This window comes from Heterodontus francisci, unplaced genomic scaffold (assembly GCF_036365525.1).
Source record: "Heterodontus francisci isolate sHetFra1 unplaced genomic scaffold, sHetFra1.hap1 HAP1_SCAFFOLD_121, whole genome shotgun sequence".
Lineage (NCBI taxonomy): Eukaryota > Metazoa > Chordata > Chondrichthyes > Heterodontiformes > Heterodontidae > Heterodontus > Heterodontus francisci.
In genome coordinates, this window is record NW_027140425.1 from 66,469 (window position 1) to 129,737 (window position 63,269).

At 46.3% G+C, this 63,269-nt stretch overlaps 2 long non-coding RNA genes across 2 annotated transcripts; both read right to left on the minus strand.

Annotated features, from left to right (window-relative positions):
• Positions 1-4,368: 4,368 nt before the first annotated feature.
• Positions 4,369-28,643, minus strand: LOC137359693 (uncharacterized). Its single transcript, XR_010971564.1, has 3 exons — positions 28,580-28,643; positions 25,040-25,135; positions 4,369-4,526 (listed from the first exon to the last, which is right to left on the minus strand). It is a non-coding gene; the product is annotated as an uncharacterized lncRNA (long non-coding RNA).
• Positions 28,644-28,675: 32 nt separating this feature from the next.
• Positions 28,676-36,110, minus strand: LOC137359692 (uncharacterized). Its single transcript, XR_010971563.1, has 3 exons — positions 36,013-36,110; positions 31,715-31,867; positions 28,676-28,749 (listed from the first exon to the last, which is right to left on the minus strand). It is a non-coding gene; the product is annotated as an uncharacterized lncRNA (long non-coding RNA).
• Positions 36,111-63,269: the final 27,159 nt, after the last annotated feature.

Sequence of the window (63,269 nt, forward strand, 5' to 3'; positions counted from 1 at the left end):
ACAGTCGGGAGGCTGGTCAGGGAATCATTTAAATAATCGAGTTTAATGACTTAGACACGGATGATGGTTTAATCAGCAGATGGGCTGAGATAGGAGTTCAGTCAGACAATATAATGGAGACAGCAGTGCAGACCCAGTAAAAACACATATAGTAAAAGCACATCAGAACTTAGTTGAAACAAAGGGGCTAATCACACAACAATGAACAGTGTGTTAAAGCATAGGGGGGCTGGGTAGAAAGGGGCCACAGCACACAGATGGCCGAGGAATTGTAGACAGTATAGAAAAGACATATTGATGATCCAATACACTGTCCTTGCACATAACAGATAAACATGGACACCAGATATAATTAGACTCATAGTAGACAATGGGAAACTGTAAAATGTTGAACAGGTTCTCACTGAGCCAAATAAGGAATTATCATTCTGTCATTATACCAGATCCCTATGAGTAAGTGAGAGGGGAGGGTCTTGGAAATAAGATTTAATCCCTGACTGAAACTGGGAAAGGCACGAGAACCCCAGGGAAGAACACTCGAGAAGATACCCCTGAGCCAAGGGCTCAGAGAAGAGAAGAGCAGCCACAAGTCCGAGACTGATCACCTCGTGCCTTGGCGGGTAGAATACTGAGCAAGTAGTGAGAGCTTGTACTTTGATGATTTAGTGTGTGAATAAAATATTGATATACCTTTCACCAATCAGATTCCGTGGGTTCTTTAAGAGTAAGCGCGTATTAGGCACAACAGCAGTATGGTGTATTTTTGATGTGGAGGGTATGGGATCGAAAGCTCAGTTCGAGGCAAATAGAATCATAGTATCATAGACTGTTTGACAGGAGGCCATTCGTTCATCGTGTCCGTGCCAGCTCTCTGCAAGAGCAACTCACCTAGTCCCACTTCCTGGCCTTTTCTCCGTAGTCATGCAATTTTTTTTCTTCTTCATCTCTTCAGATAATTATCCAATTCTCTTTTGAGAGCCTCAATTGAATCTGCCTCAACCACACTCTCAGACAGTGTATTCCAGATCCGAACCACTCACTGCATTAAAAAACTTCTTCCTCATGTCACTGTTGTTTCTTTTACCAATCACCTACAATCAGTGTCCTCTGGTTCTCGATCCTCTGCCAACAGGAGTAATTTCTCCCTATCTGCTCTGTCCAGACCCCTCATGATTTTGAACAATCTCCTCTCAACCTTCTCTTCTCTAAGCAGAACATCTCCACCTTCTCCAATCTATCCACCTAAATGAAGTTCCTCGTAACGGCCTGCTTGGGTCTGCAAATGAAACCCGACCCGAGTCCAACAGAACTACATCCGAGCTGAGCCCGAGGCCTTTCATTTTTCCCATGCCTGACCCGACCACCGGAATATAATCAAATTTATTGAAGATGTAGTGCTCTACCTTCGATGGAATCACTCACTGCAGACGAGTGCGGAGTGTTTCCCGCCTTGACGTACTGGCTGTCACTGTGTCTGACCCAGCCCAACCCGACCCGAGCCCGAATGCTGGACCCGGAAGAGCGACCCGAACCAACCCGAACCCAACACATGTCATTGGGTCCGTCGGATTCGGGTTGGGTAGCCATGCTCTAGTTCCTCATCCCTGGAACCATTCTCCTGAATCTTCTCTGCACCTCTTTAATACCTTCACATTCTTCTAAAGGGTGGTGCCCAGAACAGGACACAATATCCAGGTGAGTCTGGACCATTGTTTTATACAGGTTTATCATAACTTCCTTATTTTTGTACTATATGCCCCTAATTATAAAGCCCAGGATCCCGTATGCTTTGTGAACCCCTTTCTCAACCTGCTCTGCCACCTTCAATTATTTCTGCACATATACCCCAGGTCCTTCTGCTCCTGCACCTCATTTAGAATTTCACTCTTTATTTTATATTGTCTCTCATTCTTTCTATCAAAATGTATCACTTCATACTTCACTGCATTAAATTTCATCTGTTACTTGTCCACCCATTCCACCAGCCTGTCTACATCCACTTGAAGTTCACTGTCCTCTGCACAGTTCACAATACTTTCAAGTTTTCTGTCATCCACAAATTTTGAAATTGTGCCCTGTACACACAACCCTAGGTCATTAATACATATCAGGAAAAGCACTGGTACCAACACTGACCCCTGGGGAATCCCACTATATAACTTCCTCCAGTCCGAGGAAATAGGATGCAGAGTTTATGAACATTTAGGTGCAGCCTCAAACAGTGGTTATGGAGGGAGACGGAAAGAAGCAGCAAGGAGACAGGGTTTGTGTTAAAAGATGACAATGTCATTAGTCATCGCAATATTTAACTTGAGGAAAATTGAAACCGAATAAAGAACGAAAGAACATTGAGACGGATCTTGTGATCTGTGGTGAATGGACTGCACACTGGCACTTGTCCATCAACATTTTATAGGCAGTTGTGCTGGAGGTTCTTTTCAGTCAACTCCTGAAAACACAAAAACCCCTTTACAAAGCATCTGGAACCTGTGTGAACAGGGGAAGATTAACCAGTCAGATTGAAAATTTGTTAATGAACGGCACAGAGTCTAAAGCAGTAAGTGTCAGTTTGGATATTTAATTCAATGTCAAACCAGGTACAGAAAGCACAATAACAAGAGGGAAAGAATAATCAGATCAGGAGAGAGGGAAAAGTGACAGCAAGAAAAAGTAAAAACAATTAAAATGCATTTATTTTCTTTAATCTCCAACAATAATTTAAATTTGAAGGAACGAGACTTCACAATTGTAAAAGTTATTTTTCCATGCCAGCGAGGTTGTTTGGCAGTAATTAAGATTTATCACTCTGCTAAAAAATTACTTACACTGGAATGAACAAGCTGTAACATTTTTTCTGACCAGTTTAAAGTGTATCTATTCAGTAAATTCAGCAACTTCACACAGTTCAATGGTAAATCACCAATGAAGCTTTTGGAGGAGCACAGCATCTCAGACAGAAACTGAGAGATTTCTGTATTTAACTGGGCATGTGCAGCCGCTGAAAAGTTACTGTCCAGTTTAATGTTAGTAATGGCAAGCACTGTTAGCCTCACTATTATTTCTACTGCAAAATCCAGCTGCTTATAAAACATTAAACTACAACATTTTATCTCCTAGTCATGCTTTCCATAACCAAAATGGAGCAGAAGTCAATCTATTTGTCTGAAAATAACAGACAGAATATGTTCAATTTCCTGACCTTCCGCCAGGCTGTGGTGTTTCACAGCAAGAATATAGGGGCAGGAAATTACAGACTGAATGAGCTCAATTTCCTGCTATTTCTCTGCAGTGAGGTTTCACAGCAAGAGCACAGGGCCAGTAAATTTCTTCCATCCGTTTTTAAAACGCGCCATTTATAGGAAGTAAAAGCATCGGGGAAAGAAAAACTGACATGCAGAGTGACTAGGATGCTGTTAATGAGGAATGTGGAATTACTGTTACAGTGAGGGATTTGAGAACTTTGGGCTCATTCCACTCGAGGCTGAGCAGATTAAGTGAGAAGTTGCTGCAGGTCTTCAGATTCTGAAGAGTTATGATCAAATAAATAGATGATAGTTTTCACTGATTGGCCAAAGAACAAATATTTAAGTAAATTTGATGCATTCAGACTGAATTTGGAAAAATGTCTTCATACACACAATGTGTTTAAAAAGCATAATTTACTCCCAAAAACTACTGTGGAAGCAAGTGGGCAAATGTTTATTAATTTGAATTCTGTTGGTGTGTGAAAAAGTAGGAAAGATAGAGTATGGGGAATGATCATAAAATTGGGACTAGATTGAGTGGATATTAATGTTAATGGGTGGTAAACAGATGCTTGAGATTTGACTAGTTTTTCAACTTGTGCAGGTGGTAGCAGATCCATCGTCCATTATATACCCTGTCTGATTTTCATTCCCATTTACTTCTCTTCCATTAAAAGGAACTAACAGAACATTACAGGCTGTTTGTATGGAATTTTCTAAAGTGCTCTTCCGGGGAGTGACCCTCCACAGTAAGTTCTACTGTCCAGATTGTGCCTGCACTGAAGTTGGAATTGGTGATGTGTGGGGAAGAATAAACCCTGCACAGTATCGGGTTTTCAATCCCCATCGCTGGCTTCTGGTTAGTTTCCCTGTTTGGGTCTCACATTTTATCCATTTGAAGATTTTTGTTTTTGTTCTTGAAATGCCGGTAATACCCGCTGGGTATTTTCACCTCTTCATATCATTGTTTCAGATTCATAATATGTTCAGGTTTATCCATTTCTTTCCTGTTTAACCTGTTTCTCTTCTGTAACATTCGATGATTGTAAAATCTGATATCCTGTTAATTCTGTGGTGTTTAAATAATCCAAACTCATTCTGTGTCCCTCTCACTTACCCCATGTTCTTGTCCACTGAAATGTCTCTCGTATGTTAACAATGAGCTGACTCCGTCCACTCCTTCAATCGCCTGTTCTAGTCTGTCCCGGTAGAATTTTGTCAACTTGAACAACTGGTAATCGTCGTAATTTGTGAAGAAATCAGTGATGGTGGAGTTCGGATCTGTGAACACAAATGGAGAAAACTAAACACATTATCGACATTCTATCCAGAATGTGACATTTCCTCTTATAACAAACGGCTACAACCTTCACTGAGACAAACATCTTCTGAAAACCCAGATATACCACATGTGCTACATTCTATAAATCTCAACAAAGATGTCTCTTAATGTGTTCGGATATTGTGCTCATGAATGGAAAATAATGTTTACTTTGGATAGATACTTACATACTTATAAACATTCTACACATGGGTAGGGTGAATGCTCAATATTCACAAACCCTTCAGGGAAACGTATTGAAGAAATTGGAGAAAGTGATTGGGGATTCTCGTGGTTACTGACAGGTGATAAGGGGTGTGGGTGGTTCCCACTCTTTACCTTCCAACTGACTGAAAATGTGTTTGGTTAAAGTGATGTGCTAGTGCTCTGAGTGTCTATTGGTCAAATAAACAGACAATTGACAGGTTTTCTCATAGGTTGAAAACAGAAGATTAAATATTTTTTCACTATTCCCAAAATGGCTGCAACCTCATTCATGTCCACATTTACTCTCACACTCATACACAGGGATAGATAGATAGAGAGGTAAAGGGGTAAGTAGGTCAAAGTGAGGTTGGTGTTCGTGGTTTACAGGAACTCTGTTAGAACTTCTCTGGTGGATGGGCTTTTTCTTTCAAAGTTGCAGGCCTGGGTTGCTTGTAGACTTGAGCTTGTTGAGATGTTTGTAAGGATTTCTGGTGGTTATGATTTCAGACTTGAGTTGATGGTCATTTTAAACTCTGTGTTGTGTTGCAGCAGGGTTTGTCCTCCTTGGCTGGGCTGCTTTCGAAGGTGTTAGCTGGATGATTTGTTGAGATCTCTGTCTCTCTGCAGAGGGCTGGCTTTAGAAGGTAAAAATCTCTCACAATTCAAAAATGTCTCTTGATGGTTCAGGATGAGTGTAATTGACACCTCTTAGCTTGGAATACATATACTGTTTGATCCTCAGTGCAAAAGTGATTTTTTTTTTATACAAGTCTTAAATTTGAGTTCTATATTTTCAATTGAGGGAGGGAGGAAGGAAGGAATGGGAGTCACACGACTGCACACATGACACCCATACCTCAATTTTCCAACTGCTACAGCTGGCATTAACAGCCATTTCTTGTTTAAGTGTTTTAGATCATCCCCTTCTTTGAATGAGGCACAATGATACTTGAAATTCCTTTTGCGTCTAAATGTAGCCCTAGAATTTGTTTTAAACCTGGTTCTGTGAATTGTCTCTTGCCTTTAAGTCCGAGTTATGTGTTGTCAAACAGAATTAGTTTTACTCTAGCATCTGTAGTACTTTGGGAACTTTAACATCAAACATGTCGTTGTTTGTGAGGTTTTGCCTAAAGAGTAATTCAATTTTGGCTCCTGAGTCCTTGAAGTGATCATTTTTTTTCAGGCGGATGCAGGGACCTCTTTTCTGAGCCAAGGTTTGTAATATGAAAATTTCTGTTACTGCATTGTTCTTGGCTGATGGCAAGAGTCTGTACAGACTTTAACCCATTAACTGCTGTTTCCACAACACATGGATTCAGTAGCTCAAACTCCAGCATATCGATAACTCTTATCTCTCGGTTAATAAATTAATTTTTAGCCCCAGTGAAGCATAGGGATTCTCCTCCTGCACTTTGTCCTTAGTGGATTCTAATCGCTGGGTTTCATTAGCTTTGGATTTAGAAACTGATTGTTTGATTCTTCAGTGGGAAAATCCACACTGACCTCGCTCCTAGTTTTCTTGTGCCTTTCACAAATCCTGTTTACCTCAGGAAATTTTACATTCCCTTTTCCTTTACCATTATGCAAAAAGTTCTTGTAGCTAACCTGATCTTGTGTGATACTGGAACACATGCTCACAACTTGTATAACAATAGTCACTGGCTTGACTGCAGTGTCCAATCTACCTTAACAGGCCCAGATTTTCCACAGTGGTAACCTAGTGGTTTATCATCTTGGTTCCTTCTTTTAATCGTTGAAGACTGATCTGTTTTTCCTTCCCTTCTCTCCTTTTCTCAAGCCCATTTCTGCTTCTTCTACATCCATCTCATTTCTCCCTGACCTGTAAGAGTTACTAGTTTATTCTGAATTTAAGGTCTGTGTGTTAATTTATAATCGGTCATTTTTGCTGTGTCTCTCACCGTTAATTCTTTGTTCTTCAATTTGGGTTCTTATATTAGTTGGCACGTTACTTTTAAATTCTTCCAGAAAAATCACTTCTGTCAAATTTTCACACGAGGGTTTTAGCCTGAGAGATTGAGAGCCAAATGTTTAATTCTTTCAAATTCAATGCAAGTCCAGGTAGGTCTCTTCCTAACATTTCAAAACTGTTACCGACAGGCTTCAGGGACTAACTTGTACACATTCAGAATTGCTGTTTTAGTTTGTTCATAATCGAGACAGCTTTCTTCTGATAACAGAGAAAAAGCTCAACGAGCTCATTGAATTTTGGCACCAACCATGAGTGTCTCAAAACATCAAAGTATTGTTCCGAATTCGGGATAAGGTTTGAGTGGCTGGTGACATTCTCACCTTGTGCTGGCAGCCTGTTTAACTCAAACTTTCTCACCTCTCTTTCTTTCTGCAATTGCATTTACTCCCTTTTCAACTGAAACTCTATTTCCTCTTTTTCTTTCTGAAAATGCATCTCCTCTTTTCAACTGAATTTTAGCGAGGATAATTTTCGCAGACTCCAGTTCAATGATTTTTTTTTCCTTCTGGTTCAGGAGTAAATTTAAAATAGCTAGCTGGACTCTTCAGTATTTCAGGTTTCTTTTCTTCTTTCTTTTGGGCCTCCTTATCTCGAGAGACAATGGATACGCGCCTGGAGGTGGTCAGTGGTTTGTGAAGCAGCGCCTGGAGTGGCTATAAAGGCCAATTCTAGAGTGACAGACTCTTCCACAGGTGCTGCAGAGAAATTTGTTTGTCGGGGTTGTTGCACAGTTGGCTCTCCCCTTGTGCCTCTGTCTTTTTTCCTGCCAACTACTAAGTCTCTTCGACTCGCCACATTTTAGCCCTGTCTTTATGGCTGCCCGCCAGCTCTGGCGAACGCTGGCAACTGACTCCCACGACTTGTGATCAATGTCACAGGATTTCATGTCGCGTTTGCAGATGTTTTTAAAGCGAGCTCGCTGTACAATGTGTCTTTGGGGATCCTGCCATCCTCCATGTGGCTCACATGGCCAAGCCATCTCAAGCGCCACTGACTCAGTAGTGTGTACAAGCTGGGGATGTTGGCCGCCTCGAGGACTTCTGTGTTGGAGATACGGTCCTGCCATCTAATGCCAAGTATTCTCTGGAGGCAGCGAAGGAGGAATGAATTGAGACGTCGCTCTTGGTTGACATATGTTGTCCAGGCCTCGCTGCCATAGAGCAAGGTACTGAGGACACAGGCCTGATACACTCGGACTTTTGTGTTCCGTGTCAGTGCACCATTTTCCCACACTCTCTTGGCCAGTCTGAACATAGCAGTGGAAGCCTTCCCCATGTGCTTGTTGATTTCTGCATCTGGAGACAGGTTACTGGTGATATTTGAGCCTAGGTAGGTGAACTCTTGAACCACTTCCAGAGCGTGGTCGCCAATATTGATGGATGGAGCATTTCTGACATTCTGCCCCATGATGTTCGTTTTCTTGAGGCTGATGGTTTGGCCAAATTCATTGCAGGCAGCTGAAAACCTGTCGATGAGACTCTGCAGGCACTCATGAGTGTGAGATGTTAAAGCAGCATCGTCAGCAAAGAGGAGTTCCCTGATGAGGACTTTCCGTACTTTGGACTTCGCTCTTAGACGGGCAAGGTTGAACAACCTGCCCCCTGATCTTGTGTGGAGGAAAATTCCTTCTTCGGAAGACTTGAACGCATGTGAAAGCAGCAGGGAGAAGAAAATCCCAAAAAGTGTGGGTGCGAGAACACAGCCCTGTTTCACGCCACTCAGGATAGGAAAGGGCTCTGATGAGGAGCCACCATGTTGAATTGTGCCTTTCATATTGTCATGGAATGAGGTGATGATACTTAGTAGCTTTGGTGGACATCCGATCTTTTCTAGTAGTCTGAAGAGACCACGTCTGCTGACCAGGTCAAAGGCTTTGATGAGATCAATGAAAGCAACGTAGAGGGGAATCTGTTGTTCACGGCATTTCTCCTGTATCTGACGAAGGGAGAACAGCATGTCAACGGTTGATCTCTCTGCACGAAAGCCACACTGTGCCTCAGGGTAGACGCACTCGGCCAGCTTCTGGAGCCTGTTCAGAGCGACTCGAGCAAAGACTTTCCCCACTATGCTGAGCAGGGAGATTCCATGGTAGTTGTTGCAGTCACCGCGGTCACCTTTGTTTTTATACAGGGTGATGATATTGGCATCGCGAATGTCCTGTGGTACTGCTCCCTCATCCCAGCACAGGCATAGCAGTTCATGTAGTGCTGAGAGTATAGCTGGCTTGGCACTCTTGAATATTTCAGAGGTAATGCTGTCCTTCCCAGGGGCTTTTCCGCTGGCTAGAGAATCAATGGCATCACTGAGTTCCGATTTGGTTGGCTGTATGTCCAGCTCATCCATGACTGGTAGAGGCTGGGCTGCCTTGAGGACAGTCTCAGTGACAACATTCTCCCTGGAGTACAGTTCTAGGTAGTACTCAACCCAGCGGTCCATTTGCTTGTGTTGGTCAGTGATTGTGTCCCCTGATTTAGATTTGAGGGGGGCGATCTTCTTGATGGTTGGCCCAAGAGCTCTCTTAATGTCATCATACATTCCGCTGTTTCCGGTGTCTGAGGCCAGCTGAATATGACTGCAGAGGTGTTGCCAGTAGTCGTTTGCGCAGTGCCTGGCTGTTCTTTGTGCAGTGCTTCTGGCTGCTTTAAGTGCTGCGGATGTTAAATCGCTGGGGGCTTTCTTGCAGTTCAACAATGCAATGCGCTTAGCGGCTATGACAGGTTCCAGCTCTTCATTATGAGATTGAAACCAGTCTGCATTTCTCTTCGCACTTTTGCCGTAGGTGGTCAAAGCTGACTCATAGATGGCGTCTCTGATGTGGGCTCACTTGGTCTCAGCATCCCCTGTGGGAGTGTTTTGAAGGGCTGTTACAAGTGAATTTAGAAATTTTTGTGACAGCTGTTGGTGAGAAATTCTGCTCGTGTTGATGCGCGGGCGGCCCTTCTGCTTGGAATGATGCAACTTCTTTGGTCTGAGTCTAACCTTGCTGCACACCAGGGAGTGGTCGGTGGCGCAGTCCGCACTGTGGAAGCTGCGTGTGATTTGGACACTGTTTAAGGCGGCTCGCCTTGTGACAATGAGGTCTAGCTGGTGCCAACGACGTGATCTTGGGTGCCTCCATGAAACCTGGTGACAGGGTTTAGTGTGAAAGAACGAGTTGGTGATGCAGAGGTTATGATAGGTACACAACACAAGCAGTCTCTGCCCGTTCTCATTCATCCTTCCAACGCCATAGCGCCCAAGGTAGGAGGGCCATGAGTCATGGTCGGCCCCAACCCTGGCATTAAAGTCCCCCAGCAGGAATAGGTGTTCGGTGCTGGGGATGCTGCTAATGATGTTATGGAGTTGCTCGTAGAACTGGTCTTTAGCTTCAGGTGGGCAGCAGAGTGTTGGAGCATAGATGCTAAGTCGGTGTACTGGACCAGAGGTGGTGAGCAGTCGGATGGACAGTATGCGTTCCGAGCCATTTGAGGGAGGCTCTATCATGCTGAGCAAGGAGTTTCTGATGGCGAAGCCCACTCCATGCTGTCTTGGTTCTTCAGGATCCCTGCTCTGCCAGAAGAAGGTGTCGTCTTGCTCTGCTAGAGATCCACTCGCGGGGAGGCGAGTCTCCTGAAGTGCTGCAATGTCTACATTGAGTCCACTGAGCTCGTTGTTAATGATGGCGGTCTTCCGAGAATCGTTGATTTGTGTAAGGTCTTCCGACAGGCCAGGACACATAGTTCTGATGTTCCAACTTGCAAAGCGAAGGGCTGGTACCTTCTTTCCTTTTTTCATGTAGTTTGGTGCGGTGTATCAGTCCACCTTTCGGGCAATGACCCTGAGCTCCAAGCACCCACTGAAGCAGGTAGACTGTGGCGGGACAGAACTTTATTGACCGGGGGCTGCCCGGTTTGAGGCGGGCGGTAGCTATCCAGTGAGGTGCAATGACCTCTCCCACCGACAAAGGCAACCCGTGGCGCCCAGTTTCTACGCCAATTTATCTGGACTTATAACCCGTAACTGCTGCCTTCCATGTTGTGTCAGTCGCTGTGAGGCAACTATGGAGTGACCTCTCCATGGCGCATGCCTGGGCGAATTTATGGAGGTTGAGAGTTGCCCAGTCGTCAAAACTCCCCTCTCGGCCTTTCTGGTGGAGTCCAAAGGAGTGCAGAGCACGACGTTTGGCACTGGTATGGCTGCAGGAACTGCCGGAAACATGCCAAAGGTGACACATGACCGCCTACGGGGTTCCGCTCCGGATTATCTGTTCGGGTTTTACTCCCTTTGCCTTGGTCTCTCCCGAGACGCCCACAAGGCAGTGGGGTTGTTAGGGCCCCTACACAGGGTAGGAGGATGCCGGTGGGAGGAGGGGGTGCGTGGGGAAGGGGTGGAGGGAAGGGTGTGCGAGGGGGAGCTGGGAAGGGGGCTGTAAGGGGGTGGGGGCTGCAGGGGAAGGGGGTGCGGGGTGGAAGATGGTGCGAGGGGGGGCGGGCTGGGACAGGGTTGTGAGGGGGTGAGCTGAGAGGGTGGAGCAGGAAAGGGGACTGGAGGTGGAAGGGGGGGGAAAGGGGGGGAGGGGAAGCGGGTGCAGGTTTCTTTATTTTCTGTATAAAAGTGTCTCCCACCTCAGTAACTACAACTTTTAAATCTTCAATACTTAATTTAACGTATTATGGGATATGTCTCCCTGCTCTACAACTCCTGAGCATTAAAGATGGCCATGTCTTTTGTTTTTACCAACGTGGAGAAGAAAAGAATGAACCTCTACGTGTCTCTGGTTAGGCCCCAACTAGAGAACTGTGTCCAGTTCTGGTCACCACTCTTCAGGAAGGATGTGAGGGTCCTTGAGAGAGTGCAGAGGAGATTTACCAGAATGGTTTCAGCGGTGGAGAATTTAGTTACAAGGTTAGGTTGGAAAAGCTGGGTTTGTTCTCCATGGAACAAAGGAGATTGAGCGGAGATTTACTAAAAGTGTACATGATTATGACAGGCTTTAATAAGTTAGATAAGAAAAAGCTGTTCCCATTAACAAATGTTACAAGGACTAGGGGACACAGATTGAAAGCTTTGGGCAAAAGATGCCGGGGGCATATGAGGAAACACATTTTTACACAGTGGGTGATAATGACCTGGAACTCACTGCCCACAAGGGTGGTGGAAATGGAGACGATCAATAACTTCAAGAGGAAGTTGGATGGTCACCTGAGAGAAATAGACTTGCAGGGCGACGGGGATCGAGCCAGGGAGTGAAACTTACAACATAACTACGTGGAGAGCTGGCATGGACTCGATGGGCCAAATGGCCTCCTTCAATGCTGTAAATGATATGAGAAAACCCGTTTGCTTAATTTTCCACAAATCTCTTGTCTAACTTGCTGTTTCAGCTGCTGGCTTCAAACCCCCAATTTCGTACTGACAAGTGGTAAGGTGTGTGGGTCATTCCCACTGTTTAACTAAACACGTTTGTGGTCAGTTGAAAGGTAAAGTGATGGGTTAGTCCTTTGAGTATCTTTAGGTCAAATAAACAGACAAATGACAGGTTTTATCACAGGGTTAAAACAGAAGATTAAATATTTATTTTTTCACGATTCCCAAAATGGTGGTAACCTCATTCACATCCGCATTCACTCACACACTCATACACAAGAATAGAAAGGAAAAGGGGTAAGTAGGTTGGTGTTCGTGGTTTGCAGTAAACCTGTTGGAACTTCTCTGGTGGATGGGCTTTTTCATTTAAAGTTGCAGGCCTGGTTTGCTTGTAGACTTGAGCTTGTTGAGATGTTTGTATATTTTCTGGTGGTTAAGATTTCAGAATTGAGTTGATGGTCATTTTAAATTCTGTGCTGTGGTGTAGCAGGGTTCATCTGCCTTGGCTGGGCTGCTTTCAAAGGTGTCAGCTGGATGACTTGCTGAGATCTCTCCCTCTCCCCAGAGGGCTGCTTTTTTAAGGTAAGAAATCTCTCATTAGCTTCTGTTAGGAGACACTGGTCTTCTTCCCTGTGGTGACCAACAATGGACCAGGATGTGGTTATTTCACACCTTTGTTGTTTCAGAAGAACCTATTCAATTGAAAAATGTCTCTTGATGGTTCAGGATGAGTGTAATTGACACCTCTTAGCTTGAAATGTATCCTTTTGTCCTTGCCAGACAGGAAGACAGTTTGAATATACTGTGTGACCTGCAGTGGCCATTTTCTGCCAGCAAGTTATCCACATTTTTAAAAGTCAATTTTTTTATAACGCTTCAATTGAGTTCTGTATTTTCAATCGCTGCACTCCACATGAGCATGACATAATGCACACATCTCTAAAGGTAGACAAACAATGTTGTGAAGAGATAGCTGGTGAAAAATGGGTGTATTCATAGGATAGCTGACATCAAGTCAAAGGAGGGGACATTAGAACAACAAAGTGATTCCTGACAACGCAGCAGACCGCTGACATCATCAGAGTGCACCAAGATGCACAGACACGCAGCTACATCTTACCAGGACGAAGTGGCGCATGCGCGGGATGATGTCATCGTGCAGCACTAATGTAATCGCGTATCGGCACCTGGTCCATCTTCGCACATGCGCGTTGAAGCATCATCGGGCATCCAGCACCACGCACCCCCCCCCCCCCTCCCCCCCGTTCCGCTGGAGGAAGTGGCTGAATGGGAGACTTTGAGGCTGGAGCTTGATCGCCTCAGCAACTCCCTCCAGACCTCGACGCTTCCTCCCCTCAGTTGCTCGCTCCAGACCTCGCTGCTCCCCCTCACCCGATTGTTACTCGCTTCGTACCACCCCGCTCTCCGGCTGCTAGCTCTGGGCTGCACCGCTTCCTTCCTCTCGGCCACTTGCTCCGGAGAGTGGGGTGGCATGAGCGGGGAACAATTGGCCAGGGGAGTGGGGCGGAGCGTCGAGGTCTGGAGAGAAGGGGGGTTGGGGGGTGGGGGGGGGGTGGGGAGCGAGTTGCCGAGGGGGGAGAGCGGCCAGTGGGACAGGAGCTAGTAGCTGCACTCGGGTAAAATCAGTCCTGGTCAGTCATATAAACAAATCGCAATAATGAATTGGCAGCACATTTTATAATCTGCCCGATTTTCGATCAGGGTGACAATACACTATTTTCCGATGGAAATTCAAGTATAAAATTCCTTTTGCATTCAATAGGATTACTGGAATATTAAATGTTTCTGAGGATTACAGTTAGTATCCTATAACTACATCGTAGCATATTACTGGGCTTCCATCCAACTTAATGTAAGGTTAGTTTGCTGGAACAATGTCGCCATAAGCATTTCCTGTGATAAATTGAGCAGTGCCATCTTTAATCCTGGCAGCTGCCAGAACGTCGCAGGCACTGATGTTCCAGTTGAAGAGCCTGTATTTGTGCATGTGCAAGCGCTGCGCCACCTGGTGGTTGTATTGTCAGCAAACGCAGCCTTCGAAAAATTAGAAAGTTTGCTCAACGAGCTGGGCTTTAAGGAACATCTTGGAAAGTGAGATGGAGAGGCTGAGGGGATCAGGCAGGGAATTCCAGAACTTAGGATCTGGACAGCTGAAGGGACGCTGCCAATGGCGAGGCAAAAGAAGTGGGGGCTGCACAAGAGACCCGACTTAGAGGAAATTCTTTTAGTTTTAGTTTTGTTTTTACTTTTAGTTTTGGTTGCAGCAGCTTTGACAGAAGCGGAGGTACGGAGCGAACTTGCAGCTGGGAAGTCAGTTTCAGTGTAAGTTAAAAGTTAATTCCCTTTTGTTTTCGGAGGACCAGGGGACTGCTGGGTAAGTGCAAACTATATATTTGGGCGGTTTAAAATCACTTTCTTTTAGTTTTGGTTGCAGCAGCCTTGACAGAAGCGGAGGTACGGAGCGAACCTGCAGCTGGGAAGTCAGTTTCAGTGTAAGTTAAAAGTTAATTCCCTTTTGTTTTCGGAGGACCAGGGGACTGCTGGGTAAGTAAAAACTATATATTTGGGCGGTTTAAAATCACTTTCTTTTAGTTTTGGTTGCAGCAGCTTTGACAGAAGCGGAGGTACGGAGCGAACTTGCAGCTGGGAAGTCAGTTTCAGTGTAAGTTAAAAGTTAATTCCCTTTTGTTTTTGGAGGACCAGGGGACTGCTGGGTAAGTAAAAACTATATATTTGGGCGGTTTAAATCACTTTCTTTTAGTTTTGGTTGCAGCAGCTTTGACAGAAGCGGAGGTACAGAGCGAACTTGCAGCTGGGAAGTCAGTTTCAGTGCAAGTTAAAAGTTAATTCCCTTTTGTTTTTGGAGGACCAGGGGAGTGCTGGGTAAGTAAAAACTAGATATTTGGGCGGTTTAAAATCACTTTCTTTTAGTTTTGGTTGCAGCAGCTTTGACAGAAGCGGAGGTACGGAGCGAACTTGCAGCTGGGACGTCAGTTTCAGTGTAAGTGAAAAGTTAATTCCCTTTTGTTTTCGGAGGACCAGGGGACTGCTGGGTAAGTGCAAACTATATATTTGGGCGGTTTAAAATCACTTTCTTTTCGTTTTGGTTGCAGCAGCTTTGACAGAAGCGGAGGTACGGAGCGAACTTGCAGCTGGGAAGTCAGTTTCAGTGTAAGTTAAAAGTTAATTCCCTTTTGTTTTCGGAGGACCAGGGGACTGCTGGGTAAGTGCAAACTATATATTTGGGCGGTGCCTGTACCCGAGACACTACACATGTAGTATCTCCCACCCACCCTCCTCCTCTAATCAAAAAAAAGGACTCTCTTGTGTTGATAAGGTAAGCTTTTTATTTAAAAAGTTCTGTCCGTCGGATTGCTAAGCTAACAAGTTTTGACTTTTTTTTTGGTTTTTCAGTCGATTTGTTGGGAAGTTAGAATAGTGGGAATGGAGTTTAAGGCAATTGTATGTTCCTCCTGCAGAATGTGGGAGGTAAGGGTCGCCAAGAGTGTCCCTGCTGACTGCATCTGCGGGAAGTGCACCCAACTCCAGCTCCTCGAGAACCGCGTTAGGGAACTGGAGCTGGATGAACTTCGGATCATTCGGGAGGCGGAGGGGGTTATTGAGAGGAGTTATGGGGAGGTAGTCACTTCTCAGGTAAAAGAAGTAGGTAGATGGGTTACCGTCAGGGGAACGGGAGAGAACCAGCAGGCAATGCAGGGATCCCCTGTGGCCGTTTCCCTCAACAACAGGTATACCGTTTTGGATACTGTTGCGGGGGACGACTTACCAGGGGTAAGCAATGGGGTACAGGTCTCTGGCACAGAGTATGTCCCTGTTGCTCAGAAGGGAAGGGGGAAGAGGAGCAGAGCATTAGTCATTGGGGACTCCATAGTTAGGGGAACAGATAGGAGGTTCTGTGGGAACGAGAGAGACTCACGGTTGGTGTGTTGCCTCCCAGGTGCCAGGGTTCGTGATGTCTCGGATCGTGTTTTTGGGATCCTTAAGGGGGAGGGGGAGCAGCCCCAAGTCGTGGTCCACATAGGCACCAACGACATAGGTAGGAAGAGAGATGGGGATTTAAGGCAGAAATTCAGGGAGCTAGGGTGGAAGCTTAGAGCGAGAACAAACAGAGTTGTTATCTCTGGGTTGTTGCCCGTGCCACGTGATAGCGAAGCGAGGAATAGGGAGAGAGAGGATTTGAACACGTGGCTGCAGGGATGGTGTAGGAGGGAGGGTTTTGGTTTCCTGGATAATTGGGGCTCTTTCTGGGGTAGGTGGGACCTCTACAAACCGGATGGTCTTCACCTGAACCAGAGGGGTACCAATATCCTGGGGGGGAGATTTGCTAGTGCTCTTCGGGGGGGTTTAAACTAATCCAGCAGGGGGATGGGAACCTAAATTGTAGTTCCAGTGTACAGGATGTTGAGAGTAGTGAGGTCAGGGATAAGGTTACAAGGACGCAAGTGGGCAATGGCAAGCAAGAACTTGGTTTAAAGTGTGTCTACTTCAACGCCAGGAGCATCCGGAATAAGGTGGGGGAGCTTGCAGCATAGGTTGGTACCTGGGATCTCGATGTAGTGGCCATTTCGGAGACATGGGTGGAGCAGGGGCAGGAATGGATGTTGCAGGTTCCGGGATTTAGATGTTTCAGTAAGAACAGAGAAGATGGTAAAAGAGGGGGGGGTGTGGCATTGTTAATCAAGGAGAGTATTACAGCGGCAGAAAGGACGTTTGAGGACTCGTCTACTGAGGTAGTATGGGCTGAGGTTAGAAACAGGAGAGAAGAGGTCACCTTGTTGGGAGTTTTCTATAGACCTCCGAATAGTTCCAGAGATGTCGAGGAAAGGATAGCGAAGATGATTCTCGACAGGAGCGAGAGTAACAGGGTAGTTGTTATGGGGGACTTTAACTTTCCAAATATTGACTGGAAATACGATAGTTCGAGTACTTTAGATGGGTCAGTTTTTGTCTAGTGTGTGCAGGAGGGTTTTCTGACACAGCATGTAGACAGGCCAACCAGGGGCAATGCTACATTGGATTTGGTACTGGGTAATGAACCCGGCCAGGTGTTAGATTTAGATGTAGGTGAGCACTTTGGTGATAGTGATCACAATTCGGTTAGGTTTACCTTAGCGATGGGCAAGGACAGGTATATACCGCAGGGCAAGAATTATAGCTGGGGGAAAGGAAATTATGATGCGATTAGGCAAGATTTAGGATGCGTAGGATGGGGAAGGAAACTGCAGGGGATGGGCACAATCGAAATGTGGAGCTTATTCAAGGAGCAGCTACTGCGTGTCCTTGATAAGTATGTACCTGTCAGTCAGGGAGGAAGTTGTCGAGCGAGGGAGCCGTGGTTTACTAAAGAAGTTGAAGCGCTTGTCAAGAGGAAGAAGAAGGCTTATGTTAGGATGAGACGTGAAGGCTCAGTTAGGGCGCTTGAGAGTTACAAGCTAGCCAGGAAGGATCTAAAGGGAGAGCTAAGAAGAGCAAGGAGAGGACACGAGAAGTCATTAGCGGATCGGATCAAGGAAAACCCTGAGGCTTTCTATAGGTATATCAGGAATAAAAGAATGACTAGAGTTAGATTAGGGCAATCAAGGATAGTAGTGGGAAGTTGTGTGTGGAATCAGAGGAGATAGGGGAAGCGTTAAATGAATATTTTTCGTCAGTATTTACAGTAGAGAAAGAAAATGTTGTCGAGGAGAATACTGAGATTCAGACTACTCGGATAGATGGGATTGAGATTCACAAGGAGGAGGTGTTAGCAATTTTGGAAAGTGTGAAAATAGATAAGTCCCCTGGGCCAGATGGGATTTATCCTAGGATTCTCTGGGAAGCCAGGGAGGAGATTGCAGAGCCTTTGTCCTTGATCTTTATGTCGTCTTTGTCGACATGAATAGTGCCGGAAGACTGGAGGATAACAAATGTCGTCAACTTGTTCAAGAAGGGGAGTAGAGACAGCCCTGGTAATTATAGACCTGTGAGCCTTACTTCGGTTGTGGGTAAAATGTTGGAAAAGGTTATAAGAGACAGGATTTATAAACGTCTTGAAAAGAATCAGTTCATTAGCGATAGTCAGCACGGTTTTGTGAAGGGCAGGTCGTGCCTCACAAACCTTATTGAGTTTTTCGAGAAGGTGACCAAACAGGTGGATGAGGGTAAAGCAGTGGATGTGGTGTATATGGATTTCAGTAAGGCGTTTGATAAGGTTCCCCACGGTAGGCTATTGCAGAAAATACAGAAGTATGGGGTTGAAGGTGATTTAGAGCTTTGGATCAGAAATTGGCTAGCTGAAAGAAGACAGAGGGTGGTGGTTGATAGCAAATGTTCATCCTGGAGTTCAGTTACTAGTGGTGTACCGCAAGGATCTGTTTTGGGGCCACAGCTGTTTGTCATTTTTATAAATGACCTGGAAGAGGGTGCAGAAGGGTGGGTTAGTAAATTTGCGGATGACACGAAGGTCGGTGGAGTTGTGGATAGTGCCGAAGGATGTTGTAGGGTACAGAGGGACATAGATAGGCTGCAGAGCTGGGCTGAGGGATGGCAAATGGAGTTCAATGCGGAAAAGTGAGGTGATTCACTTTGGAAGGAGTAACAGGAATGCAGAGTACTGGGCTAATGGGAAGATTCTTGGTAGTGTAGATGAACCGAGAGATCTTGGTGTCCAGGTACATAAATCCCTGAATGTTGCTACACAGGTTAATAGGGCTGTTAAGAAGGCATATGGTGTATTAGCTTTTATTAGTAGGGGGATCGAGTTTCAGAGCCACGAGGTCGTGCTGCAGCTGTACAAAACTCTGGTGAGGCCGCACCTGGAGTATTGTGTGCAGTTCTGGTCACCGCATTATGGGAAGGATGTGGAAGCTTTGGAAAGGGTGCAGAGGAGATTTACTAGGATGTTGCCTGGTATGGAGGGAAGGTCTTATGAGGAAAGGCTGAGGGACTTGAGGTTGTTTTCTTTGGAGAGAAGGAGGAGGAGAGGTGACTTAATAGAGACATATAAGATGATCAGAGGGTTAGATAGGGTGGATAGTGAGAGTCTTTTTCCTCGGATGGTGATGGCAAACACGAGGGGACATAGCTTTAAGTTGAGGGGTGATAGATATAGGACAGATGTCAGAGGTAGTTTCTTTACTCTGAGTAGTAGGGGCGTGGAATGCCCTGCCTGCAACAGTAGTGGACTTGCCAACTTTAAGGGCATTTAAGTGGTCATTGGATAGACATATGGATGAAAATGGAATAGTGTAGGTCAGATGGTTTCACAGGTCGGCGCAACATCGAGGGCCGAAGGGCCTGTTCTGCGCTGTAATGTTCTAATTCTAATTCTCAGAGCGTTGTAGGATTGGAGGAGGTTACAGAGATGTGTAAAGGAAGGCCATGGAAAGATTTGAACACATGGATGAAAATTTTAATGATCAGGTAATGATTTAAAAATTATGGCATAAAGGAGGGAGTAGCAGCACTGATACAAAATTGGTTGAGGGTTAGAAAACTGTTGGTTCCCATGGTTCAGCACTAGGACCACTGGTGTTTTTGATGCACCTTAATGACTTGGAATTGGGTGTGCAAGTGCAGGGAACAATTTAGGAATTTGCAGGTCACATGAAACTTGGAAGTATAGTTAATGGTGAGGAAAATGATAATAGACATCAAGAGATCATAGACAGGCTGGTAGAATGAGTGGGCACATGGCAGCTGAAATTCAATACAGCAAAGTGTGATGTCTGGAATAATGAGGAGAGACGATACAAGCTGATGGTACAATTTTAAAGGAGGTGCCAGAACAGAGAAGCCTGGGGTGTTAGTGAACAAATCTTGGACAGTGGCAGGGCAGGCTAACAAAGCAGTTAATAACACATATGGGATCCTGGGATTTATAAATAGAGACATAGAGCACAAAAGTCAGGAGGTTATACTAAACCTATATAATACCAGTTCAGCCCCAACCAAACTGTCCAATTCTGGACACCACACTTTAGGAAGAGCATGAAGGCTTTGGAGAGGGTACAAAAAGATTTATTAGAATGGTTACAGGGCTGAGGGATTAATGTTACAGATATACTGTACAAACTGGAGTTGTTCTCAAAAGAGAAGGCTAATAGGAAATTTGATAGTGGCGTTTAAATTATGAAGACTTTGAACAGAGTAAATAAAAATAAACTGTTTCCAATGATTGAAGGTCAATGACCAGAGGACACAGAATTAAGGTGATTGGCAAAAGAGTCAGAGGCAGCATGAGGAAAAACTTGCTTCAGAGATTATAAATTCAGGGGCCTCAGTGCTGCTTGTCTACATTGAGTGCTGCTGGAGGGCACAGAGTGTGAAGAAGGGAGTTTGTTAAGTGAGGGAGTTCGGTAAAGAGGGCAACTGTAAAATAATTAAGAGAAAACAATTTAACTTAAATTAACGTAATAAAGAAGGCAGGACAAGTGATGTGTCACGACTGCAGTATGTGGGAGCTCCTGGATGCCAGGGCAATCCATGGCCACCACGTCTGTAGTAAGTGAGTGCAGCTTGAGAGGCTTCGGCTCAGAGTCATTGAGCTGGAGGCCGAGCTGCAGACACTGCAATGCATTAGGGAGGGGGAAAGTTACCTGGACACTTTGTTCCAGAAGGCAGTCACACTCCTTTGGTCAGTGGTCAATGACAGGAGGGTGTGACTGCGAGTCAGACAGGTAAAGGGATCAAGAAGGTGGGAGCGGAGGAGGCACAGCCCTTGTAATTGAGCAACAAGTTCGAGGTTCTTGCAGCTTGTATGGAAAAGAGCGAGGGCTGCAGTGTGGGGGAGCAGATTGACCATGGCACCAGGAAGCCATTCAAGTGGGAGGAGCAAAAAGGAAAGTACTGGTAGTCGGGGACAGTATCGTGAGGGAGATTGACACTGTTCTCAGTAGCAAAGAGCGAGAGTCCAGAAGGCTGTGTTGCCTGCCCGATGCCAGGGTGAGTGACATCTGCTCAGGAGAGGAGCTTACAGTGGGAGAGGGAGGATCCAGTCATCGTGGTCCATGTAGGTACCAATGATACAGGCAGGACAAGGAAGAAGGTTCTGCAGAGTCAGTATGAGGAACTGGGCACCAAATAAAGAAGCAGAACCTCAAAGGGAATAATACTGGGGGAGGTGGTGGCGGAGTGTTATTGTCAGTGGACTAGTCCGCAAAGATCCGATGTACTGCTTTGGGGACATGTGTTCGAATCCCACCATGGCAGAAGGTGGAATTTGAATTCAACTAACAAATCTGAAATTAAAAGCTAGTCTAATGATGGCCATGAAAATATTACTAATTGTCAGAAAAAAAACATCTGGTTCACTGATGTCCTTTAGGGAAGGAAATCTGCTGTCCTTACCTGGTCTGGCCTACATGTGACTCCAGTCCCACAGCAATGTGGTTGACTCTTAAAATGGCCTAGCAAGTCACTTAGTTGTATCTAACTGCTACAAAGTCAATAAAGAATGAAACTAGACGGACCACCCGGCATTGACCTAGGCATCGGAAACGACAACGGCAAACCAGCCTGTCGACTCTGCAAAGTCCTCCTTAGTAACATCTGGGGGCCTGTGCCAAAGTTGGGAGAGCTGATCCACAGACTGGTCAAGCAACAATCTGACATAGTCACACTCAGAGAATCATATCTTGCAGATAATGTTCCAGACACCATCATCACCATCACCGGGTCTGTCCTGTCCCACTGGCAGGACAGACCCAGCAGAGGTGGCGGCACAGTGGTACACAGCATGGCCCGGGTATAAAATTAAAACCTGACCTGGCCACAGCCAACCCGAGCCGTTTAATTTTTTTTCGCACCCGACCCGACCTGACACGAATATTCTTCATTTGTTCCAGCAGCAGGCTATTTCTGCAGATGGAGTTGTGGGGAATCATGGGTAAGCCTGATCCTGTGACTTCCCGGAAACAGCACTGTCCAGCCCGATCCAAGCCCGAATACCGGAATCGGAATTTCAACAGGACACGAACCCGAAAAATGCACTCGGGTCTATTTGGGTTCGGGTTGGGTAGCCAGGCTTTACAGTGGTATACAGTCAGGAGGCAGTTGTCTGGGGAGTCCTCAACATGGACTCCAGATGCCATGAAGTCTCATGGTGTCAGGTCAAAGATGGACCTCCTGCTGATGACCACCTACCGGTCTCCCTCAGCTGATGAATCCGGACTCTTCCATGTTGAACAGCACTTGGAGGAAGCACTGAGGGTAGCAAAGGGCACAGAATGTATTCTGGGTGGGGGACTTCAATGTCCATCACCAAGAGTGGCTCAGTAGCACCACTACTGACCTTGTCCTAAAGGACATAGCTGCTAGGCTGAGTCCACAGCAGCTGGTAAGGGAACTAATAAGAGGGAAAAATATACTTGACATTGCCCTCACCAATCTACCTGTCGCAGATGCATCTGTCCATAGCAGTATTGGTAGGAGTGACCACCTCACAGTCCTTGTGGAGACGAGGTCCTGCCTTCACATTGAGGATATCCTCCATCCTGTTGTTTAGAACTATCACCGTGCTAAATGGGATAGATTTCGAAAAGATCTATCAATGCAAAACTGGGCATCCATGAGGCGCTGTGGGCCATCAGCAGTAGCAGAACTGTATTCAACCACAATCTGTAACCCATGGCCCGGCATATCCCCCACTCTACCATTACCATCAAGCCAGGAGACCAACTCTGGTTCAATGAAGAGTGCAGGAGGGCATGCCAGGAGCAGCACCAGACATACCTCAAAATGAGGTGTCAACTTGGTGAAGCTACAACCCAGGACTACTTCCATGCCAAACTGCATAAGCAGCATGCGATAGACAGAGATAAGCGATCCCACAACGGATAGGATCTCAGCTCTGCAGTCCTGTCACATCCAGTCGTGAATAGTGCTGGACAATTAAACTACTAACAGGAGGAGGTGGCTCTACAAATATTCCCATCCTCAATGATGGGGGAACCCAGCACATCAGTGTGAAAGATAAGGCTGAAGCATTTGTAACAATCTTCAACTAGAAGTGCTGAGTGGATAATCCATCTCAGCCTCCTCCCGGAGTCCCCAGCATCACAAATGTCAGTCTTAAGACAATTCGAGTCACTCTGCCGCACCCCTAGCCAAGCTGTTTCAGTACAGCTATAACACTGGCATCTACTCAGCAATGTGGAAAATTGACCTGGTATGTCCTGTACATGAAAAGCAGGTCAAATCTAACCTGGCCAATCACGACCCAATCGGTCTACTCTCAATCATCAGTTAAGTGATGGAAGGTATTGTTGACAGTGCTATCAAGCGGCACTTGCTCATCAATAACCTACTCTGACGCTCAGTTTGGGTTCCGCCAGGGTCATTGGTTCAAACATGAACAAAAAAGCTGAACTCAAGAGGTGAGGAGAGAGTGACTGCCCTTGACATCAAGGCAGCATTTGACTGAGTATGGCATCAAGGAGCCCAAGGAAAGTGAAGTCAATGGGAATCAGGTAAAACTCTCCGCTGGTTGGAGTCGTACCTAGCGCAAAGGAAAATGGTTGTGGTTGTTGGAGGTCAATCATCTCAGCTCCAGGACATCACTGCAGGAGTTCCTCAGGGTAGTGTCCTAGGCCCAACCATCTTCAGCTGCTTCATCAATGACCTTCCTTCAAATCATAAGGTCAGAAGTGGGGATGTTCGCAGATGATTGCACAATGCTCAGAACCATTTGTGATTCCTCAGTTACTAAAGCAGTCTGTGTAGAAATGCAGCAAGACCTGGACAATATCCAGGCTTGGGCTGATAAGTGGCAAGTAACAGTCGCACCATACAAGTGCTGGGCAATGACTATCTCAAACAAGAGAGAATCTAACCATCTCCTCTTCACTTTCAATTACATTACCATCACTGAACCCCCCACTATCACACATGGCGGGTTACCACTAGCCAGAAACTGAGCAGGAGTAGCCATATAAATACTGTGGCTACAAGAGCAGGTCAGAAGCCGGGAATTCTGCAGCAAGTAACTCACCTCCTGACTCCCCAAAGCCTGTCCAACATCTCCAAGGCACAAGTCAGGAGTAAGATGAAATGCTCTCCACTTGCCAGGATGGGTGCAGCTCCAACAGTACTCAAGAAGCTCAACCCCATCCAGGACAAAGCAGTCTGCTTGACTGCATCCCATCGACAAACATTCACTCCATCCACCACCGAGGGATGTGCACAGTGGAAGCAGTGTGTACTATCTACAAGGTGCACAGCTCACCAAGGCTCCTTCGACAGCACCTTCAAAACCTGCTATTTCTACTACCTAGAAGGGTAAGGGCAGCAGATGCTTGGGAACACCACCACCTACAAGTTCCCCTCCAAGTCACAAACCATCCTCACTTGGAACTATATCACCGCTCCTTCACTGTCACTGGTGCAAATTCCTGGAACTCCCTTCCTTACAGCACTGTGGGTGTTCCAAACCCACATGGACTGCAGCAGTTCAAGAAGGCAGCTCACCACCACCTCCTCAAGGGCAATTAGGCATTGGCAATAAATGCTGGCCTGGCCATCGATGCCCACATCCATCAATGAATGAAAAAAAATCCTCCTGACTATAGAATCTCCCACCACTACACTCTCCTATTGCCATGTTCCACCTGTCTCTCACCCCCACTCACTCGTGGTGACCTCCTGCTCCCTGGTGTCACACTGTTACAGAGGAAGATCCTTCTCCAAGCCACTGTCTCTATCCACCTTTCAGTCCCCAATACCATGTATATACTGGACAGTTCCAGTACTCAGGGGCTCCCTCCACCTGTGACTGTAATATCCCTCTAGATGGTCACTCACTCACCTCCCTCTTTCTACTCAGCCCATTCTGTTCCCTCTTGCTGTGTGAGCTGCAGGTTCTTGCACAAGATCAGGTCAGAGATGATATTTTCAAGTATTTTGTGAACCTACCTGTATCCATTCTCATTCTTTTTGAAGATGTTGGATCTTCTCCTCTATTTGGACCTTCAGCCATGGTGGTGACAGGCGTTCCCAGATTCTGGTTCTCTGTAATAAAGGTAAAATTAATAAGAGGGTCAGACAGAAATACTAAAAAAAAAGAACGTTGCCTAGTTAAACATGATATCAGTCCCTCCTCCCCATCAGTATAACAGCTGTTATCTCTGGGATCGAGCATCAGGTGTGACCCAGAAAGCTGCCCAGTCAGTCCCGCTGAGCTCCATCACCCTGTTCCAGATGGACACCCATCACCGAGACTCTGCACTAGAAGTGGGAAAGACAAAGGTGTAATGATAATGTCACTGAACTAGTAATACAGCAGCTGGTGGAATTTAATTCAATAAATTAATAACTATCTGGAATTAAAAGCTAGTCTCAGTAATGGTGCCATAAGAACATAAGAAATAGGAGCTGGAGTAGGCCATTCAGCCCCTCAAGCCTATGAAACTATCAATTGTCGTAAAGCCCAACTGGTTCACTAATGTCCTTGAGGGAAGGAGATCTGCCATCTTTAGCTGGTCTGGTTTACGAGTGACTCCAGACCCACAGCAATGTGATTGACTCTTATCTGCCCTCTGAAATGTCCCATCAAGCCACTCAGGTCAATTAGGGATAAGCAATAAATGCTGACCTAGTCAGCGACACCCACATCCCCCAAACAAATAAAAAACTCATTTCTAAAAGCTTTCCCACCACTGAGGTTAATCTGACTGGCCTGTAGTTGCTGGGTTCATCCTTACTTGAACAGGGGTGTAACATTTGCAATTGTCTAGTCCTCTGGCACCACCCCTGTATCGAAGGAAGATTGGAAGTTTATGGCCAGTGGAGATTTTGATAGAGGTTTAGAACCATAGGAAAGTTACGGCAGAGAAGGAGGCCATTCAGCCAATTGTGTCTGCGCCAGCTGAAAAACCTAGCTGCCCAATCTAATCCCACTTTCCAACACCTGCTCCGTAGCTTTGCAGGTAACTGCACTTCAGGTGCAGGTCCAGGTACCTTTTTAAATGGGTTGAGGGTTTCTGCCTCCGCCACTGATCTGGGCAGTGAATTCCAGACACCCACCACCCTCTGGGTGGACAAGATTTTCCTCATGTCCCCTCTAATCCTTCTACCAATCACCTTAAATCTGTGTTCCCGGTAAGTGACCTCTCCGCGAGGGGAAACAGGTCCTTCCTGTCTACTCTATCTTGGCCCCTTGTAATTTTATGCACCTCAATTCAGTCAGCCCTCAGCCTCCTCAGTTCTAAGGAAAACGACCCTCGCCAAACCAATCTTTTCTCATCGCTGCAACTTTACAAGATTATGACAGGTTTGGATAAGGTCGACAAAGAAAAGCTGTTCCCATTAGTTGATGGTATGAGGATTAGGTGCCACAGATTTAAGATTTTGGGTAAGAGATGCCGATGTGGGCTGGTGGGGGGGGCGGGGGGATGTGAGGAAGAATTTTCTTCACAGCAAGTGTCAATGAGCTGCAACTCGCTGTCTATAAGGACAGTGGAAGTGGAGATGATCAATGATTTATAAATGAAATTGGATGGGCACTTGAGGGAAATAAATTTGAAAGGCTATGGGGATAGGACAGGGGTATGCGGCTGAGGTGGAGCAGAGTGTTGTCAGTGGACATGTGAAAGCTGAGTCCTTGTCTTTACATCGTGTCTCCAAGGAGCAGCATAAGGATGAGAAATAGGAGGGAGTGAGGAGAGATCCATGGGGGTCTCCAGAGGTAATGGTGCAGGGGCAAGAAGAGAAGCCATTGAACAAGATTCTCCGGCAATCATTGGATGGGTAAGAGTGGAAACAAGTGAGTTCAGTCCCACTGAGCTGGACAATGAAGGAGAGGCACTGAAGGAGGATGTTGTGTTCAACAGTGTCAAAGACTGCAGAGGTAGAGAGGAATCAAGAGGGAGAGTTTCACAGTCAGAGTCAAAGAAGGGGCTATTTGTGACTTTGATTTTTGTTATTTCAGAGCTGTGACAGGAGCAGAAACCAGATTGGAGATTAAAGCATGGAGATTGAGAAACTTGCAGGGAATAAGAAGCCAACAAATCGATGAAAGGAAAGTGAGGCTGGAGATGGAGATGTACATGTTTAACTCTTCACCCACAGGTCAAACTGGGTGAGTCTCTGATTGAACCCTATCTTCTGGAATACACAATCTCATTTGTGGTTTAATGTTATAGAAACCATTAAAGTCAGTTCACTTTTACAGGATATTCCACGTGCTCTAGCTGGGAGACTGGAATCTTTCAGTTCCATCAGAGGAGCTTGCTTGTTGCAGCTACAGAAGAGGGTGTGGGTCCAGGGTACAGAGGGCCGGAGAGAAGAGGGGAGAGGCTGGGAATGGGGAGAAAGAGGCAGCCAGGGAGCATGGAGTAGTGAGGGGAGGAAGATGGGGGACAGGCATTTATTACAGTCTGGACAGTCTCACCCTGACTATAAGAGCCATTTATACAAGGGAGGAAACCAACTCAAAACTAAACCAATCTTATTAGAGACAGCAAGATATTGGAGATACTGGAAGTCTGATAAAAAGAACAGAAAATGCTGGAAATCCTCAGTGGGTCTGACAGTGTCTGTGGGGAGAGGACGGTGAGGTTAATGGTTCAGGTTGATGACCATTCCTGAGAACAGGATCAGGATCTGAAACATCAACCTCACCTTCCTCTCTCCACAGATACTCTCTGATCTACTGAGTATTTCCAGCATTTTCTGCATTATTTCTAATATGACTCATCCCCATTTCAGACTAGATTCTGTGTTTTTTTGGTTTGGATTCTATTTCAGAATACACTGGGAAGCTGATGTTGGTTTTGTATCTGACGTTGATTTTGGAAATACATTCCCTGCTTGCTTTGACCACTGTTGTTCAATTTCTGGATTGTGTGTCTCTGTGACCAATGAAATCGGAGGCAAACACTTACCCGGTGTTTAATGTCTTTTACCATCTCCAGTACTAAACATTGTGTTTGTTGAAAGGTAATGAAGCTGTGTTCAGCATTCACTATCTGACAATACTCCACAGCTGCTGGTCAGAGGCCGTGCTGATCTTTGAGGTTTGTCTCTGCATCGTGTTCAGTGAATTGACAGGAATTACTTTCACAGTTCAATCTCTCATTTGATTTGTCCCCAAATCTGAGACATTTTAACACTGATCTGATGATGTTGGTGTGAGTTCAGCCCCACGTAATAAACAGACAGGTGTCCATCTGCTGGGCTCTGCCCCAGACTGGAGTCACCCCTTACATCAAATCCCTTTACTAAAAATTGTACACAAGATTTACTTGGACCTCTGTGTGGTTATGAAGGTGTTTCTGGTTTTTGTGTGTTTTGAGACAGAAACTGATCTCACTTCACATTCCACTGCACGGCCTCATTCTGGGTAACTGTTCTCAATGGTCAGACTCTCCCAGTCTCATTCCCACCTTATCTCATTAGCTTTGTGTACTGTCTACAGGACCAGTGTTTGTCAGAGTAAATGGGACTTTCTCTTACCTTTCTCCCCAGTCGATCTGTGGAAGCTCTTTGAGTGGGAAAGGTTCTCTCTGGTTGGTGCTCTCTCAATCCTGTGCGGGTTCACCTGCTATTGTTCCTCAGTCTACAATCCCTGCTTACTTCCAGCTGTGGACCTTTCTCATCACTCCGTCATTCACCAGGAGATCTAACTATAGCAGGGCAGAAAATGAAAAGAATGCAGGCGGTGTGAGGTAATGTAATGTACACTTTTCTTCCAGGCCATCAAAATTGAATTTGAGGGTCACGTGTTTCTCTTTAATTTTGTACTTTCCAGATCCCCAGCCCAGTGTTTGCGACAGAAATGAGCCTATTTTCTCGGCACCGTGGAGAAACTGACATTGTATCAGAAACTGTCTCTTGGATTGCTGAGGTAACAGAGGGACAAATAGCTGCCGGGATCCTCCACATCTTCAGGATCAGGGCCACGTCTGTCTGGTGAATTTAGTCCCTTTCTCAGATCCCCAGCTCACCCACCTGGAATTCCTGCAAACCTGCACAATTTAACATGGAAATGTGGCATTTTTTTAGTGTTTTAGGAAAACGTCTGATCTCACGGGGTCTATCCTCCCCAGGTTACACACTGTCTGAACACACTGGGTCCATCCTCCCCGGGTTACACACTGTCTGATCTCACTGGGTCCATTCTCCCCGGGTTACACACTGTCTGATCTCACTGGGTCCATCCTCCCCAGGTCACACACTGTCTGATCTCACTGGGTCCATCCTCCCCGGGTTACACACTGTCTGATCTCACTGGGTCCATCCTCCCCGGGTTACACACTGTCTGATCTCACTGGGTCCATCTTCCCCGGGTTATTCACTGTCATCACACTGGGTCCATCTCGGGTTACACACTGTCTGATCTCACTGGGTCCATCCTCCCCGGGTTACACACTGTCTGATCTCACTGGGTCCATCCTCCCCGGGTTACACACTGTCTGATCACACTTGGTCCATCCTCCCCGTGTTACTCACTGTCTGATCACACTGGGTCCATCCTCCCCGGGTTATACTGTCTGATCTCACTGGGAGGATCCTCCCCGGGTTACACACTCTCCTCTCACTGGGTCCATCCTCCCCGGGTTACACACTGTCTGATCACACTGGGACCATCCTCCCCGGGTTACACACTGTCTGATCTCACTGGGTCCACCCTCCCCGGGTTACACACTGTCTGATCACACTTGGTCCATCCTCCACGGGTTACACACTGTCTGATCACATTGGGTCCATCCTCCCCCGGGTTACACACTGTCTGATCACACTGGGTCCGCATTATCAAAGATCATTCGGGGTCGTTGGGAGAGTGGAATTTGAAACACAAACAGATCAGCCATGACCTTATTGAAAAGCGGAGCAGGCTAGAGAGGCCGAATGGCCTAGTTTTGCTCCAATACGTATTTTCGTATGTGTAGGTCTTATTTAAGGAAGAATGCCAATGCATTGGAAGAATTTCAGACAAGTTTTGCTCGACTAATACCTGGAATGGGCGAGTTGTCTTATGAGGAATGGTTGGTCAGGCTAGACTTGTATCTACTGGAGTTTAGAAGGGTAACAGGCCACTTGATTGAAACATACAAGATACTGAGGGGTCTTGACAAGGGTGGATGTGGAAAGGATGTTTCCCCTTGTCGGAGAATCTAGAACTAGGGGTCACTGTTTAAAAATAAGGTGTCGCCCATTTAAGACAGAGATGAGGAGAATTTTTTTCTCTGACTGTCATGAGTCTTTGGAACTCTGTTCCTCAAAAGGCAGTGGAAGCAGAGACATTGAATATTTTTACAGCAGAGGTAGATAGATTCTTGATAAGCAAGGGGTGAAAGGTTACTGGGGATAGGCGGGAATGTGGAGTCGAGGTTACAATCAGATCAACCATGATTGTATTGAATGGTGGAGCAGGCCCAAGGGGCCGAGAGGCCTACTCCTGCTCCTAATTGGTTTGGTTAATCGCAGATGACCCCTTTTAAAAATGAGAGGGATGATGGAGAACAGGAGCAGATTCAGCAGGGGTGGGGGGGGCGGGGGAGGGTCCCACTGTTAAACAGACCATCCTGGTCTGCGAACACTTCCCACAGAATGGCTACAGCCACGGGGGAATGGATTTACCACAGGAACCCATGGAACATCATCTCTCTGGGAGAAGACAGCTTTAAATGGGAAGAGGAATGAATTAATGCAGAATGATTCAGAATCAGGTTCAGAAACTACATTCACATTATCTTGAACCCACAGGGCTTTCTGTCTCTGCGCTGTCTTCATAAATTCTTTCACCGTCAATTCCTGGTTTACTTTGTGCAAATCAGAGTGTGATCATTTCAGTTGATCATTGTTTGTAGGATTTGTGCCCGAGTTTCACCCTCTGATGTAAGGTCGCTTCTGTTATGAGATTGGTTTGTATCTGCAGAACTTTAAGAAAAAAAGCTGGCAGTTCTTACAAAAACAAATTGAACTGGTTTGACAAATCTTCACCCAGTTCAGCTGTAAAGAATGTTTAAGGCTAGTTAGAAATGTTTCTTTCTCACTTCTTCAGTAAGTTCAGTGAAACAGACACAAGGTTAAACACCAATTGTTACATCTGTATCTTGAACATGATGAAAAGTCTCACTGATTAGCTCATGTTTGAAGTTTTAGTCAAACACCCGAGAGCTCTTTCATTACCTGAGTTGCTCAGTATTGAGTGGGGTAAGTGCATGGGTGTGGTTAAACCCTGCGGGCCGACTCCGCCAGAGGTCCTGAACCTGCTTTCCTGTAACTTCAAAACTGAAATCTTCCCCAAAAGATGCAGTATGAATTGTGGTAAACATCCAGAGTGAGGAAGAGAAGTCCAGGGCCCACCCCTGTCACAGCTACCTAGGATGGTCTAACACTCTGATTATCTCACACCATCCCTCTTCAAAATGAAAGGAGGGTGCAGAACAACAGCGGCCTGATCTGAGGACCCTCATTGTTAAACAGACCACCCTCAGTAACTGTCTGAGTTCACACTGAGCGACATGAGGAAAAGGAATGGCCACAACCTCCCAGACAACATAATCTCACTGGGAGACATTATCTTTCAAAAGGAAGATTAAAGACAGACATAGAACACAGGCTCAGAAACTATATTAACCTTACCTTGATCCACAGATTCTCCATTTCCACGGGCAGCCTCCCAGTTCCGTCCGTGTAAACCTGTTGCCCCCAATCCCGAGGTTGTTCCTGGTTTTCTTTCAGCAAATCATCATTTGGTAATTGGATCTGATGCTTCTGTCCTCTGACTGGAAGCTGCTGTTTAAAATAAATACAAGTCGAACTGGTTTAACAACTCTTTCAACCGTGAACAAAGTTAGTCATAAACATTTCAGATTTCCAGCACCCGCAGTATTTTGATTTTAATTCTTTATTAAATACTGTCTCACGGCCCATTCAATAGAAATGAATCATTCCCTTTCTGTCTGAAACTGTATTCAATGCTCCACCAATTCCCTGATATTTGGCTTTTCAGACCAACACCTAACAGTCAATGTCTGATGTTTCAATGTGGTCAGAACTTGCCACTTCGAAAGATCAACACTTTAACCATTTAACTGCTGAATGAAAGTGTTGTTGAACGAGGAGGAAGTGATTTTGCCATGGTTACTCCTTATGATCCGGATGAAACTGACGAGAACAGCTGCCGATACTTTAATCTCCGATCCTGCTGTCTTCACAGTCCAGAGTGTCTGCAGCCACGGCATGCGGTAAGTCCATTGAGGTGAAGAAGGAGCTGCGGGGCCCAAGAGAAGTCCTGTGAAAAGGTGCCCCGAACACCCAAAACATCCACGAACGGCCCCCCCGGCCGCAACTTCAAAGCGCCCGCGGGAGATGGCTCGGAGAGCATCTGCAGCGCACTGTCGGCAATGCTGCATGCCTTTATTTAAACCACTGCAAAAAAAAAACCCTTAACAAATGTAATCACCTCTAAGTCTGCCAAATGATGCTTCACCTCCCGAAGGACGTGGATGAGCTTTCCGGACGTCGATGGTGGGCACTGAGGAAATGGCTTATTACCTGCACCAGATTCCACCCCCCCTCCCCCCCCTTTACCCCCCTTCCACCCCCCCCCCACCCCCGTCCCCTTCCCTGCTCCACCCTCTCAGCTCACCCCCTCACAACCCCGTCCCAGCCCGCCCCCCCCTCGCACCATCTTCACCCCGCACCCCCTTCCCCTGCACCCCCCCCCACCCCCTCCCTCTACCCCTCCCCCTTGCATCCCCTCCTCCCACCGGCACCATCCTACACCTGTGTAGGGGCCCCAACAACCCCACTGCCTTGTGGGCGTCTCGGGAGAGACCAAGGCTAAAGGAGTAAACCCTAACAGAAAATCCGGAGCGGAAACCCGTAGGCGGTCATGTGTCACCTTTGGCATGTTTCCGGCAGTTCCTGCAGCCATACTGGTGCCAAACGTCGTGTCCTGCACTCCTTTGGACCCCACCAGAAAGGCCGAGAGGGGGGTTTTGACGACTGGGCAACTCTCAACCTCCATAAATTTGCCCAGGCATGCGCCATGGAGAGGTCACTCCATAGTCCCTCTATAAAAACAAAGGTGACCGCGGTGACTGCAACAACTACCGTGGAATCTCCCTGCTCAGCATAGTGGGGAAAGTCTTTGCTCGAGTCGCTCTGAACAGGCTCCAGAAGCTGGCCGAGCGCGTCTACCCTGAGGCACAGTGTGGCTTTCGTGCAGAGAGATCCACTATTGACATGCTGTTCTCCCTTCGTCAGATACAGGAGAAATGCCGTGAACAACAGATGCCCCTCTACATTGCTTTCATTGATCTCACCAAAGCCTTTGACCTCGTCAGCAGACGTGGTCTCTTCAGACTACTAGAAAAGATCGGATGTCCACCAAAGCTACTAAGTATCATCACCTCATTCCATGACAATATGAAAGGCACAATTCAACATGGTGGCTCCTCATCAGAGCCCTTTCCTATCCTGAGTGGTGTGAAACAGGGCTGTGTTCTCGCACCCACACTTTTTGGGATTTTCTTCTCCCTGCTGCTTTCACATGCGTTCAAATCCTCTGAAGAAGGAATTTTCCTCCACACAAGATCAGGGGGCAGGTTGTTCAACCTTGCCCGTCTAAGAGCGAAGTCCAAAGTACGGAAAGTCCTCATCAGAGAACTCCTCTTTGCTGACGATGCTGCTTTAACATCTCACACTGAAGAATGCCTGCAGAGTCTCATCGACAGGTTTGCGTCTGCCTGCAATGAATTTGGCCTAACCATCAGCCTCAAGAAAACGAACATCATGGGGCAGGATGTCAGAAATGCTCCATCCATCAATATTGGCGACCACGCTCTGGAAGTGGTTCAAGAGTTCACCTACCTAGGCTCAACTATCACCAGTAACCTGTCTCGAGATGCAGAAATCAACAAGCGCATGGGTAAGGCTTCCGCTGCTATGTTCAGACTGGCCAAGAGAGTGTGGGAAAATGGCGCACTGACACGGAACACAAAAGTCCGAGTGTATCAGGCCTGTGTCCTCAGTACCTTGCTCTACGGCAGCGAGGCCTGGACAACGTATGCCAGCCAAGAGCGACGTCTCAATTCATTCCATCTTCGCTGCCTTCGGAGAATACTTGGCATCAGGTGGCAGGACTATATCTCCAACACAGAAGTCCTTGAAGCGGCCAACATCCCCAGCTTATACACACTACTGAGTCAGCGGCGCTTGAGATGGCTTGGCCATGTGAGCCGCATGGAAGATGGCAGGATCCCCAAAGACACATTGTACAGCGAACTCGCCACTGGTATCAGACCCACCGGCCGTCCATGTCTCCGTTATAAAGACGTCTGCAAACGCGACATGAAATCGTGTGACATTGATCACAAGTCGTGGGAGTCAGTTGCCAGCATTCGCCAGAGCTGGCGGGCAGCCATAAAGACAGGGCTAAATTGTGGCGAGTCGAAGAGACTTAGTAGTTGGCAGGAAAAAAGACAGAGGCGCAAGGGGAGAGCCAACTGTGCAACAGCCCCAACAAACAAATTTCTCTGCAGCACCTGTGGAAGAGCCTGTCACTCCAGAATTGGCCTTTATAGCCACTCCAGGCGCTGCTTCACAAACCACTGACCACCTCCAGGCGCGTATCCATTGTCTCTCGAGATAAGGAGGCCCAAAAGAAAAAAAAGAAAAAAAAAAAACAAAACTCCTATTATGTTCAGGATGGTATTCACTCCAGCTGTCTGTTGCCCCTTCACCTGGTGCTAACTGATCTACATTGGGTCCCAGCTTGGCAACGCCTCAATTTTAACATTTTTATTTCTCATGTTCAATTCCCTCCATGGTCTCACCCCTCTCTATCTCTGGAACCTCAGTGCTCAAATGGGGCAGCACAGTGGTTAGCACCGCAGCCTCACAGCTCCAGTGACCCGGGTTTGGTTCTGGGTACTGCCCGTGTGGAGTTTGCAAGTTCTCCCTGTGACCGTGTGGGTTTCCACCGGGTGCTCTGGTTTCCTCCCACAGCCAAAAACTTGCAAGTTGATTGGTAAATTGGCCTTTGTAAATTGCCCCTCGTGTAGGTAGGTGGTAAGAGAATTGTGGGGATGTGGTGGGGAATATGGGATTAATGTAGGATTAGTATAAATGGGTGGTTGATGGTTGGCACAGACTCGGTGGGCTGAAGGGCCTGTTTCAGTGCTGTATCACTCTATGATTCCTCCAGCCCTGTAAACCTCCAGGATCTCTGTGCTCCTCCAATTCTGGCCTCTTCTACACCCCAATTTCCTTTGTCCCTACATTAGTATCCAAGCCTTGAGCTGTCTAGGCCCTAAGCTCCAGAATTTGCTCTCAAAGCCAAACAGCTCCCCCTCCCTCTACGCTTCAGATGATTTTAAAAATCACCATTTTAACCAAGCATTTACTCAAAAGAGATGTGAGTTGCTGCAGTGCATCTTGTAGATGGTACACACTGCTGCCACTGTGAGTCGGTGATGGAGGGAGTGAATGTTGAGGGTGGTAGATGGGGTACTGATGAAGCCGGCTGCTTTGCCCTGGATGAGTGTGGTTGGAGCTGCACCCATCCAGGCACGTGTCAGCTGCCAACTCCAGTTCCTGCCCACAGGAACTGCAACTGATGAATTGTAACCAGGGGCTGAAATGTGTCTCCGGGTGACATCACAAAGGAAGCCAGGAGCCAATCACACAGCAGCCAGGCCAAGCCCCGCCCAGTCACGGTATTACAGGGTCACATGACCAGGCTCTGCTCTTGGTGCAGTCTCACTGGACTGGAGGGCAGGTTGTAGAATCAGCCCAAAAGATGGCGTTTTCTGTGACCCCAGGTCCTCTCTAACAATGACTCGAGTGTGCCGCACAGCCTCAAAAAACCCAAATACGCTGAATGTGTGGTATTCAAACAATCTATATAGTCTCGGAATGGGACTTTCTCTTACCTTTATCCCCAGTTGATCTATGACAGCTCTTTGAATGGGAAGGGTTCTCTCTGGTTGGTGCTCTCACAATCCTGTGCTGTTTCACCTGCTGTTGTTCCTCAGTCTACAATCCCTGTTTACTTCCAGCTGTGAACCTTTCTCATCACTCCGTCATTCACCAGGAGATCTAATTATGGCAGGACAGAAAATGAGAATAATACTGATGGTCTCAAGATAAATGTAATGTACACTTGTTCTTTAATGTTTAATAATAAAAGGTAACAAACTTAAATAAAATATCTCACTGAATAAACACACTATTGAGGAGCTCTGCTCCTACATTCCATCTTTCTTTACAGTCACAGCCACCACGTGATAGTTTTATTCCTCAATCCCCAGTTAGAGACAGTTTATTCACCATGTCTCAATCTTCAGTCCCTGGTTAGAGACAGTTTATTCACCATGTCTCAATCTTCAGTCCCCGGTTAGAGACAGTTCATTCTCCATGTCTCCACCTTCAGTCCCCGGTTAGAGACAGTTCATTCTCCATGTCTCCACCTTCAGTCCCCGGTTAGAGACAGTTCATTCTCCATGTCTCCGTCTTCAATCCCCGGTTAGAGACAGTTCATTCTCCATGTCTCCGTCTTCAGTCCCCGGTTAGAGACAGTTCATTCTCCATGTCTCCACCTTCAGTCCCCGGTTGGAGACAGTTTATTCTCCATGTCTCCACCTTCAGTCCCCAGTTGGAGACAGTTCATTCTCCATGTCTCCACCTTCAGTCCCCGGTTAGAGACAGTTCATTCTCCATGTCTCCACCTTCAGTCCCCGGTTAGAGACAGTTCATTCTCCATGTCTCCGTCTTCAATCCCCGGTTAGAGACAGTTCATTCTCCATGTCTCCGTCTTCAGTCCCCGGTTAGAGACAGTTCATTCTCCATGTCTCTGTCTTCAGTCCCCGGTTAGAGACAGTTTATTCTCTATGTCTCCACCTTCAATCCCCGGTTAGAGACAGTTCATTCTCCATGTCTCCACCTTCAGTCCCCGGTTAGAGACAGTTCATTCTCCATGTCTCCACCTTCAGTCCCCGGTTAGAGACAGTTTATTCTCTATGTCTCCACCTTCAATCCCCAGTTAGAGACAGTTCCTTCTCCATGTCTCCACCTTCAGTCCCCGGTTAGAGACAGTTCATTCTCCATGTCTCCACCTTCAATCCCCAGTCAGGGACAGTTTATTCTCCATGTCTCGATATTCAGTCCCTGTTTGGAGACAGTTTATTCTCCATGTCTCGATATTCAGTCCCTGTTTAGAGACAGTTTATTCTCCATGTCTTGCCTGTTTTGGGATCAGATTGGCTATTTTTGAATCAGTGGACATTCCATTACATTTTCTGGCTGAACTCTAAGCAGGGACCAGACTCCCAGTTTCCATTTGTATTTTAGTGGAACCATGAACAAACAGGGAGGGTTGATAGGAAAATATCATCAGTAACACGGTTCTACCTACAAAAGGCAGCTGTATTGTCACAACACTGTGACTGGAAGTGTAACTATAGTAGTCAGTTCACTTCACTTAGTATTCACATAACACAGCATGGGGCTGATATATCAGCAGAACAAGATATTTCTGCTGCTCTGTTACTTTTTAGTGTGGACACTCTGCTGAATAAGTGTTGTTGACTGGGTTTCTAACAGCCTTGCGTTGGTACTGGACGACTCTGAGACTGCATGTGCTTCCAGTTAGGTACAAACTCCAAAGTGGGGCTGTTAAGGAATGTTTGTAACTATAAGTGAGACATCTTAATAGGAATATTTAACAATCAAAATAGTTATTTACAGTACCTCAATGTGGAAATTCACAGGAGTTTTCACAATTTATGTACATAACTGGATAATATTTGACAACTCATTTACATATTGTTACGAAGAAGGGTCACTGACCTGAAACGTTAACTCTGCTTCTCTGTCCACAGATGCTGCCAGACCTGCTGACTATTACCAGCATTCCTTGTTATCCCTCTGACCCTCTGTACTTCCTAGAGTCCCAACATCCATTGTATATTCCGTTGCCTTGTTAGTCCTCCCAAAATGCATCAGCTCACACAGAAACAGATTATGATTGAATTTTTCCTCCCTTGAACCATGACTTGTAAAAGACCGCAATCCCACTGTTGTTAAAGTTAAAACAAAGCAGTAGGGTTTCTTAACACAGTCTTAAACTTAGGAAGGGGTTAACTTCCCAACACATGCTCACGAACATATAATGAAAGGTAAAGACATAAAAAGGGCAAGGACATTTGCTAAATAGAAAAAAAATCTTAACTGCAAACAAACATAGATTGCTGTTGAAACTAGAATCCTTTTTTTAATTATCAGAAAGTCCAAAACTGGAGTTAACAGACTGGAAATGTCGAGTTGGGTACAAGTCACTGGAAAAACCTCTTTTTTTTTTAGAACATTACAGCGCAGTACAGGCCTTTTGGCCCTCGATGTTGCGCCGACCTGTGAAACCATCTGACCTACATTATTCCATTTTCATCCATATGTCTATCCAATGGCCACTTAAATGCCCTTAGAGTTGGCGAGTCTACTACTGTTGCAGGCAGGGTGTTCCACGCCCCAACTACTCTCTGAGTAAAGAAACCACCTCTGACATTTGTCCTATATCTATCACCCCTCAACTTAAAGCTATGTCCCCTCGTGTTTGCCATCACCATCCGAGGAAAAAGGCTCTCACTATCCACCGTGTCCAACCCTCTGATTATCTTATATGTCTCTATTAAGTCACCTCTGCTCCTCCTTCTCTCCAACGAAAACAACCTCAAGTCCCTCAGCCTTTCCTCGTAAGACCTTCCCTCCATACCAGGCAACATCCTAGTAAATCTCCTCTGCACCCTTTCCATCGCTTCCACATCCTTCCTATAATGCGGTGACCAGAACTGCACGCAATACTCCAGGTGCGGTCTCACCAGAGTTTTGTACAGCTGTAGCATGACCTCGTGGCTCCGAAACTCGATCCCCCTACTAATAAAAGCTAACACACCATATGCCTTCTTAACAGCCCTATTAACCTGGGTAGCAACCTTCAGGGATTTATGCACCTGGACACCAAGATCTCTCTGTTCATCTACACTACCAAGAATCTTCCCATTAGCCCAGTACTCTGCATTCCTGTTACTACTTCCAAAGTGGATCACCTCGCACTTTTCCACATTAAACTCCATTTGCCATCTCTCAGCCCAGCTCTGCAGCCTATCTATGTCCCTCTGTACCCTACAACATCCTTCGGCACTATCCTTCTTACACTTCTTACACTTTCTTCCTCTTGCACTTTCAGAGATAAATTGAGGCAGCTTAATTTCTGATGCAACCTTTTCTAATGGAGAGAAAACTGGCAGAGAGCAGATTTTCTTGCCATTTTGCAGACTGCACCTTCTTTTTAATTTTCTTGCAGGGAGGCCTCAGAGAAGTTAGATGCAGCTTCAAGACAGCTGTGGCTTTTGAATGAGCTGTTCCCTCAACTGCTACTGTTTCAAATCCAGGCAGACTGAAAAGTATGACTTCTGGGCCATGTGACTGGACCACTTCAAGTGGCTGTCCCACCTCCTCCATTTTAACAAGTGGAACACAGAAGTAAAAACTTAACATGCTGTGTATAGTGGCAGTTGACAATAACACCCAAGTGCACAAAAACACAATGTATAGTTGGTTCTCATCTGTTCATGACAATGTCTGTAATAATAAATATTTAGGCTTGAGAAAATCAGAGTCAGTAACTTAATAATTTAAAGCAGAATGTGTAATTAATTACAGATTGCGCTTATTTTTAGGATAAATCAAATCACTATCGATGAAAACAGAAACAGTTCTTAAAGAATTGGAGTTTGAGGATTTATTGGGGTGACTTTCCAGACACAATAGGTGAGATTAGGAGAATTGGAGTTTGAGTATGTATCAGGGTTGCTGTCCTGACAAAATAGGTGAGATTGGGGGAGAATTGGAGTTTGAGGATTTAACAAAGTCTTTAAAAAGCACATCTTCTTCTTCTTTCTTCTTCTTCTTCTTCTTTTGGGCCTCCTTGTCTCGAGAGACAATGGATACGCGCCTGGAGGTGGTCAGTGCTTTGTGAAGCAGCGCCTGGAGTGGCTATAAAGGCCAATTCTGGAGTGACAGGCTCTTCCACAGGTGCTGCAGAGAAATTTGTTCGTTGGGGCTGTTGCACAGTTGGCTCTCCCCTTGCACCTCTGTCTTTTTTCCTGCCAACTACTAAGTCTCTTCGACTCGCCACAATTTAGCCCTGTCTTTCCCTTCAGTATTTGGGTGTTTATTTAAATAGGTCCATTTTGATCAATTCGTTACTGATCAACGTTGAACTATTTGGAGATAAAAGGCAGGATCTGAAGAGAATAACAATTTCTGTCCACAGTGAAAAGGCCGGGCAGTGGGACGAGGTGATTTGTTCTTGCAGAGAACAAGCACGATCAGGACGGGCCGAATGGCCTCTGCTGTAACCATTCTATGATTCAGATGAAAGGTCACAGACCTGAAAGGTGAACTCTGTTTCCCTCTCCACAGATGCTGACAGACCAGATGCTGTGTATTTCCAGCATTTTCTGTTTTTATTTCAGATTTCCAGTATTTTCCTTTTTATTTCTTTTCCCAAAACAGAAATTTAACGAAAACTGCGCGCGACCCAGGCTGGGTGAAGGGGGAGGGGTGCTGGAGCGGAGCATGCCGAATACCGCCACCGAACGCTGCATAAATTAATGACACTCCATCTGTCCGCTCCTCCCACTGGTCGCGGATGTACAGATTGACAACCACATCTGCCGATAGAACAGGCCGGGGGCAATCCCAGCTCCGCCCCATTCCGGCAACAGGGTCGCTCGCGGTCACGTGGCTCGGCCAGAAACCTGACTCCGTGTCGGGCACCAATAGTCTGAGTCCTCTCCCCAGTGCGCATGACCACGTTTTGATTGATGCGCGCGAGAAACAATCGGAGGGGAGGCGGGGCTGTTTGTATTGCGCCTGCGCCTGCGCCGGACTGGCCAATGATCGGCGGGATTCGCTGCTGAGACTCAGTTGAAGAGCGAGTTCAACAGGAAGGGTCACCGGCCTGAGATAACAAGGTAAGAGAGTAAATAGTGAGAATGAGACTGGGAGAGTCTGATCATCCAGTACAATTATCCAGCATGAAGACCTGCAATGGAAGGGCAAGTGGCAGCAATTTCTCTCTCATGACAGGATGGGGAACAAGAGGGCGCAGATTTAAAATAATTGACCAAAGAAGCAGAAGCGACTTTGAGGAAAATCATCTTCAGAGAGCGAGTGGTTCAGGTCTGGAATGTAATGTCTGAGAGTTTGGTGGAGGCAGGTTCAATGGAGACATTCAAAAGGGAATTAGACTCTGATCTGAAAAGGAAGAATGTGCAGGATTTGCGGGCGGGAGATTGACACCAGGTGAATTGCTCATTCGGAGAGCTGGTACAGACAGGACGGGCCGAATGGCCTCCTTCTGCCCTGTAACAATTCTGTGATTGTGATTCTGTGAAAATACACAGTCACAAGTGAATCTTCTGTGTATTTTAGATTAAAGGGATTTGATCTCTGAGGTAGTCTGCCCGGCAGGTGTACACTAACTCCCAGCCCCCAATACCAATGGGGAAAGAACTGACCTTTGTGGTCCCCATAATGTTATACTGTGTGTTAATGTAGTACTAGACAGTGTTACTGAATTCAGATATATTTCATATCCAACTATCAAAATAAATGATTTTACAATGCTGAACTGGATGCTGCATTGCACTTCAGTTATTTCCCCTCAGCAAATCTATTTCTGGATTTCAAAATTGTAGTTAAATCACTGTCATTCAACTATAAACATGAAGATATGGAAAGCTTATTTTAATAAAAATTTGTTAAAATTAACAATAATCCCTTGGAATTATTTTCAGAATAAAGATTCTCGTTGATCACCCAGTTCAGCTTGGCTGAGAGTTTTTTTAAAATTAAACTGAGAACAGTGTCTGCCCGGATACATTCTCTATTCATTTCTGTGCTCGTTCAACACAATCACCTGATTATTCTGGGGATCTTTTATTTAGGGGAGGTGGTGATGTAGTGGATGAGTAACTCGCAGACCCAGGGTATTGCTCTGGGGACATGGGTTCGAATCCCACCACAGCAGAAGGTGGAATTTGAATTCAATTAATAAATCTGGAATTTAAAAAAAAGCTAGTCAAATGATGGCCATGAAACCATTGTCGATTGTTGTAAAAACCCATCTGGTTACCTGGTCTGGCCTACATGTGACTCCAGACCCACAGCAATGTGGTTGACTCTGACATGCCCTCTGAAATGGCCTAGCAAGCCACTCAGTTGTATCTAACCACTACAAAGTCAATAAAAAGGAATGAAACCGGACGGGCCACCCAGCATCAACCTAGACACCGGAAACGACAACGGCAAACCCAGCCCTGTCAACCCTGCAAAGTCCTCCTTACTAACATCTGGGGGCTTGTGCCAAAGTTGGGAGAGCTGTCCCACACATTAGTCAAGCAACAGCCTGCACAGTCATACTCACGGAATCAGACCTGACAATGTCCCAGAGACTGACATCACCTTCTCCGGGTATGTCATGTCCCAGTGGCAGGACAGACCCAGCAGAGGTGGCGGCACAGTGGTATACAGTAGGGAGGGAGTTGCCCTGGGAGTCCTCAACATCGACTCTGAAGTCTCATGGCGTGAGGTCAAACATGGGCAACGTAACCTCCTACTGATTACCACCTACCGCCCTCCCTCAGCTGATGACTCAGTACTCCTCCATGTTGAACAGCAATTGGAGGAAGCACTGAGGGTGGCAAGGGCACAGAATATACTCTGGGTGGGGGACTTCAATGTCCATCACCAAGGTCGCTCAGTAGCACCACTACTGACCGAGCTGGCTGAGTTCTAAAGGACATAGCTGCTAGACAGGGTCTGCGGCAGGTGGTGAGGGAACCAACAAGAAAACATACTTGACCTCGGCCTCACCAATCTTCCTGCTGTAGATGCATCTGTCCATGGCAGTATTGGTAGGAGCGACCATCGCACAGTCATTGGGTAGACGAAGTCCCGCCTTCACATTGAGGATACCCTCCTTCGTGTTATGTGGTACTACCAGCGTGCTAAATGGGATAGGTTTCGAACAGATCCAGCAATGCAAAACTGGGCATCCATGAGGCGCTGTGGGCCATCAGCAGCAGCAGAATTGTACTCAACCACAATCTGTAACCTCATGGCCCAGCATATCCCCCACTCTATCATTACCTTCAAGCCAGGAGACCAACCCTGGTTCAATGAAGTGTGAAGGAGGACATGCCAGGAGCAGCACCAGGCATACCTCAAAATGAGGTGTCAACCTGGTGAAGCTACAACACAGGATTACTTGCATACCAAACTGCATAAGCAGCATGTGATAGACAGAGCTAAGCGATCCCATAACCAACGGATCAGATCTAAGCTCTGCAATTCTGCCACATCCAGCTGTGAATGATGGTGGACAATTAAACAACTAACTGGAGGAGGTGGCTCCACAAATATCCCCATCCCCAATGATGGGGGAGCCCAACACATCAGTGCAAAAGATAAGGCTGAAGCATTTGCAACAATCTTCAACCAGAAATGCCGAGTTGCTGATCCATCTCGGCCTCCTCCTGATGTCCGCAGCATCACAGATGCCAGTCTTCAATCAATTCGATTCACTCCATGTGATATCAAGAAATGACTGAAGGCACTGGATACTGCAAAGTCTATGGGCCATGACAATATTCTGGCAATAGTACTGAAGAGCTGTGCTCCAGAACTTGCCACGCCCCTAGCCAAGCTGTTCCAGTACAGCTACAACACTGGCATCTACCCTGCAATGTGGAAAATTGCTCGGGTATGTCCTGTTTGCAAAAAGCAGGACAAGTACAACCCAGCCAATGACCGCCCCATCAGCCTACTCTCAAACATCAGTAAAGTGATGGAAGGTGTCATCTACAGTGCCATCTAGCGGCACCTGCTTAACTATAGCCTGCTCAGTGACGCTCAGTTTGGGTTCTGCCAGGGCCACTCAGCTCCTGACCTCATTCCAGCCTTGGTTCAAACATGGACAAAAAAGCTGAACTCGTGAGGTGAGGTGAGAGTGACTGCCCTTGACATCAAGGCAGCATTTGACCGAGTATGGCATCAAGGAGGCCTAGCAAAACTGAGGTCAGTAGGAATCGGTGGAGAACCCCCTGCTGGCTGGAGTTATACCTAGCGCAAAGGAAGATGGTTGTGGTTGTTAGAGGTCAATCATCTGAGCTCCAGGACATCACTGCAGGAGTTCCTCAGGGTAGTGTCCTTGGCCCAACCATCTTCAGCTGCTTCATCAATGACCTTCCTTCAATCATCAGGTCAGAAGTGGGGATGTTCGCTGATGATTGCACAATGTTCAGCACCATTCACAACTCCTCAGATACTGAAGCAGTCCGTGTAGAAATGCAGCAAGACCTGGACAATATCCAGGCTTCGGCTGATAACTGGCAAGTAACATTTGCGCCACACAAGTGCCAGGCAATGACCATCTCTAACGAGAGAATCTAACCATCTCCCCTTGACATTCCATGGCATTACCATCGCTGAATCCCCCACTATCAACATCCTCGGGGCTACTATTGACCAGAAACTGAACTGGAGTAGCCATTTAAATACTGTGGCTGCAAGAGCAGGTCAGAGGCTAGGAATCCTGTGGCGATTAACTCACCTCCTGACTCCCCAAAGCCTGTCCACCATCTACAAGGCACAAGTCAGGAGTGTGATGGAACACTCTCCACTTGCCTGGATGGATGCAGCTCCAGCAACACTCAAGAAGCTCGACACCATTCAGGACAAAGCAGCCCGCTTGATTGGCACCCCATCTACAACATTCACTCCCTCCACCACCGACGCACAGTGGCAGCAGTGTGTACCATCTACAAGCTGGGTCAAGATCCTGGAACTCCCTTCCTAACAGCACTGTGGGTGTACCTACCCCACATGGACTGCAGCAGTTCAAGAAGGCAGCTCACCACCACCTTCTCAAGGGCAATTAGGGATGGGCAATAAATGCTGGCCTGGCCAGCGACGTCGACATCTCATGAATGAATTTTTAAAAAACTGCTTTTAGCAGAACTTAAAAACGCACCATGTTTCAGCGCTTTAAACACTTCCTGGAGTTTCACAAAATGTTTGTCCAAATTTGGTATTTTGGATGTATAGCGAACAATCAAATGAGTATTTTAACAGTAATTTAAATGGTCACTGATGTTAAGACCAGGTGAGAAAGGTGTCCAGGAATCTTTTACCTGGTCTTCACCTTGTCTTATTGTGACAGGGATTAATTTTAAACACACTTTGTTTTACCCTCCCCTTTGGTGAATACTTGTTCGCAGCTTTCCAATTATAAGGCAAAGAAATTACCACACAAGGTTTTCTTGGGTTTAAAGCAGAAAATTGAAATTTATTATAACTTAAACTTAGACTCTAATACAGTTAATGCCTACGGATATACCACACACCTACACTAGCATGCACATGTGATCCACACATGCAAATAGTGACAGAAAAGAGCAAAAGAAAAATAAAATGGAGTGGTTTGAGGCAATCTCTGAAGAGGTTCTTTCTTACTGTGCTTTGAGCTCGCTGTAGGGTCCTCGATAGTAGGTAGTCTTGCTTTTCATTGGGACCCAGTATTCCTCTTAAACCTTGTTCACTGTAGAAGACCTTTCTCCCTTGGGGTTCAAGTGTCTTCAAAGGTTTCCGAAGCTGGTGAGAGCGAGATGAGAGCAGACAGGAGACAGGTCTTTTACAGTCCAGGAGCAAACATCTGTCTGAGTTCAAATTCCTTGTTGAAAGTTCAAATTCAAAAAACTCCAACAGTCAGTTAATCATGTGACCAAACTGGTCCTTCCACGTCTGTTTGTGTATTTGGCCATCTTAGCAGTTAACCTGGAATGCCAGCCTTTCCACCTTCAACGTCTGGTAATCAAAGTCCATTGTGGATTAAATTGGAACAGGGAATATCCCCTTTGTCCTTTGAAGTACTGTCTGTTGATATGCTAATGTCTCTCTGCAGTCAAAGTTTCCAATTGTTTTTTAAAATCAAGTTCTTTTCTTCACCAACAGTCCAAAATCAATGTTCATGTGGCAAAATTAATTGTCCTCATTCTTGACAGGTAGGGGGCTTGCCTTCCACTGTAAATAGTTACAGATTTAGATGGTTTAAGATGAGCAGATTTTGAGTTGATTGGCTTTATTTCATAGAATATTATCAAATGTTTACAGAACAGGAGGCCGTTCAGCCCATTGTGTCTGTGCTGGCTTTCTCAAGGAGCAATTCACCTAGTGCTATCCCCCGGCTTCTCCCTGTAGCTCTGTACATACTTTTTTTTCAGATACTAATCCAATTCCCTTTTGAATACCTCAATTGAACCTACCTCCGCCACACCAGAGTGAACTATATTCAGTCCCCAGTTAAATGCTTCAGTTCTCCGTGTCAGCTTAAAATTGGTGGCAGGAAAGACATAGATTCCCGATGAAGGGCAAAATAGAAAAACATAGAGAAAGCAAAAATATATCAATGAATATTTAGCATGGATTTCAGAAGAGGAAAACTTGCTTAACCAACCTCATTGAATTCTTTGAAGAAGTATGAGAGAATAGACAAGGGTAGAGCAGTACATGTAATTCAACGAAATGTTCAAAAAGCTTTTGTTAAAAGGGTTCTCTCTGGTTGGTGCTCTCACAATCCTGTGCTGGTTCACCTGTCTACAATCCATGTTTACTTCCAGCTGTGGACCTTTCTCATCACTCTGTCATTCACCAGAAGATCTAACTATGACAGAACAGAAAATGAGACAAATATTGACAAATATCATGAATTTGAGTCCCAGGTCACCACATTCCTGTTGTTCGTTTGTTCATTGCTGTTTCCTCCTTTCTACCTGAGCACAAAGCCTGTCCTGTGGCCATTCCCTCCCCACAGCAGCACCTCTCAGATCCCAACAAACCCCATTCCATTCTCTAAATTACCAGTTATTTTACCTCAAAGTTCAATACAGTAACTGACAGCTGTTTATTCGATGGGACTGAACTCACAGGGACACCACCCAGCCGCTCCCAGTGATATAATTCTTTATTATAAACACTGCTCCATTTCTTTCCTATTGCACACTGCGCACGCTGTGGCTCTCTGCAGTTGGCAGCAGGAAATCGATTGCTGTATAGAATCATAGAATGGTTACTGCACAGAAAGAGGCTATTCAGCCAGTTAATTCGGTGTCAGTTCTCTGAGAGCAATTTAGCTACTCCTACTTCCTTGCCTTTCCTCGTAGCCCTGCAATTTTGTTCCCCTTCAGATGCTTATCTAATTCCCTTTTGAAAGTCATGATTGAATCTATCTCCACCACATGTTTCAGACCGTGTGTTCCAGTTCATAACCACCTGCTGTGTAAAAATGTTTTTTCTCATGCCGCCTTTGGTCCTTTTGCCATTCACTGTAAAGTTGTGCCCTCTATTTCGCAACCCTTTGCCAATGTAAAGTTTCTCTCTATCAACATTGTCTAGACTCTTCATGATTTTTAACACCGCTATCAAATCTCCTCTCAACCTCCTCTGAAGGCAAGAAACCCAGCTTCTCCAATCTACCCATGTAGCTGAAGTCCTTGATCCCCAGAACCGTAAAGCTTTTGCTGCATCCTCTCGAAAGCCATCAGATTCTTCCTGAAGTGTGGTGCCCACAATTGGGCACAATACTCCAGTTGAGGCTATACCAGTGATGTATGAAGGTTGATTATAATTTCCTTGCTTTGTACTCTATACCTCTTTTTATAAAGCCCAGATTCCCATGTGCCTTTACAACTATCTTCTCAACCTGCCCCACCACTTTCAACAATTTGTTCACATATACCCCAGGTCCCTCTGCTAATACTGACCCCTGGGGAACACCACTTATACCTTGATCCAGCCCGATAAACAAATGTTCACCATTACTCTCTATCTCCTGTCGCTCAGGAAATTCATATCCGTGCTGTCAATGTCCCTTTTATTCCATAGGCTTCAAATTTGTTGATGTATAATGTGTGTAACAATCTCAGTCTTGAATATACTCATTGACTGATTATCCACAGACGCCTGGGGTAGAAAATTCCATAGATTCACAACCCTCAGACTGAAGAAATTTCTGCTCATTTCAGTTCTCAATGTACCACCCCTTATCTTGCTACTATGATCTCTAGTTCTAGACTCTTCAGCTAGGGCAAGCAGCCTCTCAGCATCTACCCTATCAAGCCACCTAAGAATTTTATATGTTTCAATGAGATCACCTTTTCTAAACTCCAAAGAATATAGGCTTCATTCTACTCAATCTCTCCTTATAGACTGTGCCCATCTCAGGAGGCAATCTCGTGAACCTTCATTCATAAGAAATAGGAGCAGGCCATTCAGCCCCTCGAGCCTGCTCCACCATTCAATAAGATCATGACTGATCTGATTGTGGCCGTAACTTCACTTTCCTGCCTGACCCCTTCCACCCCACCCCGTAACCCTTAAATCCCCTGTAGATCAAAAATCAGTCCAACTCAGCCTTGAAGATATGATTCAAATCCAGAAACCCAATTAATTTGTGATTCAAATCTTGAGCGAGCCCTCCAACTAATATAATTCAAATCCCAGATGAGAAACCCAATAAATATGTTAGACTGACCGCTCCTGTCAAAGCCCCCAATCAAAATATATTATTCTGATTGTGGTGGGAGACACGCACTGATAATTCAATCCCGTCGCTCCACAGATTGCCTAACATATAATTTAAAAACTTTCCAAATTAAAGAAAGACCCAGCCAAATTGTACCATCTATTAACCCCCGAATGAGGCTAATCAAATCAGGTGCCTTTAAATCAACAAATTAACTGTTTAATTTTAAAAAATTCTTAAACACTATGAAGATATAAGTAACATTTAAAATAGAGTCCTTGCAAATTAACAGTCCATTGTTGCTTGAAGTCCTCACCGAATGTGGCATGAAGTCCTCACTGAATGTTGCTTCCTTCTCCAGCGAATTTCAACAATTAATGACTTGCAAACATTTTCAGTAGAATCAATCAGACTTTAGAGTTTTTGACGGACATTGTCACAGTCTAACTTTCCTTCCTTCAGTTTAAATTACCAGAGATCTCTGTTCTGTCTTGGCTATTTTTTTAGAATTTTGAGATAATTAAACAGACAAAAATCCTCTTCCTTCAGTTTAAATGGTAGAGAGCTCTTTTTCCAGGTGCTAACACCAGCTGTCTGTGTCTGTGTCCTCTGTGTCTGTGTTCTGTTAGAACAAACTGTCTTCAACTAAAAAGCCAGTTCAAAATTGAATGTTAACAAATGTATCGCTTAACATTCACTCCCAGTGGCTATATCGATGGTAACAAGAATGCACCCTTTGAATCGCAGTCTCCAAATGGCTGTTTCTCAGGCAACGAAAATGCACCTTCCTATAACTCCTGAGGCTTGCTGCATTTTAAAGCAATACTGATTCTTTGCAAGCCTTAAAGGCAAACCGCATATTTCTGGAAAAAATACTTCAGGACCATGACAATATATTCAATGACCGGGCCTCCACTGCACTCTGGGGAAGTGCTTTCCAAAGATTAACAACCCTCAGAGAAGAAATTCCTCCTAATCTCTGTCTTAAATGGTAGACCCCTTCATTTTAAACTGTGTCCCCTAGTTCTAGATTACCTCAGGAGGGGAAAACATTATCTCAGCATCTACCCTGTCAAGCCCTCTCAGAATCGTATATGTTTTGATAAGATCACATTTAATTCCTCTAAACTCCAATGAGTATAAGCTCAACTTTTCCAATAAGCCAACACCTTCATCCCAGGAATCAACCTAATGAACCTTCTCTGAACTGCTTCCAATGCAAGTATATTTCTCCTTAAATACAGAAGCTAAAACTGTACTAAAACTCTAGGTGTGATCTCATCAGTACCCTGTACAGTTGTAGCAAGACTTTCACACGTTTCTCCTCCATCCCCCTTGCAATAAATGCCAACATTCTGTTTGCCTTCCTAATTACTTGCTGTACCTGCAAGCTCACTTATTGTGGTTCACATCAAGGTCGCCCAGATCCATCTGTACTGCAGTACTTTGCAGTCTCTCTTCATTTATATATTCTACATTTCTATTCTTCACATCAAAATGGACAATCTCACATTTTCCCACATTATACTCAATCTGACAAATGTTTGCCTACTCACTCAACCTATCTGTATCCCTTTGAAGACTGTGTCCTCTCACAACGTGCTTTCCACCCTCTCTTTATATCTTCAGCAAATTTGGCTGAAATACACTTGGTCCCTTCATCTAAGTCATTTTTTTTTATTTCATGGGATGTGGGTGTCACTGGGAAGGCCAGCATTTGTTACCCATCCCTCATTGCCCTTGACAACTGAATGACTTGCGAAGCTATTTCAGAGGGCAGTTAAGGGTCATCCACATTGCTGTGGTCTGGAGTCACATGTAGGCCAAATCTGGTAAGGATGGCAGATTTCCTTCCTTAAAGGGCATTCGTGAACCAGATGGTGTTTTACAACATTTGATGAGAATTTCATGACACCATTACTGAGACTAGCTTTCAATTCAAGATTTTTTATTACTTTATTAAATTTAAATTCCACCAGCTGCCATGGTGGGATTTGAACCCAAGTCTCCAGGGCATTACCCTGGACCTCTGGATTATTAGTCCAGTGTGTCAGAGCAGTTTAAAAAAAAATTAAGGGGACTCAGTGTGCCTTTAAGACTGAAAGAAGTTTTAATCTCTGGGAAGGGTGTGTGCGTGGTGCAAGCCTGTTCCTAAGCAACAGCAAGGGAGAGGCAGTCACATGTCATATTGTATCAGTTTGACTGTGTGTAAGAACTGGCTACGAACTGGTTTGATCTGGCTGACCAGCAAAGTGTGCTCTCCATGAAGGAAGGATATGTCTCCCCTCTCAGCAGAAAATCTACATTGCCTACAGGCTGTGTTTTGCCTAAAGCGGAACAAAGAAAAAATAACTAAAAATAAATAGGGGGGGCCATCATACTCTGAAATTATTGAACACAATGTTCAGTCCGGCAGGCTGTAGTGTGCCTAATCAGTAACTGAGATGCTGTTCCTCGAGCTTGCGTTGATGTTCACTGGAACACTGCAGCAATCCCAGGACAGAGATGTGGGCATGAGAGCAGTGGGGTGTGCTGAAATGGCCAGCAAGCAGAAGCTTGGAGACATGCTTTCGGACTGAGTGGAGGTGTTCCGTAAAGCGGTAACCCAATCTGCCATTGGTCTCTCCAATGTAGAGGCAACCAAATTGTCAGCAGCGAATACAGTGTACTAAATTGAAAGAAGTACAAGTAAATCGCTGCTTCACCTGAAAGGAGTGTTTGGGGATAGTGAGGAGCAAGGAGGTAAAAGGTCAGGTGCCCCTGCGATTACAGGGAAAGGTGCCGTGGGAAGGGAACAAGGTGGTGGGGGTAATGGAGGAGTGTACCACGGTGTCACGAGGGAACGATCCCTTCCGAATGCTGTCAGGGAAGGGAGGGGAAGATGCGTTTGGTAGTGGCATCACGCTGGACGTGATGGAAATGGCGGAGGATGATCCTTTGGATGCGGAGGCTGGTGGGATGGAAAGTGAGGACAAGGGGAACCCTGTCGCAGGGAGGGAGGGGAATGGGTGAGGATAGAGGTGTGGGAAATGGACCGGACATGTTTGAGGGCCCTGTCAACCACAGTGGGGGGTAATCCTCGGTTGAGCAGAAAGGAAGACATATCAGAAACACTGTCAAGAAAGGTTGCATCATCAGAGCAGACGCGTCTAAGACAGAGAGACTGGGCGACTGGAATGGAGTCTTTACAGGAGGCAGGGTGTGAAGAAGTGTAGTCGAGGTAGGTGTGGGAGTCGGTGGGCTTATAATGAATATCAGTAGATAACCCATCCCCAGAGATGGAAACAGAGAAGTCAAGGAAGGGAAAGGAAGTGTCGGAGAGGAACCATGTAAAGGTGAGAGTTAGGTGGATATTGGAAGCAAAGTTGATTTAAAGTTTTCCATTTTGGGACGGGAGTAGGAAATGACACCAATACAGTCATCAATGTACGGGACAAAGAGTCGGGGGAGGGGCCTGAGTAGGACTGGAACATGGAATGTTCGACATATCCCACAAAAAGACAGGCATAACTAGGACCCATGCGGGTACCCATAGCAACACCTTTTACTTGAAGGAAGTGAGTGGAGTTGAATGAGAAGTTGATCAATTTGGGAACAAGTTTAGCCAGGCGGAGGAGGGTGGTGGTGGATGGGGACTGGTTGGGCCTCTGTTCAGGAAGACGCAGAGAGCTCTCAAACCATCCTGGTTGGGGATGGAGGTGTCGAGTGATTGGATGTCCATAGTGAAGAGGAGGCGGTTCGGGACAGGAAACTGGAAATTGTCAAAATGCCGTATGTGTCAGAAGAGTCACGGATGTCGGTGGGAAGAGACTGGACCAGGGGAGAAAAGATACAGTCAAGAGAGGAAGAAATACGTTCAGTGGGGCAGGAGCAGGCTGACCCAATGGGCTGCTGGGACAGTCCTGTTTGTGGATTTTAGGAAGGAGGTAGAAGCAGGCTGTCTGGGGTTGCGGGACTATGAGGTTGGAACCTGTAGAGGGAAGATCTCCGGAGGTGATGAGGTCAGTGACAGTCCTGTGTACAATAGCTTGATTTTCGATGCTGGGGTCATGGTCTGGGGGAAGTAGGAAGAAGTGTCTGAGAGTTGGCGCTGAGCCTCTGCAAGGTAGAGATTGGTACGCCAGACAACAACAGCACCACCCTTGTCTGCAGGTTTTATGACAATGTTGAGGTTAGACCTGAGAGAACGGAGTGCAGCAAGTTCAAAGGGGGACAGATTAGAGTGAGTGAAGGGGGTGGGGGGGGGGGTGCTGGTGGTGGGGCGGCAGAGAAATTGAGACGGCCGATGTTTTGCCGACAGTTTTCAATGAAAAGATCAAAGGCGGGTAGGAAGCCAGAGGGAGGGGTCCAGGTAGAGGGAGAATGATGGAGGTGGGTGAATGGGTCTGCTGGTCAGTGGGAGGACTCCTGGTCAAAGAGGTGAGCCCGGAGGTAAAGGCAATGGAAGAAGAGCTCAACAACATGCCGAGGGCGAAATTCATTGAGGTGAGGACGTAAGGGGATAAAACTGAGTCTTTTGCTGAGTGCAGAACATTGGCGGGCAGCCATAAAGACAGGGCTAAATTGTGGCGAGTCGAAGAGACTTAGTAGTTGGCAGGAAAAAAGACAGAGGCGCAAGGGGAGAGCCAACTTTGCAACAGCTCCGACAAACAAATTTCTCTGCAGCACCTGTGGAAGAGCCTGTCACTCTAGAATTGGCCTTTATAGCCACTCCAGGCGCTGCTTCACAAACCACTGACCACCTCCAGGCGCGTATCCATTGTCTCTCGAGATAAGGAGGCCCAAAAGAGAACATTCCGCATCAGAGAGGGGGAGGTCAGAGGGTATAGTGAATACATGGCAAGGGGTCAGATCAGAGAGGGTGGGGTCAGAGGGAAGTGAAGGGGAAGAGGGAGCTGGAGGGGCATTCGTCCCCATCAGCTGCCGGAGCTTGCGTTCCTTAATATCTGAAAGGAAGTTCAAAAGTTTTTTGTTAATGCGTCGGATAAGACGAAAGATGAGGTGAAATTGCAGAGTAGAACAGCTTTGAGATAAGGTGAGGCGGTGCTTCTGGAGAGAGAGGTTCAGTTCAGTGTGTACATGTGGCAGCACATAGCACTGAGTGTGGATCTCAGGATGCGGTGAGAACAGCAGTCCGAGGAACGTTGTATTTCTCGGAGATACCTGTAATCCTGGGTGGATTCAAAACATGAAGGATGAAAGTTCAGTTGGAATCCACATGGAATAAGTCGGGGCCGGAGACAGTCACTGAGGAAAGAGATGTGACTGTGCAAACGGGTTTTGGTAGAGACTTTATCAAACACCAGGAGAGAGAGAGAAAACAACGAAGGTGAACAAGGTAAAAGAGACAAATGAAAATCCCGTCGGAGAGAAGAGCAGAACTTCTTCAAGGTGGGCATTCCTGGAGAAGTGGCAGTGAATTAAACACTAAAATAAAAGCAAAATACTGCAGATGCTGGAAATCTGAAATAAAACCAAGAAATGCTGGAAATCCTCAGCAGGTCTGGCAGCATCTGTGGAGAGAGAAGCAGAGTTAACGTTTCAAGTCAGTGACCCTGTATTTTATTTTGTTTGTTTTAGTCCAGCAGCTGTTGGTGTTGACTCTCCATGTTCCCATTGCCATTTCCTCCACAACATCCGACTTTGTGATTCCTGACAACGCAGCCAGCCGATGACATCATCAGGCTGCGCCAACGTGTGCACATGCGCCAACGGTCCCCTGCTCTCTGCACATGCGGTGCATTCCGACTTGCCATGACTGGTTAGTGCGTGCGCCGATGACGTCATCACGTGACGTGTGCATCTTCGGGCAATGCGGCTGGTCAGCCTCTGCGCGTGCGCTTTACGCTTCCAGCTATGCAATGCCAACGGGTATTCACGCATGCGTCAAGCTCTGCTCCCCTCCTCCACCTCGCTGCTCTCTCCGGCTGCTCCGCTCCCCCCAGCCTCCCTTGCTGCTCCGCGCTTTCGGCCGCTCCATCCCTCCCCGACCCCGGCCTTCTCGCTCACTCGATCTCTCCGTCCGACCATTGTGCGCTGCCATGTGTTTAGGTCAGGTTGCCTCCGTGTGATTATTTGAGCAGTGCCATCTTTAGTCCTGGCAGCTGCCTGAAGGCGCAGCCTGTGACGTTTTGGTGGCACATGCTGCATTTCCGAAGTAGGGTCACTGGCCCGAAACGTTAACTCTGCTTTTCTTTCCACAGATGCTGCCAGACCTGCTGAGTGGTTCCAGCATTTCTTGTTTTTATTTCAGATTTCCAGCATCTGCAGTATTTTGCTTTTATTTCAGCCTTTTTTTAACTTTCGGAATTCCAGGGTCCTCCGCAGCCTCTGCTGCCGCGCAGGCGCAGTCAGATCTCCACGACGGCGCAGGCGCAAGTTTAGCCTTGCTATTGCGCAAGCGCACAGTAAAGCCTTTCTTCCGGGTTCACGACGTGGTTGGTCTCTGAGTGATGGTGAGGAACATTTACAGTATTGTATCGTATTAATATCGAGTAAAATAGCATCAATATAGAGAGATTTTGGATTAATAAAGTGATGGTATTAATATAGTTATAGTATTAATAGTGTAATATAGTGTTAAGATACAGTGTTAATAGAGGGTTTGGTCTGGTTGGGTTAATCTGCAGTTTGTAGAGAAGTTGGAGAATTTCCGGCTCCACCGATGAAAACCCGGAAATAAAATAAATTAATAAACTGACAGGTTTGAACCAAAATCTGGGTTTTACTAATCACACTTATTTCCCATTGTTACATCTGTTTCTCAATTTAACACATAATATTGGATGTAATGATTGATCATTAACTGGTGATAAAATTATAATCATGTTATTTTTACAGGATACATTTTTAAACTTGATTTAAATGTAATTACTTTGTGTTCTGTCAGAATAAAGAGTTCTCAATGGTCACCTGATCCAGCTCCCAGCCTCGACCGAGGGTTTTTATTAAACTGAGAACAGTGTTTGTTCTGCTACATTGTAGATTCATTGCTGTACTCGTTCAACACAAATCACCTGGTTATTGTTGGGACCTGATTTCAGCAGGAAATGAAACGACCATGTTTTAGCCCTTCAAACACTCACTGGAGTTTTATTCCAGGAATCCAGATGTTCCTACTCCTGGACTCCTGAAATGTATGTTGTAATACTCACAATCCTTGTACTTCTAAAATATCAAATGTTTTGGCATTGAATTCAGTATGTTCGCAGCAATTTAAACAGTTACTGCAACCAATTCGAGGGTTAGATTTTAAAAAATTCATTCATGGGATGTGGGCGTCGCAGGCCAGGCCAGCATTTATTGCCCATCCCCAATTGCCCTTGAACTGAGTGGCTTGCTAGGCCATTTCAAGGGCATGTAAGAGTCAACCACATTGCTGTGGATCTGGAGTCACATGTAAGCCAGACCAGGTAAGGACAGCAGATTTCCTTCCCCAAAGGACATGAGTGAACCAGATGGTTTTTACAACAATCGACAATGGTTTCATGGCCATCATTAGACTAGCTTTAAATTCCAGATTTATTCATTGAATTCAAATTCCACCTTCTGCTGTGGTGGGATTTGAACCCATATCCCCAGAGAAATACCCTGGGTTACTAGTCCAGTGACAATACCAGTACGCCACCACCTCCCTACAGATGGACCCAGTGTGATCAGACAGTGTGTAACGTGGGGAGGATGGACCTAGTGAGATCAGACAGTGTGTAACCCGGGGAGGATGGACCCAGTGTGTTCAGACAGTGTGTAACCCGGGGAGGATGGACCCAGTGTGATCAGACAGTGTGTAACCCGGGGAGGATGGACCCAGTGTGATCAGACAGTGTGTAACCCGGGGAGGATGGACCCAATGAGATCAGACAGTGTGTAACCCGGGGAGGATGGACCCAGTGTGTTCAGACAGTGTGTAACCCGGGGAGGATGGACCCAATGAGATCAGACAGTGTGTAACTCGGGGAGGATGGACGTAGTGAGATCAGACAGTGTGTAACCCGGGGAGGATGGACCCAGTGTGTTCAGACAGTGTGTAACCCGGGGGAGGATGGACCCAATGACATCAGACAGTGTGTAACCCAGGGAGGATGGACCCAGTGTGATCAGACAGTGTGTAACGTGGGGAGGATGGACCCAGTGTGATCAGACAGTGTGTAACCCGGGGAGGATGGACCCAATGACATCAGACAGTGTGTAACCCAGGGAGGATGGACCCAGTGTGCTCAGACTGTGTGTAACCCGGGGAGGATGGACCCAGTGTGATCAGACAGTGTGTAACCCGGGGAGGATGGACCCAGTGTGATCAGACAGTGTGTAACCTGGGGAGGATGGACCAGTGAGATCAGACAGTGTGTAACCCGGTGAGGATGGACCCAGTGTGATCAGACAGTGTGTAACGCGGGGAGGATGGACCCACTGTGATCAGACAGTGTGTAACCCGGGGAGGATGGACCCAGTGAGATCAGACAGTGTGTAACCTGGGGAGGATGGACCCAGTGTGATCAGACAGTGTGTAACCTGGGGAGGATGGACCCAGTGAGATCAGACAGTGTGTAACCTGGGGAGGATGGACCCAGTGTGATCAGACAGTGTGTAACCCGGGGAGGATGGACCCAGTCAGATCAGACAGTGTGTAACCCGGGGAGGATGGACCCAATGAGATCAGACAGTGTGTAACCCGGGGAGGATGGACACAGTGAGATCAGACAGTGTGTAACCCGGGGAGGATGGACCCAGTGTGCTCAGACAGTGTGTAACCCGGGGAGGATGGACCTAGTGAGATCAGACAGTGTGTAACCCGGGGAGGATGGACCTTGTGAGATCAGACAATGTGTAACCCGGGGAGGATGGACCCAGTGTGATCAGACAGTGTGTAACGCGGGGGAGGATGGACCCAGTGTGATCAGACAGTGTGTAACCCGGGGAGGATGGACCCAGTGTGATCAGACAGTGTGTAACCCGGGGAGGATGGACCCAATGAGATCAGACAGTGTGTAACCCGGGGAGGATGGACCCAGTGTGTTCAGACAGTGTGTAACCCGGGGAGGATGGACCCAGTGAGATCAGACAGTGTGTAACCCGGGGAGGATGGACCCAGTGTGTTCAGACAGTGTGTAACCCGGGGAGGATGGACCCAATGAGATCAGACAGTGTGTAGCCCGGGGAGGATGGACACAGTGAGATCAGACAGTGTGTAACCCGGGGAGGATGGACCCAGTGTGTTCAGACAGTGTGTAACCCGGGGAGGATGGACCCAATGAGATCAGACAGTGTGTAACCCATGGAGGATGGACCCAGTGTGCTCAGACAGTGTGTAACCCGGGGAGGATGGACCTTGTGAGATCAGACAATGTGTAACCCGGGGAGGATGGACCCAGTGTGATCAGACAGTGTGTAACCCGGGGAGGATGGACCCAGTGAGATCAGACAGTGTGTAACCCGGGGAGGATGGACCCAGTGAGATCAGACAGTGTGTAACCCGGGGAGGATGGACCCAATGAGATCAGACAGTGTGTAACCCGGGGAGGATGGACCCAGTGTGTTCAGACAGTGTGTAACCCGGGGAGGATGGACCCAGTGAGATCAGACAGTGTGTAACCCGGGGAGGATGGACCCAGTGTGTTCAGACAGTGTGTAACCCGGGGAGGATGGACCCCGTGTGATCAGACAGTGTGTAACCCGGGGAGGATGGACCCAGTGTGATCAGACAGTGTGTAACCCGGGGAGGATGGACCCAGTGTGATCAGACAGTGAATAACCCGGGGAGGATGGACCCAATGAGATCAGACAGTGTGTAGCCCGGGGAGGATGGACACAGTGAGATCAGACAGTGTGTAACCCGGGGAGGATGGACCCAGTGTGTTCAGACAGTGTGTAACCCGGGGAGGATGGACCCAATGAGATCAGACAGTGTGTAACCCGGGGAGGATGGACCTTGTGAGATCAGACAGTGTGTAACCCGGGGAGGATGGACCTTGTGAGATCAGACAGTGTGTAACTCGGGGAGGATGGACCTTGTGAGATCAGACAGTGTGTAACCCGGGGAGGATAGACCTTGTGAGATCAGACAGTGTGTAACCCGGGGAGGATGGACCAGTGTGATCAGACAGTGTGTAACCCGGGGAGGATGGACCCAGTGTGATCAGACAGTGTGTAACCTGGGGAGGATGGACCAGTGAGATCAGACAGTGTGTAACCCGGTGACGATGGACCCAGTGTGATCAGACAGTGTGTAACGCGGGGAGGATGGACCCAGTGAGATCAGACAGTGTGTAACCTGGGGAGGATGGACCAGTGAGATCAGACAGTGTGTAACCCGGTGAGGATGGACCCAGTGTGATCAGACAGTGTGTAACCTGGGGAGGATGGACCCAGTGTGATCAGACAGTGTGTAACCCGGGGAGGATGGACCTTGTGAGATCAGACTGTGTGTAACCCAGGGAGGATGGACCTAGTGTGATCAGACAGTGTGTAACCCGGGGAGGATGGACCCAGTGTGATCAGACAGTGTGTAACCTGGGGAGGATGGGCCCAGTGTGATCAGACAGTGTGTAACCCGGGGAGGATGGACCCAGTGTGATCAGACAGTGTGTAACCCGGGGAGGATGGATCCAGTGAGATCCGACAGTGTGTAACCCGGGGAGGATGGACCCAGTGTGATCAGACAGTGTGTAACCCGGGGAGGATGGACCTTGTGAGATCAGACTGTGTGTAACCCAGGGAGGATGGACCTAGTGTGATCAGACAGTGTGTAACCCGGGGAGGATGGACCCAATGAGATCAGACAGCATGTTACCAGGTGATTGAAAAAAAACTATCTTGGGATGTGAGTTTCATTTGATCTTTCACCTAACTCCATATTGCTGCCTTTGCCTGAAATCCCTTTAAATGCTTAGAGAACAAAAATCTATTAATTTGAGGTGTAAATTTAGCATTTGGTCCAGCATCAGTTGGTGTTTGCAGCAGAGAGTTCCAAGGTTTTACCCCCCTCACATGTAGAAGTGTTTCCACAGCTCATTCTCTATTTTGTAGACTATATCCCCTAATCCTAAATTTTCCAAACAACAGAAATGGCATCTTTCTATTTACCCTAGCCGTTCCCATAATATGTTGAAAACTTCACTCAAATCACCTTCTTAATTCCAGGGAATGCAACCCGAACTTCTAGAATCGCTCCTTGAACTTTAACCTTTGAAGTTCAGGTATCACTGTAGAAAATCTATGCTGCACTCCCTCCAAGGCCAATATATCCTTCCTGTGATGTGGTGCCCAGAACTGAACACAGTACTCCAGGTTAATGTGTGTCTGGAGAAATGATGCAGGAGAGAGTTTCAGACTCTGGGGACAATGGGATAAGGTCTGGGGCAGGATAGACCTGTAGAAGATGGAAAGGTTACACCTGAACGGAGCTGGGATCAGTGTCCTCACTGTATAGTTCATTGGTACTTTGGGGGACGGTTTAAATTAATTGGGCAGTGGGATGGGCACCAGAATGAAATATCGTGAGGGGAAACTAGATGCACAGAGGACTGGGAGAGGCACATAGCATTAGTGTAAATAATGGTGCAGTAATACGAGGGTTTGGCCAGCAGCCGAATGTGAAGCAGTCACATGTTTGGAGTGCAGGTACCTGAATACATGTGACATGGTAAATAAGGTCGGTGAGTTGTAGGTGCAAGTCGCCACATGGGAGAATGATATAATGGCAGTAGCAGAGATATTCCAAGAAGGAGCAAATTGGGAACTTAATATTCCTGACTGCAAGGTATTCGGGAATGTTAAGAAGAAGGGATGTGTTTGCAGTATTAATCAAAAAAAAACTACTGTAGCTCTGGAGAGGGTTGATGTTGTAGAGTTGAGAAAGACAAAAAAGTAAGAAAGACATAGAAAGTCCAACAAGAGAAGGGACGGTACTGGACTTAATCTGAGGGAATGAAGTCGGACAAGTGGTAGAAGTGTCAGTGGAGGAGTCTTTCGGGGATAGTGACCATAACTCTGTAAGATTTAAGGTAGTTACGGAAAACAACCAAGATAGACCGGAAATAAAGGTACTGAATTGGGGGAAGGCCGATTTCAATATGATAAAACAGGATCTGGCCAAAATGGACAGGAAGCAGCTACTTGTAGGAAAGTCTACATCAGACTAATGAGAGTCATTCAAAAAGGAAATAGTGAGAGTTCAGGGCCAACATGTTCCAGTAAAGGTGAAGGGTAGAACCAACAAGTCCAGGGAATCCTGGATGTCAAGGGATATCGAGGATTGGATAAAGACAAAAAAGGATGCTTATGGCAGATTCAGAGGGCTGAAAACAGTGGCGGCCCTAGAGGAGTAAAGAAAGGAATTTGGAGAGCGAAGAGGGAGCATGAAAAAACACTGGCAGGCAAGATAAAGGAAAATCCCAAGGGATTTTATCAGTATATTAAAGGCAAGGGGGTAACCAGGGAAAGAGTAGGGCCTATTAGGGTCCAAAGTAGCAGATCTGTGTGTGGAGCCAAAGGGTGTGGGTGAGGTTTTAAATTATTACTTTTCATTTGTGTTCACTATGGAGAAGAACAATGTAGGTGCAGAGATCAGGGAGAGGGGATTGTGATATACTTGAACACTTGAACAAATTAGCATTGAAAGGGAGGAGGTATTAGCAGTTTTAGTGAGCTTAAAAGTGGATAATCCCCAGGCCCAGATGAGGTGTATCCCAGGCTGCTATGTGAGGCAAGAGAGGAGATTGCAGGGGCTCTGACACAAATTTTCAAATCCTCTCTGGTCTCAGGAGAGGTACCAGAGGACTGGAGGACAGCAAATGTGGTACCATTATTCAAGGAGGGTAGTAGGGATAAACCAGGTAATTACAGGCCGGAGGTGACTAGGTGTGTTGATGAGGGTAAAGCAGTTGATGTAGTCTACATGGACTTCAGTAAGGCTTTTGATAAGGTCCCGCATGGGAGATTGGTTAAGAACCAATGGGATCCAGGGCAATTTGGCAAATTGGATCCAAAATTGACTTAGTGGCAGGAGGCAGAGGGTAATAGTCGAGGGTTGTTTTTGCGAGTGGAAGCCTGTGACCAGTGGTGTACCACAGGGATCGGTGCTGGGACCCTTGCTGTTTGTATTGTACATTAATGATTTCGACGTGAATAAAGGAGGTATGATCAGTAAGTTCACATGACACGAAAGTTGGTGGTGTCGTAAATAGTGAGGAGGAAATCCTTAGATTTCAGGATGATATAAGTGAGCTGGTAAGATGGGCAGAGCAGTGGCAAATGGAATTTAATCCTGATATGTGTGAGGTGATTCATTTTGGGTTGACTAACAAGGCAAGGGGAATATACAATAGATGGTAGGGCCCGAGGAAGTACAGAGGGTCAGAGGGACCTTGATGTACTTGTCCATAGATCACTGAAGGCAGCAGCACAGGCAGGTAGATAAGGTGTTAGGAAGGCATACGGGATACTTGCCTTTATTAGCCTGGGCATAGAATATAAGAGCAGGGAGGTTATGATGGAGCTGTATAAAACGCTAGTTAGTTCACAGCTGGAGTACTGTGTACAGTTCTGGGCACCACACTATATTAAGGATGTGATTGCACTGGAGAGGATGCAGAGGAGATTCACCAGGATGTTGCCTGGGCTGGAGCATTTCAGCTATGAAGGGAGACTGAAAAGGCTTGGGTTGTTTTCCTTAGAGCATAGAAGGCTGAGGGGGGACGTGATTGAGGTGTACAAAATTATGAGGGGCATTGATAGGTTAGATAGGAAGAAACTTTTTCCCTTAGCAGAGGGGTCAATAACAAGGGGGCATAGATTTAAGGTAAGGGACAGGAGGTTTAGAGGGGATTTGAGGAAAAAAATTTTCATCCAAAGGCTTGTTGGAATCTGGACCGCACTGCCTGAAGTGGTGGTAGAGGCTGGAACCCTCACAACATTTCAGAAATATTTAGACGAGCACTTGAAATGCCACCGCCTACAATGCTACGGGTCAAGTGCTGGAAAATGGGATTAGAGTAGATAGGTGCTTGATGGCTGGCACAAACAGAAATACAGCCCACTACTGCAGTGTAGGAAGAAATTCAGTGCCCTCACATGGATGCCCAAGATAAGGATACTAACTCACTTATACCATTACTCTCTCCTTAGCCTTATGTTACCATGTTTCCTTCTTTCATGGGATGTGGGCATAGTTGGCTAAAGTGAGGGTTCTTGTGTGGGTGCAGAGGAGATTTACCAGAATGCTTCCAGGGATGAGGGATTTTAGTTACTAGGTTATGTTGGAGGGGCTGGGTTTGTTCTTGTTAGAACAATGGAGATTGATGGGAGATTTAGTAGAAGTGTCCAAGATTATGATAGGCTTAGATAAGTTAGACAAGGAACATTTGTTCCCATTAACTGATGGAACAACGACTAGGGAACACAGATTGAAGATTTTGGGCAAGAGAAGCGGGGGAATATGAAGAAGAATGTTTTTACACAGTGGGTGGTAATGACTGGAACTCGCTACACACGAGGGAGGTGGAAGCAGAGATAATCAATGATTTCAAGAGGAAATTGAATGGCCAC